This window comes from Pinus tabuliformis, chromosome 2_1 (genome assembly GCF_031772625.1).
Source record: "Pinus tabuliformis cultivar Carrire ecotype Pingquan chromosome 2_1, CPIR1, whole genome shotgun sequence".
NCBI classification, from domain to species: Eukaryota; Viridiplantae; Streptophyta; class Pinopsida; order Pinales; family Pinaceae; genus Pinus; species Pinus tabuliformis.
This window is the reverse complement of record NC_142299.1, coordinates 703273346-703345434: the sequence shown is the minus strand read 5'-3', so window position 1 is coordinate 703345434 and position 72089 is coordinate 703273346.

The following is a 72089-nucleotide window of genomic DNA, read 5'->3' as shown; positions in this document are numbered from 1 at the left end:
TTAGAAGTTCCGGGCCTCGGAGCATCAGGAAAATAATCATATAGGGTACCAGAATGGGAGTAAACCAAGTCAAGGTATTGACCACACGCGATAGATTGCTCTTCAGTTACACATGCCCCCATAGCAATGTCGAGGGCTATCGGACTGAAAAATGAGGTTGTAAATCCGTCAGTCAGAAGTTGATCGGGAATCCATAACTTAATCAAATGGCGACGTCTCCTCCATTCATGGATATGATCGCAGATATGCGTGGCCATGTTCTATTTTAAGGATGTTAGGAGATGTGTGTGTGTTTCATATCGGATCGACAACTGAAAATGAGTTAAAAATGCCATAGCCAACGAGTTAAAGTCCTGAAAATATCCGTGAGCTAGCTCAATATACCATTTAGCAGCAGAGCAAGTGAGGGTCCGTTGAAAAAGGCAGAGCTGGATGGAATCATCAAGCCATGAGTTTGATGAACACCATAGATGATAAGTCATGACATGAGCTTGGGGATCTTCTCCAGCTTTACCATCAAATTTGGGACAATCACCTGGAATTTTAGTTGGAATCGGTGGCCAGTACAGATTATGAAGAATGGGATAATTTTTTAGTTTGGACACATCTAATAATTCCAACGTTGCTAAAAAGGGTAATTGAGGGTTAAAGGACATCTGAGGCTGCAGGTAGGAAGTAGCACCAGAGTTCCACCCAGTTGCTTGTTGCCCCCATTGATTTTGTCTGGATGGATTTGGCCCATAAGGGTTTTGTCCGTAGGGATTTTTTCCATAGGGATTATAACTGTGTTGGACGGTTGACCCTGGATTTGACCCCGAACATTCCACTAATTACCAACTTGGCTTGCAGGAGCAACATATGGTTGCTAGAAATTATGATAAGGATTAACTTGCAGCTGTTGATAATTTTGGTATAGGGAAAATTGGGTTTGCCCTTGGGATTGCTGAAAACCATAAGGCAGCTGGGCTCCAAATTGAGCTTGGGGACCAGACTGCGTTTGATAAGAAGATTAGGTTTGGGATCCAACCTGAATTTGGAGACCGGATTGGGTCTGGAGCCCAGACTGGGGCTGAAAACCGGGTGGAGCTTGAGAAGCAACGAGCGTTTGAGTGCCCGGTTGAGCAGGCCCAGACAGATGTCCTTGGGAAAACGGAGGTTGAGCCATCTGGCTAGAAGGTTGGCCCGGTTGAGGTTGAGGTTGGCCCATCTGCCCAGAAGTTTGAACTTGCTGAGTATTGGGTTGACCTTGCGCAACCGAAGGTTGTCCAGACTGACCAAATGGGTGAGTAGGCTGAACACTTGGCTAGCCTTGTTGAATTTGAGGCTAACCAACTTGTTTAGAAGGGTGGCCTTGTTGGGTAACAGGTTGGCCTTGTTGAATGTAAGGTTGTCCTGGGTTACTATAAGGTTGCCCAAAGTATGTGAAAGAAGACCCACTGAAGGCCGAAGGTTGTCCCTGAATGGGTTGTCCTTGCGGGTCGACAGTTTTCCATGAATAAGGTTTCCCATAGTACGGTTGTCCGTAAGACTGTTGTCCGTAAGATGGTTGATCTTGATAGAGTGGTCCTTGAAAATTTGAAGATTGTGCTTGGCCACCATGATAAGCCGTGGTACCCCAAGCGACAGATAGTGGAACTGAGACCTCAACCATAGGTTGAGATGCTATGGGTCCAGGGTGGTAAATATGGGCTCCTCGAGAATCATAGTAATTAAACAGATTTTGTGGATCCGGATTCTGAAGAGCTTGGAGATATTGATCATATGCCCCCTTGCTGGAATGGAACCAGAAGAAGGTGGGGCACTAAGGCTAGGGTCAACAACCCCAGATATGGATGCTGAGGGGCCACTATTTGAAGGACCTATCGAAGGTCCGACAACAGTGGTCACAACTGAAGATGTAGTGATGAAACTAACAACGAGGGCTAAGGAAGCCACACAAATGGTTGGAATAGTCAGGATAGATGTGATAGTTGCATTGTGAATCTGAGGAGTGAAAGATCCCGACGTCGGAGTGACAGTACGAGACCACATGGAACTTGTAAGGGGAGACCTAGAACCTATGATATCAGCTAGAGCATTATATCGTAGAGGCAGTGTGATACCAAGAGAGGTGACACAGAAGGGTGAAGTTTTCGTAGGTATAGGAATTTCACCACTTGCCATAAAGGACTCTTCACTCGTGACGGGGTTCATCTCATCCATGTCAGAATAAGACATTGGGGCTGAGACAATTGGAGGAGTAAGGGGAAAGTCTTCTTCGGAAGGCTCCCAAATGGGGTTCTAATGAATATCGTAAGACTCATCTTCCGGAGCGCGAGAGTTAAGTGGTTGGATACTCGGAATAACAGGAAGAGTATCACTAGCAACCGGTACCTCATGAGCAACAGAAGAAGGGGATCCCTGGTCGCTTCGAATGGGAGACGAGATCAATGATTTCGCCAAGATGACTTAACTCAAAAGCCCTAGGGATAACTAATCGAGTAAGGAGAAATAACCCTATGCAAACTAAAATCAACAAGATCTAATAGGGTAAGTGTGAACGTGGCCGAATAAATTTTAAGACATAAGAACAAAACTTGACCTTTTCATCTTTAAAGAGTCCAGAAAAGGATGAAAAGATGACTCTAGTCGCCTTTGAATATTTAATGAGGCTGAAAGGACAAGTGCTCCGATGGACCTTTTCTTTTAATGAGTCTGAAAAGGAACGAAAGTGACTGCTCTGGAGAAACTAAGCAAAAGGTTTACTAAACATCCCGTAAAATTGCATATACACCTTGGCGATCATATGAAAACCAAGGACTTTCCGTACGACAGTCAATCTTCTTGAATGCTGTGTTCATTGCATTACGGTTTGCAAGGCGGCAGACACGACTTCCTAGGGATATAGGATGATAACCTAGTGGGGTCTTGTTATCAGGAAATCTAGTGTCTATGCAGAGCTGCTAGTCCCACTAAGACAGGTAGCTATCTTAGAAACAAATAGATTAAAGTCACTTGTTTTTCCTTTACGAGAGAGAGATGGGAAAGAAGCAGAGAGTACCAACCTCAATCTTCCACTTGGCTCCTTGCTTGTTTCCTTCCCCTTTGACAAAATCTCACCACTGATTCCTTACTTGTCCAACTTCAAAGAGCACTTGTAGATTCACAGTAGCATAATACCATCAAAGCATAGAGATCTTTCACTGTAAACAATATAGGATCAGATATATATTGGCCATACAAATGCATATAACAAACATAATATCCAGAGATACACAAGAATATGGAGGAAAACTCAAATAGCTTTATTGGAAAAAGTCATAGAAGAGAGGATTACAATGACTTGGTCTGACCCAGCGCCATCCTCCCAACATGAAAGCCCTCTTCACCTCACACAAAGCAAGATCACCCAACAATGTCTTCAAAGAGAAACCAACAACACCTCTTTGCAAATTACCAAATTCTAACCCCCGGATCTCTTGGATGAGGGATCCATTTATAGATATTTGTAGGGGGTGAGTCAGCTTATGGGATTTTGATTAGTGTCATCTCTCTGATAGTTCCTGGTTCCACATGGAGATTTTAGATCTCTTACTCATCCCTGGATGAACTTAGAGTGGTAAGTGTCAAATGAGCAGTTTCTAGAAGATTCTTTGGGTTTCCACCTAGTAAACTGCTTGTGCCATTTGTCTGCTCTCGCTCATCGCACCCTATGAAAGGGCTTTCCAGTATGCATCACAATTTTTGCATGTGGTAGGTGAGATGCATCGCACCTTTAGCATTGGGTAGTGTGTATGGTCCTGCTTTGACCAGTTCTAAGTAGATTTTCATGGAAAACTTTTGGGAGGTGATGTAATCAGCTGACCTTGCTCCTTTAGGGTATGAAACAACACTTTTAGGGACTTAGAAGCCCTCGGTTTATGGACATATGTGATTGGGGTTGCAGTGCCCAAATATGTATATAATAGTTGCCCCCTAAAGCATGAGGTCGTAAATCCTTTGATGTCGGGTGAAATACTATATAGTGAGGATCCGAGGTTTTTTGCACTGGAAGGTGACTTGTAATAAGATACAATACAATACCTTATCTTCATAATATTTTCATGATCTGGCTAAGGCGGGCATTTCTCAGCTTGATAAATTCATTTTCATGTACATAGGACAGAAAATCATCTGTGTGCAGACTGATGATTCCAGTAGAGCCATCATCCCTTAGTTTGGATGATTATCTGTGTAGCAATGATGTACATTCGATGTCTTTATTTTCCTAATTATATCGCAGCCCGGATGGATGAAACTAGATCCGGGGTATTCAAAACTCGTTCAATCTTCGCCTGAAAGTACAATTCAATCCATGTGAAAATATGTTTTGATGTCGAACATGGAAAGACATCGCCTGATTACCAGCCAATGATGTAAGCTGTTAAGAGACGCGCGAGGAATCGTCGATAATGATGATGACCCTCAAGGTACTGCAGTACAATTCACGTTGTGTGAATACATGAGTTGATGTCGAACACCATGCAAAATCTTTCGGTCGAAGGCCATTAGTGTAAACCTGTCGCCGAAAGTGAGAAACTTGCCATTGAGGCATGCAAGCTTCAAAGTACTGGAAGGGTTGTCCCTAGGTCGGCTTCTTGGATAATGAGCTAATGTCAACAAGAAGTGACCCATCATAGGAGGGCATTAATGGATCCCACATCTACGACATGGAACGGAGAAAATGATTTTGTAGAGGTGAAAACAATATAATGATACAAGGTTCAGGGTGGCAGTCATGAAAGAATGAAGCATGGAGGTATTGTAGCAGATGAGACACAAGCTGGGTAGGTGAATTCTATGAGCGACTTCTCATGAACATATCGGTGACACTGAAATGGATTGGTAGCATTAACCACAAAAGTGGATGGTACGGTGGACCAATGGCGATATGACTGGTGAACGGAATAACCCAACCCGAATCAATCATGGTGATGGAGTGAAAGTGTCATGTTCAAGAGCGACCTGCTACCAATAAAGTTTCTTCAAGTTTTCTTCCCAATTTTCCCTAGTCATTTCTGACCAGTACTTCTTTATTTTTGTCAATCTTGAGGAGGATAACATGTGCTTGTTCTATAATTTTCCCTTCGGGCAAGCCATCACTATGTTTTAATGAGCCTAGCGACAGTGAAACTCGCTCTTGTTTGAATGGAAAAGTTTGTCACTATTGTTTTAACGAGTTTAACGACAAGGATAACTCGGTCCTTTTCAATTTTAGAGAGTCTGAAAAGAGACGGAAAGAAGACTCCAATATTCCTTTTTCGTAACATAATCCCTTAAGTCCAAAAAAGTATAAAACAATGTGAAAGGGATGATTTTTCGATAGTTTTAACGAGCTGAACAAGACAAACTCTCGATCTTTTTGTGTAATAATCCCTCAGGTCCAAAAAGATTAAAATCTAGAGGAGGGATAGCACTTCCAATCACTTTAACGAGTTGGAGAGGCAAACCGCTCGACAATCTTTTCATATTTTACGAGTCAGATGAAAAGAGCTTAAAGGAGACTTGTTTTTTGAGGAACAAGTGATGTTTTCAGATAACAGCTGGTTCTAGGTAAGGTTTGGAACTTTCCAATCACGACAGTGTAAAAATGTGGGTAAGAGGATCACTCATCACAACGGTTCCTCAAAAGGGGTAAACAATCAAATGGAGGTGGATGATCGGCAAAAACAGAGTGGGTGATGGTAAGAACACGACCAAGGCTCAAAAGCTGATGACAATGCATCCACAATGGTTATTTACCGTAGATGGGTTCATTTTTTAATGAGCTTAAACTCTGGTGGAACATATGCTCATTGCTAGGTTTAATTTTTAACGAGCTTGAACTTTGCATAAAACTGCTCGTGCCAGTCGTATAATAAGGATGTCTCATCGATAGGTTCATTTTTTAGGGAGCTTGCACCATTCGAAATTATGCTCCGACTCCTTTTATTATGTAAGTTAGGAATGACCAATCATACGAGTTTAAAGGGTTAAGAACCTACAAACTAAGAAAATAAATGGTCACTTTTCACTTTCACGCAAAAAGTTTGCATGCCCCCAGGTATAGCGAAGTAGAGTTTCCCCAGGTTACCCCTCAATTTGCAGACAAAACACTTGTTTTATTAGGAGAGGCCTACGTTTCTAGGTTACCCTTCAATTTGAAGACAAAACATTTGTTTTATCGAGAAAGGCCTACCTTTCCAGGTTACCCTTCAATTTGCAGACAAAACATTTGTTCTATCGGGAAAGGCCCCTGCTCCTAATTTGTTCACTGACCCATCAAACTCTCGGTACCATAAGATTTCTTGATTGTGACTAGCCTTAGGAGTTTTGGAAAATTGCTCAGTGGGCAGATTTGGATTCTGTAGCTCATATGCTATGTCTTGTTCATTTATTGCATCAATCACATCAACAATTTTTTGATCTTGAGCACTAGATTGTTCATTTATGCTTTTTGTTTGTGCTGTTTCTAGGAGTTTGACATAAGTTTTGGGACATATCTCAGCATTGTATAGGATGAATGAATCCATATCGGAATGGATAGAATAGATGGGAAAGTTTTGGGGTTTCTCTAGATTTCTAACCACGTACTTCATTAATGTTTCCCGATAACATCTCTTTGGCTGGCCAAAGGCTGAAATGGTGGCATAGGACATGTCTAGCTGCAAAGATCCTTGGAGTTTTGCACCCCAAGATCTAGACAAAAGCATTCCATATTTTGGTGGGATATTAGCTACCACCACATCCATCAAGATTGTTTTGACTGGATATTGGACTAAAGACACACAAAGGTCTTTAATTAGGCCTAGACACCTGACTTGGCTGGAACCAAATGAGAACAAGTCTTTGTATGGCCTTGTGATATCTAGGTCTAGCTTTTCCATCACAGATTTAGGCATTAGGTTATGGGAAGCTCCCGAATCAAACATTGCGTTATGCAACACTTTTTCATGAATGTTCAAGCTCACATAGAATGGAGGAACTCCTCCGTCTATTGTTTTACCATTGACTTCAGGATGAAAAATCAATTCTGGTTGGTCATTTAAAACATTGACTGCATCTCTATTCTTTGATATTTGAAGTGACCTATTGATTTGTTCTCTATAAACCTCATGTTTAGCCAATTCAGATAGAGGAATGGCTATTTTTAGTTTGCCTATTTCTGTTTCTAGGTTAAAAGGTTTTTCCACTTGAATTCTTGTGTTGTGGACAACAAGCTTTTCCTTTTCTGCTGTATTTTTAGTAACCTTCTCTTCATCGAGAGTGCTGTTTTGAGCTAAATCTGTTTTAAAATTATTTTCAGGAAGGCAATTTAGATTTTATTTTGAGGGAAGGGATGTGGATGGCTGATTTTTTGAGGGTTGTACATCTGATATGTCCTCAACCATGGGTTCCTTTGGGTTAGGGTCTGTTTTAGCAGGGAGTTCTGTCAGGGCAGCTTTATCCTTTATTTTCTTTGGCTGCTTGGTATCTTTTAGCTTGGTAGGTTCAGGCGTATCTATGGTTCTGTTTCTTAATTTTTATTGTTTACAGACCTCATAGACCGCTGCATCATAACCTTCTCTCAAATCAAATGATTCTCCAGACTTGGTTTGAAATTGATTGAAATTATGGGCCTCTTGGTCATCTTGTGTTAGAAAGATTTGTTGCTCACTGTTTAAACCCATTAGGTTGATTTGAGTATCCTTTGTTGGCTCACTAGAGGTTGAGGCTTCGGCATAGTTCTCTTGAAATGGAGGTCTGATATTCTGATCAGGGCCAGCCATCTCGGTGTTAGGATTTTGGTTCTTTCTAAAGTTCGGATTCCTAGTGGAGTTGCTTGGTTGACCCTCCCAAGAAGATTTTATTTCAATGGTTTCCACTGTGTCACCCAGTCTATCCATGCCTTTGATGATTGCATCCAGTTTTTGTTCAAATGCTGAAGGCTCCTCTTTGAAAGTTGTCCTTCTTTCAGCTCTAGCTCGGCCTCTTTTAGAGATCAAATTTGCTTCTACACTAACAGCTATGCTCTGCATGTCTTCCAAGCTGGCAGGAGCTCTTTCCCTTAGCTGATATGCCATGTCAAAGTCAAATCCATCAGGGAATTTGATTAAGGCTAAGTCAGGTGGAGGTCTAAGGTTTTGAGGGATAGCATTGTACACATTGTTGAATCTAGCACAATAATCTTGGACAGTTTCTTGTGGGCCTCTTTTTAAACTGTCATACTCTGATAGGATATGCAATGGATCTTTCTTCTTTTCCCATCTGTTGAGAAAGGTTTGGTAAAGGGCATCCAAATCAGCAATTGTGTTTGCACCAAGTGCCCTAAACCAGGTCCTTACTTCACCGGTTAAACTTTGAACAAAAATTTTCATTCTGACATCATTGTCATCAATTTCATAGTTCTCAAAGTAGTCCATCATTTTCTTAGTGTGTTGTTGGGCTGTATAGGAGCCAGTACCTTCAAAATATGTAATTTTACTCTAATAATCTGGAGGCATGGCCCCTGGATTTGCAGGTAACTGCAGAGGAGCATATCTATTTGCCATATTTACAAGGATAAATGGGACAACAGGAAGAAATAAGACAGCTAGAACAACAGGGACAACAGAGGAAATATGTGCAGTGGATGGGGGAGTGGAGGAAATGATTTGAGGTGTGGATGAAGAATTGGGAGAGGCTGTAGTATTGATAGAAAGGACTGTTGCTTTCTAAGGGGTGAGCTCAGATTTTGTAAAATTTTACTGAAGTATATCAAGGTTTAAATCACGAGATTTAGCTAGACTTTCTTGTCTTTTAAGGCTCTTAGAGGTCAAGTTAGGATTTTCAAAAATAGCTGGAGGATCTGGATCAGGATTTGACCTGGTGTAACGAGTTTTCTTCTTTGGAGCCATCTTCTAAATTTGTTTTTGGTATTTTCTAGAATTTTTTTAAAGATCACAGCTTTTGACGATATTCTGCAGGAAGCTCTTTTGAAATATAGGAGGCTTTTCTTCGAATATGTTGAAACAGGGAAACTGATAAAATCTTTGGGGCAGCTGTTTAAAGCCTAAAACTAGAATGGAGATTGACTAAAGAAACATTTATTTACTCCTGTAAATGCACAACAAAAATAATTTCAAAGGCTACCTAGCTAACTTCAGTCCCCATTTGTAGCTTTAGAAAATAGACAGTAGTTACAAACAGTCATTCAGTTCCCAAGTGGAGTCGCCAATGATGTTATCACTCAGGTTGTTCCCTGCCTCCAAAAGGGAATATGGCTGAGGTAACCACTAACCAGTCTTTTAGCTGCAGATTCTAGCCAATTTGCAACCAGAGAGGGCTCTCTCTTTATAATTCAGATTTGTTTTGTTATATGTTAGGCTAGTTATGATGCACAAGTTTTGTTTGGTGTTTGGAAGATGACATTCAGTAGAGAAGGGCTGTAATGTGAGAGAAGTTCAGACCATTGGGTTGATGGAGTCTAATGGAAATAAACCTTTGAGTATGGTTTCTTTGGCAATAGGAAAACTACAAAGCAAGATAATTAAACACAGAACAATTTTCAAGCTGGAATAAGATGAAATGAAGTGAGGGAATGAAAGGAAATCAAGAATCTTTCATTATGCTAACAAAGGGAAATTGTATAAACATTAACAAGGAGTAGTTAAGAATTCCTTGATGATATTTAGAGTGAAAGAACCAGGGAGACAAGAGCAGTCAAGAATTCTTGCCTATGCTAGTCCTGTAGAAAACATAAAAAATTACAGGAATTGAACAAAGAGTACAACAAAGTAAATTCTGGGTTATCCTTTTTTCCTGTAACTTAGAGCATGATATTTAGATGGTAAATTAGACACAGATATAGTAACACAAGAGTAAAGAAGACTTATTGATCCATGTATTAACACGAGAATTCTGCAATATATCCTTTTGCCATTGATTCCATAACCAACAAATTCACCATCAAAGCATTCCACCAATATTTATTTCAGAAGAGTTCTCAAAACATACAACGCAGGTCCAGAATGATATTCACCAACCAACAATAACACATATCTAGAGGAGGTATTTATAAAAGAGTTTACAACATATCCCGTAGGAAAAAATATCAAGTAATAAATTCATCCATCTACTTTGGCAAAGGCAATAACTAATATGGAAAAACCACGCAGAAATGAATGCAGAAGTAACTATGATGTACTGGCTGCCTTAGGTGTTCCGCTATTGTTGACTTTTTGGCTGAACTAGTCGGCTGATAGCTGCTTCTTTGATTTGCGTCCCTGATGTGCTGTCACTTGCCACTTGTGCCTGAGTTTTCCTCAACGCTTTTTAGCGTGAATTCCCTCCTTTGTCGATTTGATTTTCTGATAGGTGACTCTTGTATTTGAATTTGATTTTATGCAGTAGATAAAAAAAGAGCATTAAAATTACCTTGGAAAAACCTTAAGCATGCCCTCCCACCATTGGTCTGTTGGCAGCTGGTGTCTCTGTAGTTTAATTAATGTTTCATCAACTTCAGTATATGTGAAGTAATTTGGCTGGACTTCAAAAAGATGATTTATTTCATGTTCAATATAGAACAAATTTTCTAATTTGTCATATAAACTCTGTCCAGAGGGAGGTACTATCTCTTCTGTGCTGCTTGATGATGCTGTGATTTGATTGGTAACATAGGTATTTACCCTATGAGCATATTGTTCATGTGTTAACAGTTTTCCATTGCTGGTCAATAAACTGGGTAACCCCTTGCTCTGCAACACTGCAAACTTTTGTCTGAAGGCATCTATTTCTGTTTGCATCTCTTGGCACTTTATCTTGAAATTCTGCACAAAAATCCTCATAGTTAGCACCTTTTTAACTAACAAAATTGTGTCTGCTCTGTTCCTGATATCTAGAGCTGCTAATTGTTCTCTAGTATGAGTATTCAAAAAATGGATCAGCTGGTTGGCCTGTTCGAGCCTGTTTGCCAATAATGCTCTAGCCTTTTGAGTCTCAAATTGAGCTATCCCTATCAATTCAATCTAGTCATGAATAATCTGGATTGAAGTCCAATGATCAGTTATGGATTGGACAACTTTAGTCCACAAAATTGTTTTGATTTCTGCCAGAGTTTTGTGAAGAGTAAGGTCCTTCTCCAAGGCTTTTATCTTATTTTCTAGGGCCTTTACTTCTCTTGTCTTCTCAGCCACAACCATTTTTGATTTGTCATAATTCACCTCAATCTTGGCGAGTTTTTCTTTGGCTTCCTTTAATTCTGCCATTTGGAGTTCCAAAGCTTTTATTTCTTTCATCATATCCTCCATGCTCAGGCTGGTATCTTGTCCTACTGCTACTGTAGTTGTTGGTGAAGCCGAGGTACCTGCTGTTGATGCTGGATCAATAGGAGGGATTGCTGCTGTAGTTATAGGAAGAGTAGTTGTAAGAATTTGAGCCGTTTGAGCTGGATGAGAGGCCAACTCTCCCCGTTTTCCTTGCAATGATGCCTCCAAGGCTTTCTCTGTTTCTAGCAGTCTTTTATTCATCCTCATTAGCAAACTTACTACATCCTCCTCTTCTTTCTACTTTGCAAATTCTGTGGTTTAAGGATGTATTGTAACTGGTAGCTTGAGCTGCCTCCTGAGGGCTGCTATGTCTTCTTCTTTCTTTTTTATCAAGGCCTATATGCCCTTGGGATCCTTGGGATCATGTCCCAGATCCATGATAATCTCCTCCAAAGATTTAATTCTGTTGTCCTTGGCTAATGAGGAGGCTTTCTCCAATTCCAATTGGGTAGAAGTATTATGAAGTGAATTTTTCAATCTGTGGGCCAATATTGCTTTATCTGCCAAAGTGGAGTACACCATTTCTCCGGTTTTCTTATGTAGTTCAATCTGGTCCATTGGGTGGATGTCTTTAGAAAGGACTTCCAGATTGGTTCTGATATAATCAGCAGCTGACTGGGGCTGCTATACTGTAGGCCTGAAGTGACTAAGGGTCATTTTCCCTTCTTGGATATCATAGGCTGCCATTAGCCTTTGTTGATTGGTGGGAGCCATTCTTAGCAATTGATTATAGAGTTGGAACCTTACCAGCTCATTTCTGACCTTGATTTCAGTGAATGCCTTCTTGATGTCAGAACCTTGCTTGCTCTGTTGCCTGGTGGATGTAACCTCCACACCATGTTGACTTTCCTGCTCTTCCTGAAAAGAGCTAGTTGATGTTTCCAAAATTGGAGGAGCCTGCTTTTCAGCTGTCTCCTCACCCCTTAAGTTGCCTGCTGTCTCCTCTGTCAATTCTTCCTCAGAGTAAGGGTTCAACCTGTTAGCGCTTGAAATTTCACCTCAGGCTGAAAAAGGTAAACTCCAAGGCAACATCAAACCACTTAGCCTCGTAGCTAGCCCTACGGGGCAGGAGAGGGCTCTCTCCGGTCTATCTCGGCAAAGATCTTCAACAGGCAGAGATAACCAATAAAGAACACTGATTTTAGGCTAGTAAACTGATAAAAAGGTTTGATTTGGGATTTTTAGGGTTTTGGTGGAAAATTGGGGAAAGGCAATTTTGGGTGCGGGGATTGGACACAGTTTTCGCAGGGGGTTCTTTGGGGCAAGGTAGGAGACTGTATTGATGCCTTTGAAAGATTTGGATGGATGAGAATGACTGGTGAGGAGCTAAGGAGAGCAAGAAATCACCTTGAATTCTCCTTAAACAACTGAAAACATTGATATTAAGCAAACTTAAAGGCAGAGCATAGCAACCATGAATTCTACCTTAACACTTCATTTGCCTAATTTGCAGAAGAAAAAGTAAGAAGATGATTCACATAACAAACTTACAAGTACAAAGAGAAACACACCATCAATACATGTAACCACAGGAATCCCAAAAAGGATTGCAAAACCCTGGTCTTCCTTTGCCAAAAATTGCAGAGATACAATGAGTAATACAATAGAAGCTTTCTCCCTCAAGAGTCCAACCCTGAAAATGACCAAGAAAGTACATAATATAGGCAATCTAACATCTTTCCTTGCCTCTAGGGGTCGAACTCACTATCCCAGGAGCTGTTTCAACCAATTCAAAACTGAGCACTAAAATCTAGGCAGTAAAAACAACTTGCCTCTATAAGCTAGGAAACCAATTCATTCATTAAATTTTTGCCTATTTCATGAATGAATCTTCTATAAGAGATAAATAAGTGTCAAAGTATCATAAAATTACATCATTTACATCAAGGAGGATCAAAACCCACTCCAAAAAGTCAAACCTAGTCAAAACTGCGTTTTGCTAAGCTGTAGGTGCATTTCTGGAAAAATAGCCTCACGCGTAGCGCCCTGATTCTCAACGCGTAGCGCGCATTTGGGCATGCTTTTGAGGAACTTCCCAAAGTCCAAATGAGGCAAAAGTGGACTTGTTGGAAAGTTCTGGATATCTACTTTCCAACCCAAGTGGAATTTCAGAATTTGGTGACCATTTGCCCCTCCAAAATTGCAACCTCCCAAGACTGCGTCCTGTGTGTCAAAAAAGTGGCAGAAAGTCATTTTTTGCTTGTTTTTTGACCTTCTAGAGGCTCAAAACTTGATGGAATCTCTTGGAAATTGCTGAGAAAGTGTATTTTTGCATGAAAAATCCAAAAATTCTGAGTTTTCATGAAAAGGAGTTGCCCATCTTCAGGGTAGCGCGCGGCGCGCTACGTGTTGGGGAAGAAAGCCTGTGTTTTGCCCAAAAAATTCACAAATGACCAAAAATGCTCAATTTTTTTTTGAAATTTGTGTAGAAGGTAAGTCATTTAGCACCATGCTCCTTCAAGGAAGCCTCAGCAAGGATGTGGAGGGGATCGGGCCTTTTTCTTCGTTTTAGTGCCTTGGCCAACCGTCCTTTGAGCACCTACATTTTTGCCTTACATACGTGCATTCGAGCCCAATAATGGTTTTTCATGTTCCGGAGCATGTCCTTAGCTTTGTTAGCCTTGGCCAGCAACCTCTCCAAATTGGCATTGACCCGGAGAAGCATAGCCTCTCGCTCAATGGGTACCAAATCACCGGGTCTCTTACGAGCCAAGTTGCGGTCTTCATGGATCCTCCACAACTCATCGAGAGTGTGCTCATCCTCTAATTGCTTGTTGCGCTGCTCTAAATATGTGATTGTCCATTGTGCCATCTCTAATTTTTCTTGCACCAAGCGATTCTCATCCTCCCGTTGCTGAATGATCTCCTTAAGCTCCGAGCTAGGAAAACGGGTGTCAAGATCAATGATGTCAATATCTGGATCACCTGACAATCCCTCCTCAATCATGGGCTGCTTGCCCCTCTCTGATACCTGTGCTGCTATTGGAAACGAGGCCCCTTCCACCTGGTGTGGAGATAACACTCGTGGTGCTGATGAAGAAAGCGAGACCCCTTCCACCTGATGTGGAGAAAATACTCGTCGAGTTGATGCAAATAAGGGCCTGTGGCCTCTCTGATATGTGACCAATGGAGGGGAGTTGACATGTCTGGGCTTAGGGATGTTATACTGCTGTGAAGGTCCTCCCTCCTCATGAACAACCTCAGGGGGTGGTGGCGCTGTGAAGAAATCTCGAGAGATGAAATCCTCCCATGGAATACCCTGCTGGGCCAACTGATGCATGACCACAATCTTGATCAAAGCATAATGGTAGATGCTCCTGTGTTGTTGTGCTGGCCTCTTTCTCTGCACCAAGGGCACCATCCTCTCAATATTCCGGCACATGAAAAATGGTATGTTCATCATCCGTACCCGTGTGAAATGCATCAACAAGCGGATATGGTATGAATACAAACGTGAAAATCTGCCCTCACAGGTGAAATAGCGAATGACGAGCCTCATCAAGGGTGCATACTCATCCCTCAAGAATCTAAAAGGAAATACACTAGTTAGGTGCCTCATATATACAGGTTTAATGTAGGGCTCATACTGGAATCTGTCCAACAGCTGGCGCTTGTTCCACTCTTCTCCAACATTGGGTATCCCTGTTGCTTGAGCAACAACCTCAGGTGACGATGTAAAATCCACCCCTGCAAGATTCACATGCCCATTGTGCAAATGCAAAACAAACAAGCGGACCAATTCCCCGTGGTGCTGAATTTGGGAAATTCTCTCGCAATATTCATAGCATGATTGATGACGGAAACATGTGACTGCAAGTGGACAAGCTTGCAAATAGGCCAAAGAGGTGGGCTCCTCTCTCACATGCTGACCACCCTTACCACCCCTGTGAGGCCTCCTTGGCACCTCAACCTCCGGTGTTGACTCACGGTCATCACTTTGCTCATAATATGTTTCGGTTTCTGACATGGTTTCAAGAGAAAAATGGCTGAAATGCACTGCTGCTTCTGCTCAAATGACCTGCTGTTTTGACTGTTTGAATGCTGCTCCAAGGGGACAAAAAACACAAGGGAGATGTAAGGGAGGGGGAATTTTGAGGGGATTTAGGGAATATATATATAGATATATATATATATATATATATATATATATATATATATATATATATATATATATATATATATATATATAAGGGAAATTAGGGAAAGAATTGTGACATATATATCATCACATAATCATAATTTGCAGGGGTTTGATAGGAGGTAGGGTTTAGGGAGATTTTATTGAATTTTAGGGATAGGTAGGGTTTTAGGGCTTTTGATTTTTTTTTTGTTAGGGAGATTAGGTGAAAATGACAAGGGAGGGGATAATGGGAATGTGGGGAAATGAGGGAGTGAAAAAGGATGACCTTGGGCAGCAAATGTGAAACCCTAGCTCACATGCATTTGAATTTTTTAAACATAATACATATGAATTTTCTATTTCAACTTGATGGCATTTGACACATTTTCACGCTCATGTTATCTTTACACAGCAAGAACTTCAATGATTTGAGGCCTACCTGAAGAAATTGAGGAGGAAGAAGTCGATTTGTGGCTCACTGGAAAATTTCTGAAGGTGGAAACCCAACACGTAGCGCGCAGGCTCTGGAGCGTAGCGCGCACCCAACGCATAGCGCCCGACCAATTTTTGCACTGCAGAGACTGCCCTGACGCGTAGTGCGCGCTGAATGCGTGGGCCCTGATGCGTAGCGCGTAGGTGCAGTCACCAAATTCGCCCAGTTTCACACTAAATCGCCTTTCACACTTGCTATTGGAGTCTTGGAGACAAAATAATTACAAAATGAGGAGAGAGGGGCTTTTATAAGCTTGATTTAAATTTATTTCCCCTCAAACCCACTTTATAATGTTTATGCAATGACACTTTTTAAAACTAATTGCTGCTGACTTGTGGTTTCCTTTTGTTATGAAATTGGTTGAAATGATGCTTTTTCTTGAAAATTTTTGTAGGGATAGCTTCTAAGGAGTCTTGGCAAAGGAGACCAAGGCTGCATGCCAACTTCTGGAGAGTTTGAATTTTTACGAATTTTTACAAAAAATGAGAAAATGACCTTGCCTTCAAAAACAGGGTTTTTGAACTCAAGGTAAAAATTAGCTATACAATATGAAATCATTTGAAGTGATGCTTTGCTGGACATCCCTCTGGCCTGCTGGGCATTTATTGACCTTAAAAGACATGACCTCAAAAGAAAAAATTGGACTAAACCCTAAACCTAGGACCTTGACTTCAAGACAAGACCAATGACCCTGTAAAGAATTTTATTGACTGAAACAAACTGGATCCAGCAGTGCCAAGAGGGGAATAAAGCCACAAGCTCCTCCATCAGGGTTATGGCATGCCTAATGGAATGCAATAAGATGACACTAATGAGACACCTACTTATGCAAATGCAAAGAGCTTTGATCGCTGATGGAGGGCTACTAGACCGACTCTAACATTGGCTCCAATGGGGATGGTAGCTCCTTGGAGGTGCCAAGAACCTTAGACCTCTGGGAGAGCAGACCAGTGGCTTTTAATCATTGGGAAATGGAGTCATTATTTACATATTTGACCCAAACTGGGACAACTTTATTGACTTGACAAGTGACTGAAAATTGGACCAATTTTGACTCAAACTGACTTCAGCTTTAAACAAAAAATGAACTGATACAAACAACATGACAAACTCACACCAACTAATCTTCATCTTCAGAATTATAGCCTTCACCACGGGCCCCAGACTAAAGATGAAAGATCAGTTCACACTTGCAGTCGAATCAAAGTAAAATGGTAATTACAATGATAATGACTAGAGCAGAAAATGCTCAGACATGGTACCTTTTAAGCAGTCGACCATTGACCAACCCTCCGAGACAATCATCACCGTTCATTTCTTTGAGCAGAAAGGCATTTGTACCATGGTATGCTGCAATTTTGTAGGGACCTTTCCACAAGTTGTCAAACTTTCCATGTTTCCCTTTGTCTTCATTTCGAGCATCCCATCTCAAAACAAAATCATCTATTTGGAAATCATTCAGTTTTGCTTTCTTGTCATAGATTTTCTTTATGCGCTCTTGCAACTTGAGAGTATTGTGAAGAACCTCCTCCCATGTCTGCTATAAATGAATCATTTGACCAATCCGCCTTTGCATGGAATCCTCCTCACCACCAGCTTCTTGAAGCAACTTTGCTACCGGAATACTAAGTGAAGTAGGAAACACTGCATCTGTCCCGTAAACCAGTTCAAAAGGTGACATACCAATTGACTTTTTCTGACTTACACGATCAGCCCATAATGCATTTACTAACTTTTTGTGCCAGCTCTTCTTATTGATTTCCAGCAATTTCTTTATGATGTTTACCAAGGATTTATTCGAAGATTCAGCCAGCCCATTTCCTTGCAGATGATAGGCGGTCGAATGCCCCAAGCTGATATTATATTTGTAGCAAAAATCAACCATCTTCTTTGATTTAAACGCTGCTGCATTATCTGTAATCAGCTTATGTGGACAGCCGAAACGTGACAATATGTTATTTTCAAGGAAAGAAATAATTACCAAGTCCGTGGCCTGCCGGGTGGGAATGGCTTCAATCCATTTCGTGAAGTAATCGGTGGCTGTCAATATCCATCGATGTTGTCCAAAAGATGCTGGATGAATTTCGCCGATGAAATCCAAGCCCCACTGCTGAAATGGTGCGCTGACTTCAATGGGCTTGAGAGGCAATGGTTGTAATTTCTTCTTTCCTTGAAAAATTTGACATTCATGACAACTCTTGACTGCTTTATATACATCTGAAAACAATGAAGGTCAATAAAAACCTACCCTTAAGATCTTGTTTGTCGCGGTCTTCCAAAACAAGTGGCCCCCACAGTCACCTTTGTGGAAATCCTCTACATCTCTCTTAGCTTCCTCCTCGACCAAACAATTCAGCAATATTCCACCGGGGTCTTTCCAATATAGTGGAGATTTTATGATGCAAAATTTGGCAGCCTTTAATTTCAATGTCCTAGCTTTGTTTCGAGACATCCCGGGAGGTGAAGACAAATTTTGAAGCACATATACAATATCAGCATACCAAGGAGAAGAAATAAAGATGTCAGATACATGTAGTGCTGAATTCTCCTCATCTTCATCGGATAGGGCAGTTATCAAATTAATGTCTAGGACATGGAGATTTGTTTCAGCCATCAATTTAGCGAGACCTTGACCCTTGATCAGCTTGGTAGGCTTAATTTCCACATCATATTCTAATACTGCAGCAATCCACTTACCTCGCCTTCCTTCCGGTTCCACTTGTACCAAAACATCTTTAACAGCTGCGTTAGGAACATATGCCAAAATGTGAGAATTCAATATGTACACACGGAAATCTCTCAAGGCTTTTACCAGCGCCAATGCTTGTTTTTCAATGATATTTTACTTCAGCGCTCCGTCCCTTATAATACGACTGAAAAAAGCAATGGGCTTCTCAATTCCATCTCTCTTTTGCATCAGCACAGCTGCCAATGTATGCTCAGAAGCAAATGAAAATAGAATAAAATCTTGTGCATAATCCTGGCTGATTAGAGTTGGGGCTGAAGATAAAATTAACTTTACCAAATTGAAAGAATTTACCGCCTCTTCGGTCCATTTGAGTTGGCTGTCCTTTTTTAGCATGCTAGTGATTTCTCTGAGGTGTTCGGCAAGATTCAGAATAAAGCGACGCAGAAAATTCAACTTGCCATTAAAGGACTGAATCTCCTTCTTGTTTCGGGGCTGCTCTAATTGCTGAATAGCTTCCACACGTGCAGGATCTATACGAATGTCATCTTTGGAAATGATGTGGCCCAACAGCTTGCCTTCACTCATGGCGAAAAGGCTCTTCTTTGGATTCAATGAGATACCATATTTTCTGCACTTTTGAAACACCATTGTTAAATGATACAAATGTTCTTCATCAGATTTAGAAAACACAGTTAAATCATCAAGATAAACGACCAAAAAGACATCCTTCTCATTAGCAAAGGCCATGTCCATCGCCCGCTGAAAGGTAGCACCTGCATTTTTCAATCCAAACGGAATCTTGGCATAAGGAAATATCCCCCATGGAGTAGTGAATGCAGTCTTATCGTGGTCATCCTCATGCACCAAAATCTGATTATACCCAGAATAACCATCAAGTAGCGACATCCTTGATGCCCCAACTACCCGCTGCAATATATGATCCATCTTGGGCAGCGGACAATTGTCCTTTAGCGACACCTTATTCAGATTTTTGAAGTCTATACACAAGCGGATCTCACCGGTCTTCTTTCTCACGGGCACCAAGTTGGAAATCCAGTCGGAAAATCTGATTGGCACTATAATTCCAAGCTTGTAAAACCTGTTAACTTCTTTCTCAATCAAAGGCAGCAACTTAGGATTAATTCTTCTCAACTTTTGTCGGAAAGGCTTTTGATTTGGCTTTATGGGAATGGTATGTTGAATGATACTTGTGTCATAAGTTTTCAAATCTGAATAATCCCATGCAAAAACATTAGAAAATGAAGACAACAATCTGATATATTCTTTCTTTACCTTTGGCGACAATGCTTTCGATAGTTTCACCATCTTTGGATTTTCAGCTGTTCCGACATTCACTTCTTCAACACCTTCTTCCGTTGGCCTCAAAGTTGGTTTCCGGGCCACGTCATCTTGATCAAACAACTACTCCAAAGGAATTAATCCTTTAGGAATAAATTTATCTTTAAGTTGCAATACATCCATCTGATTTACTTCCTCAGGTTCTGTATCTATGGAGATGTCTTTGAACTCACCTTCAACTTGCAGAAAATCCTTGATTTCTTCGTCATCTTGGAAAACTTGCCAACATCTTTGATTGTCTGGAACTGTAAGACGGTGCTTCACATAAATCTCAAACTTATTGCTGGAATTCATGGGAATTTTTAGATTGCTTGCTGCCTTAGCCAATGCATCCGCAACACCATTTTGGATATGGGGCACACATGTCAAAGTATGTTCAGAAAACGACTTCAAGATATCTAGGACAACATTTCGATATGCTTGCATATGAGGATGCTTGGCCTGGAACTCACATTTCACTTGCTTTATAACCAACTCGGAGTCGCCATATACTGCTATCTTCTTTGCCTTCAGCTTCCGAAGGATTTTCAGGCCAACAATGAGAGCCTCATATTCCGCCTCATTGTTTGAACAATCGAATGCCAATTTGTAAGAACATACTCATACCTTGCTTGGGACTTTGTTTCGAACAGAAAATGGACTTCGAATCCACACACCTATACCAGCACCATCGCTGCCCACAGTGCCATCAAAATCCATGGTCCAAAGACCATCCTCATCGTCCTCTAAGTGCTGAAAATGTGATGTCTCTGCATTTTCTGTTTGCTGCCCATTGATTTCAGCTATTGGCTCCATGACAGCGGACCTTTCTTCACTTTCCTTTCTCAAAATTTCTTTAAAATTTTCTGTAATGTCTGGTATATCTTCTTCTTGAACTAACTGACTATCGATCTCATTAAAATTATCCGCAAACAAAACAAATGACTCTAAATCTGTATGTACATAATTTACAGGATGATTAACTGGCTTTTCCTTACTAGTGATCATGTATTTCATCTTTTGTTCCCGATATAATTTCCTCATCTGATCGAAGACCGGGATTGTAGCATAAGAAAAATCGAGCTGAAGTGTACCTTTGAGCTTAGCTCCCCAAGATCTCGAAAGCAACATTCCGAATCGCGGAGGAATATCCGCCACCACCACATCCATCAAAACATTCTTTGCTGGGATTTGATCTAGGCTCACTACCAAGTCCTTGATCAAACCAATACATTTTACCCGGCTGGAATCAAACGAATACAAATCATGATATTTCCTCGTGATGTCTAGTCCCAGATTTTCCATGATTGCTTTCGGCATCAAATTATGTGAAGCTCCCGAGTCAAACATGGCATTATGTAAAACATACTCATGCAATCACAAACTGATATAGAATGGAGGAACATCACTTTCGGGAGACTCACCATCTAAAGCGGGCCCAAAAATCAATTTCGGCTGATCATCTTCTACATTCATTGTGTCTAGCATTGGATCAAAATTCAACATCTTGGAGATTTGGCCTCGGTAAGTGCTGTTCTTCATGATTTCCGTCAAAGGAATGGACACTTTCAACTTTGAAATTTCATTCTCAAAACTGAAAACTGAAACCTTCTCACCTTCTTTGGCCGGAACTTCTATTTTTTAAACTTTATCTCTCGATGTACTTGATGGCTGATCTATCTCGCTTGCTGATGATGATTGACCTGCTGGAGGATCGCTTATCTCTTTCCCTTTTTTCTGTGGGGCAGCTGAACCATTCTTTGCTGAAGTATCTGTCCTCTTCTGGATGGGATTTATGGGAACAACTCGGTTTCTTAATTGTCTCTACTGAGCGGATAAAGCATTCAAGTACCCTCTTTGATACTCTTCCGATTCTTCTTCAAGCGCTGCATCATTTGACAAGATATAATGCTCATCCTGAGGGACGATGGAGTTTCTCACCAACTCTTCTTCTTCTGTAATATAAGTGGGCAGATCATCAAGAGTGAAGAAGTGATTTTCCTCTCCCACCGTATCACCTTCATCCTCGGATTCTTGGCTCACAAAATTTTGCTGAAGTGGAGGTTTAATTTGCTGCTGAACTGCTGCCTCTTGTGCTCTTGTTTCACGCTGTTTGATTCTATATTGCGGCTGCTGCGGACCTCGAAAATTTGGATTGAAAATCTGAGGCTCCGGCTTGTCAAGATGAACATGTTCAAGTGCTCTTTCAATCTTTTCAACCTTACGGAGGAGCTGATCTGATGTAGAAGCTTCCTCTTTGATTGTGACTCGTTTTTCCGCCTTCATCCTTGATCTCTTATCATTCAAGTTTTCCTCAACACTGACAGCAATTTTCTGCATATCCTCCAAGGTAGGAGGATCTCTATCTCTCAATGAATAAGCCATCTCCGGATCAAAGCCATCCCGGAATGTGAGAAGTGCTGATTTTCTAGATGGCCTTAAATCATCTGGAATAGCATTGTAAACTGTGTTAAATCTGATAATGTAATCTTGAACAGACTCACCATGATTGCGCTTGAGATTGTTGTACTCAACATTGATCTAAAGTGGATCCTTTCTGATTTCCCATTGATCTAGAAACTGCCTCTGAAGTGCTTCCAAGGTGGGTATGCTTCTAGCTGTCAAACCTCTGAACCATTTTCTTACTTCTCCATCAAATGTTTGTACAAACAAACGCATAGTCACATCCTCTTCATCTATCTCATGTAGATCAAAGAAAGTCGTCATTTTGTCGATATGTTGCTGAGCAGAGACACTTTGAGGAGTGCCATCAAACATAGGGATTTTACTCTGGTAGTCGGCTAGCATATCATGCAGATTTTGGGAAAGAGCAAGGGGAGCAAATCGGGCAGCCATTGCTTTGGGTAAATTGGTTCTAGGAGTAGCAGGTGGAGTAGGTGTAGCTGTAGTATGAGGAGTATGAGGAGGAGAAGTGGTATGGGATGTAGAGGGCGAACCAACTGTAGATTCTGGATAAGTGATTACAGGAGAAACAGAAATAAAAGGAGGATTGGTCTGCTCATGCGCTGTAATAGTTGATCCAATATGAACAGATATAGTTTCAAGGAACTCAGCAAGATTGGTAGCGTGAATATCTGACTGAAGAGTTCTTAGGATGAAATTGTCAACCAATTTATTGTGTCTCTCAATTTCAAGGGCAGCAGCAAAATCAGGGTTGGGAACTAGAGAATCAAGTACACTTTCAGATTTGGTTTTAAACAAGGACAACTCAAAACTCTCGTCAAAATCAATGTCTTCAAGATACTCAAAAATAGCTGGACATGAATGGGATTTGAATATATGACCAGAATTGGAAGACAGTTTGGATATCAAGGAACAAATAACCAATCAGCCTGTGAAAACTCTTAACTAATCATCCAAAAGTTCAGAGTTTGCAAATATACTAGGGTGAAATGCAAATGAAGTGTTACATTCACAAGCTCACGGAGGTCGACTGAAGCAGTGTTTATCTACTTGCGCTTATGCAAAGAAAAAGCGTTTCGAAGGCTACCTGGCATATCTTCAGACTCTGTCTAAGCCTTATGAAATAAACACATCAATCAAAAAACAATTTGTTCTCCCCAGTATGGTCGCCAGTATGTTAGCGCTTGAAATTTCACCTCAGGCTGAAAAAGGTAAACTCCAAGGCAACATCAAACCACTTAGCCTCGTAGCTAGCTCTACGGGGCAGGAGAGGGCTCTCTCCGGTCTATCTCAGCAAAGATCTTCAACGGGCAGAGATAACCAATAAAGAACACTAATTTTAGGCTAGTAAACTGATAAAAAGGTTTGATTTGGGATTTTTAGGGTTTTGGTGGAAAATTGGGGAAAGGCAATTTTGGGTGCGGGGATTGGACACAGTTTTCGCAGGGGGTTCTTTGGGGTAAGGTAGGAGACTGTATTGATGCCTTTGAAAGATTTGGATGGATGAGAATGACTGGTGAGGAGCTAAGGAGAGCAAGAAATCACCTTGAATTCTCCTTAAACAGCTGAAAACATTGATATTAAGCAAACTTAAAGGCAGAGCATATCAACCATGAATTCTACCTTAACACTTCATTTGCCTAATTTGCAGAAGAAAAATTAAGAAGATGATTCACATAACAAACTTACAAGTAAAAAGAGAAACACACCATCAATACATGTAACCATAGGAATCCCAAAAAGGACTGCAAAACCCTGGTCTTCCTTTGCCAAAAATTGCAGAGATACAATGAGTAATACAATAGAAGCTTTCTCCCTCAAGAGTCCAACCATGAAAATGACCAAGAAAGTACATAATATAGGAAATCTAACATCTTTCATTGCCTCTAGGGGTCGAACTCACTATCCTAGGAGCTGTTTCAACCAATTCCAAACTGAGCACTAAAATCTAGGTAGTCAAAACAACTTGCCTCTATAAGCTAGGAAACCAATTCATTCATTAAATTTTTTCCTATTTCATGAATGAATCTTCTAGAAGAGATAAATAAGTGTCAAAGTATCATAAAATTACATCATTTACATCAAGGAGGATCAAAACCCACTCCAAAAAGTCAAACCTAGTCAAAACTACGTTTTGCTGAGCTGTAGGTGCATTTCTGGAAAAATAGCCTGATGCGTAGCGCCCTGATTCTCAACGCGTAGCGCGCCTTTGGGCCTACTTTTGAGGCACTTCGCGGAGTCCAAATGAGGCAAAAGTGGGGTTGTTGGAAAGGTCTGGATGTCTACTTTCCAACCCAAGTGGAATTTATGAATTTGGTGACCATTTTCCCCTCCAAAATTGCAACCCCCCAAGACTCCTTCCTGTGTGTCAAAAAAGTGGCAGAAAGTCATTTTTTGCTTGTTTTTTGACCTTTTGGAGCCTCAAAACTTGATGGAATCTCTTGGCAATTGCTGAGCAAGTGTATTTTTGCATGAAAAATCCAAAAATGTTGAGTTTTCATGAAAAGGAGTTGCCCATCTTCAGGGTAGCGCGCGGCGCGCTACGCGTTGGGGAAGAAAGCCTGTTTTTTGCCCAAAAAATTCACAAATGACCAAAAATGCTCAATTTTTTTTTGAAATTTGTGCAGAAGGTAAGTCATTTAGCACCATGCTCCTTCAAGGAAGCCTCAGCCAAGATGTGGAGGGGATCAGGCCTTTTTCTTCGTTTTAGTGCCTTGGCCAACCGTCCTTTGAGCACCTTCATTTTTGCTTTACATACGTGCATTCGAGCCCAATAATGGTTTTTCATGTTCCGGAGCATGTCCTTATCTTTGTTAGCCTTGGCCAGAAACCTCTCCAAATGAGCATTGACCCGGAGAAGCATAGCCTCTCGCTCAATGGGTACCAAATCACCGGGTCTCTTACGAGCCAAGTTGCGGTCTTCATGGATCCTCCGCAACTCATCGAGAGTGTGCTCATCCTCTAATTGCTTGTTGCGCTACTCTAAATATGTGATTGTCCATTGTGCCATCTCTAATTTTTCTTGCAACAAGCGATTTTCATCCTCCCGTTGCTGAATGATCTCCTTAAGCTCCGAGCTAGGAAAAAGGGTGTCAAGATCAATGATGTCAATATCTGGATCACTTGACAATCCCTCCTCAATCATGGGCTGCTTGCCCCTCTCTGATACCTGTGCTGCTGTCGGAAACAAGGTCCCTTCCACCTGGTGTGGAGATAACACTCGCGGTTCTGATGAAGAAAGCAAGACCCCTTCCACCTGATGTGGAGAAAATACTCGCCGAGCTGATGCAAATAAGGCCCTGTGGCCTCTCTGATATGTGACCAATGGAGGGGAGCTGACATGTCTGGGCTCAGGGATGTTATACTGCTGTGAAGGTCCTCCCTCTTCATGAACAACCTCAGGGGGTGGTGGCGCTGTGAAGAAATCTCGAGAGATGAAATCCTAGCCAACTGATGCATGACCACAATCTTGATCAAAGAATAATGGTAGATGCTCCTGTGTTGCTGTGCGGGGCTCTTTCTCTGCACCAAGGGCACCATCCTCTCAATATTCTGGCACATGAAAAATGGTATGTTCATCATCTGTACCCGTGTGAAATGCATCAACAAGCGGATATGGTACGAATACAAACGTGAAAATCTGCCCTCACAGGTGAAATAGCGAATGATGAGCCTCATCAAGGGTGCATACTCATCCCTCAAGAATCTGAAAGGAAATACACCAGTTAGGTGCCTCATATATACAGGTTTAATGTAGGGCTCATACTGGAATCTTTTCAACAGCTGGTGCTTGTTCCACTCTTCTCCATCAATGGGTATCCCTGTTGCTTGAGCAACAACCTCAGGTGACAATGTAAAATCCACCCCTGCAAGATTCACATGCCCGTTGTGCAAATGCAAAACAAACAAGTGGACCAATTCCCTGTGGTGCTGAATTTGGGAAATTCTCTCGCAGTATTCATAGCATGATTGATGACGGAAACATGTGACTGCAAGTGGACAAGCTTGCAAACAGGCCAAAGAGGTGGGCTCCTCTCTCGCATGATGACCACCCTTACCACCCCTGTGAGGCCTCCTTGGCACCTCAACCTCTGGTGTTGACTCACGGTGATCACTTTGCTCATAATCTGTTTTGGTTTCTGACATGGTTTCAAGAGCAAAATGGATGAAATGCATTGCTGCTTCTGCTCAAATGACCTGTTGTTTTGACTGTTTGAATGCTGCTCCAAGGGGACAAAAAACACAAGGGAGATGTTAGGGAGGGGGACTTTTGAGGGGATTTAGGGAATATATATATATATATATAAGGGAATTTAGGGAAAGAATTGTGACATATACATCATCACATAATCATAATTTGCAGGGGTTTGATAGGAGGTAGGGTTTAGGGAGATTTTATTGAATTTTAGGGATAGGTAGGGTTTTAGGGCTTTTGATTTTTTTTTTTTTGTTAGGGAGATTAGGTGAAAATGACAAGGGAGGGGATAATGGGAATGTGGGGAAATGAGGGAGTGAAAAAGGATGACCTTGGGCAGCAAATGTAAAACCCTAGCTCACATGCATTTGAATTTTTTAAACATAATACATATGAATTTTCTATTTCAACTTGATGGCATTTGACACATTTTCACACTCATGTTATCTTTACACAACAAGAACTTCAATGATTTGAGGCCTACCTGAAGAAATTGAGGAGGAAGAAGTCGATTTGTGGCTCACTGGCAAATTTCTGAAGGTGGAAACCCAACGCGTAGCGCGCGGGCTCTGGAGCGGAGCGCGCACCCAACGCGTAGCGCGTGGGCTCTGGAGCGGAGCGCGCACCCAACGCGTAGCGTGCGGGCTCTGGAGTGGAGCGGGCACCCAACGCGTAGCGCCCGACCAATTTTTGCAATGCAGAGACTGCCCTGACGCGTAGCGCGCGCCCAACGCGTATCGCGCAGGTGCAGTCACCAAATTCGCCCAGTTTCACACTAAATCGCCTTTCACACTTGCTCTTGGAGTCTTGGAGACAAAAGAATTACAAAATGAGGAGAGAGGGGCTTTTATAAGCTTGATTTAAATTTATTTCCCCTCAAACCCACTTTATAATGTTTATGCAATGACACTTTTTAAAACTAATTGCTGCTGACTTGTGGTTTCCTTTTGTTATGAAATTGGTTGAAATGATGCTTTTTCTTGTAAATTTTTGCAGGGATAGCTTCTGAGGAGTCTTGGCAAAGGAGACCAAGGCTGCATGCCAACTTTTGGAGAGTTTGAATTTTTTACAAAAAATGAGAAAATGACCTTGCCTTCAAAAACAGGGTTTTCGAACTCAAGGTAAAAATTAGCTATACAATATGAAATCATTTGAAGTGATGCTTTGCTGGACATCCCTCTGGCCTGCTGGGCATTTATTGACCTTAAAAGACATGAGCTCAAAAGACAAAATTGGACTAAACCCTAAACCTAGGACCTTGACTTCAAGACAAGACCAATGACCCTGTAAAGAATTTTATTGACTGAAACAAACTGGATCCAGCAGTGCCAAGAGGGGAATAAAGACACAAGCTCCTCCATCAGGGTTATGGCATGCCTAATGGAATGCAATAAGATGACCCTAATGAGACACCTACTTATGCAAATGCAAAGAGCTTTGATCGCTGATGGAGGGCTACTAGACCGACTCTAACACAACCTTTGCCTATTCTCCCCTTGCTATTCTATGGATGCCCTTGTGGGTGTTTCTTCCTGCCTGTCCCTTTTCTTGGCTCTTTCCTCATTGAGAGGAGTTTGTAACACAGGGATTTCAGGTGCCCTTGTTTGTGTTGAAGGGGCTTGCCCTTGACTTTGCTCTTTTGCTGTATCTGGCCAGTCTGCCATTGTATTTTGCTACTCTGAATGCTACACTTCCTTGCCTTTGGATGTCCCTGCAGATGGAGTAGTCTCTTGGGTAGGTTGTTGTGAAGTTGTGCTAGATGATGTGCCCACTCCAAGGTTTTGAGGCAATGTGAAAGGCACCTGTCCAAAAGAGTCCAAGTCAAGTATTTTTTCAAGCTCTTTCATTTCCTTTTCTAATTTCTCCTCATCAGTAAGCTCTTCAACTAGTGTGCCTTCTACCCATTCCTGTTGATTAGCATATTGTTCAATCTCAGGGATTTTATGGTGCACATATCCTGTAAGCTTGTTTTTGACTCTTCTAAAACTTATGAAGTGTTGAGGGTCATATGGTGACCAATGAAAACTTTGTTTTAGCTTAAGTTTCTCTTTCATAATGTTTGCACATTGTGAGCTTGCTTTGCACAAATATGACAGTAGTGGCATTTTGACTGGCCACTTTCTTGGTCTTTCTTTGGTGTTCATTTTCTTTATATTTTGTTGACCAATTCATTCTTCTTGCCCTTTGATTTTTCTTTTAGGGCATACCCTCTTTACATTTTTTTATTTTCTTTATTTGTTTACAAGATATGGAACCTTTGTAGCATGGAAAGGATGATCATATTTGGCACTTCCATAGTCAATCATGAGAAATGAAACCTATTGGTATAGGAACCTAACAGTGGCTCCACTTGGGGATGGCTTTTCCAGGTGAAAAGCCAAGAACAGTAGGTCAGATGGCCTTCCTTTCAACTCTTGCTATACTCTGAGACTTCCTTCTGCTGTAGACACACAACTGAATCTTTGTAAAATGTATACACTTCTCATGAGCTAAAGTGAATAGAATAACAACTTTGTTTTTCTAGTTGGTCTAAATTTTCAGTCATCTTCATGGCTCCCAAGCTTTATTTTTGATTTCTTCTGATAAGCTCAAATATGTACAAAAGGTGGCACAATTGTTTGCCTTTTTCCTTCAGAACTTGCTGCATCTTATCCCTTATCTAATTGCTGTAATGAACTGCTAAAATAGACACTATTTATGTAAAATATACAATCCTGTTATGTTGATCAAAGAGGATAAAAATAATTCTTAAGAATTCGCCCATTGACTGGGCCTTCCTCAGCTTCTGTGCCAGTCAAACTCTTCAAAAAATAGGTGTTGTTTCCTTGTACAACCTGAATGACATAAGGTCCTTTCCAAAGGAAATCAAATTTGCCATGCTTTCCTTTGTCTTCCCTTCTAGAATCCCACTTCAGAACTTTGTCTCCTATGAAGAAATCTTCAGCTTTTGTTCTTTTGTCAAAAATATTCTTAAGTCTATCTTATAGGACCTGAGTTCTCTAATATACTTCCTCTCTAGTTTGTTGCAAGTGAATAGTTTGATTGATTCTCCTTTGAATGTTATTGGGTTCTGCTTGTAACTCTTGCAACAATTTGATTATAGGGATTCCCAAGGATGAGGGGAACACAACCTCCATGCCATAAACCAATTCATATGATCTGGTTCCAATAGATCTTTTGGCGGTCAATCTGTCTACCCATAGTGCATTTACCAGTTTTTTATGCCAATTCTTTTTATTCTCCTCCAAGACTTTTTTGATGATGTTGATCAGGCTTTTGTTGGAGGATTCGGCTAGGCCATTACCTTGAGGGTAATAGGTTGTGGAGTGGCCCAAGGTAATGTGGTACTTATGACAAAAATTGATCATTCTTTTGGATTTAAAGGCAACAACATTGTCTGTAATAATTTTCTCCGGACAGCCAAATCTAGACAAAATATTGGTTTCTAAGAATTGCATGATGATTGAGTCATTGGCTTGCCTACAAGGGATGGCTTCTATCCATTTGGTAAAGTAGTCTGTGGCAGTCAAAATCCACTTGTGTTGGCCAGAAGAGGAAGGGTGAATTTCTCCAATGAAATCTAAACCCCATTGTTGAAATGGTCTTTCGGTGGAAATGGGTTTTAGAGGTAAAGGTAACAGCTTTCTCTTGCATTCAAAGAATTGGCATTTGTGGCAAGAAACTACAAATTTTTTCACATTAGCAAACAGGGAGGGCCAATAAAAACTAGCTCTTAGAATTTTATCAGTTGTTGACTTCCAATACAAGTGTCCTCCGCAGTCCGCTGCATGAAATTCCTTGAGTGTTTTGTCAGTTTCATCCTGAATTAGGCAATTAAGCAAAATACCTTCATGGTTTTTCCAAAATAAAACATTTTCTATAATACAAAACTTTGAAGCTTTAATTTTCAAGAATCTCTTTTTAGTTCTAGATAACACCGAAGGAGCTTGCAGGTTTAACATACAAAACATATGTCAGTGTACCAAGGTGATTGTAAAAAGGCTTGATTGATATGTGGAGTCGCCATCTCCTATTCGTTATCCAGTTCATTTATGTCAAGGGCTTGAAAATTGGTTTCAGTCATTAATTTAGCTAACCCTTGTCCTTTTATGAGTTTTGTAGGCTTGATTTCAATGTCATACTCTAAAATGTTGGCTATCCATTTGCCCCTTTTACCTTCAATTCCTTCTTGAGTTAGAATGTCCTTGACCACAACATTTGGAACATAGGCTATCACATGGGAGTACAAGATATAAACTCTAAAATCCTTGATTGCCTTAACAAGGGCATAAGCTTGTTTCTCCATAATTTGATATTTGAGTGGAGCATCTCTAAGTGCTTTGCTAAAGAAAGCAATGGGCTTCTCACATCCTTGGTCATCCTTTTGTAGTAGGATAGCAACAATAGTATGTTGAGATGCAAAGGAAAAAATTATGAAATCTCTATCAAATTTGGGGCTTGTGAGAACATGTGTTTTAGTCAAAGCTATCTTGATTTCCTCAAAGGCTTGTTTAGCTTCTGTGGTCCATTTGACTTTAGAATCTTTCTTCAGCATATTATTCAACAGTCTTATTAGCTCGGCCAAATTGGAATGAATCTTCTTAGGAAATTGATCTTTCCTAAAAAAGCTTGTAGTTCTTTGACGTTTCTTGGGTGAGGCACTTGGAGAATAGATTGTATCCTTTCTGGGTCAATTCTTATGCCATCTTTTGAAATTATGTGACCTAGGAGTTTGCGTTCTTCTAGGCCAAACAATGATTTCTTTGGGTTCAAGGATATGCCATATTTTCTGCAAATTAGGAACACTTGTCTCAAATGTTCTAAATGTTCTTGTTCTGATTTTGAAAAAGCAGTGAGGTCATCAAGGTATATGACTAAGAAATCATGGATCTCTTTTGCAAAGGCTATGTCCATTGCTCGTTGAAATGTGGCCCCTGCATTTTTGAGTCTGAAAGGTATCTTTACATATTTAAAGGTTCCCCAAGGTGTTGTAAAGGCATTTTTGTCTTGATCATTCGGGTGGACTAAAATCTGATTAAATCCTGAGAAGCCATCTAATAGTGATATCCTAGAAGCTCCTACTACCCTTTGTAGGATGTGATCCATTTTTGGTAAGGGGTAGTGGTCTTTGAGAGAGACTTTATTCAAATTTCTTAGGTCAACACATAGCCTTATCTCTCATGTTTTCTTCCTAGTGGGTACTAGGTTTGAAATCCATTCGGAGAACTTGATTGGAGCAATTATTCCGGCTTCATACATTTGCTTGACTTCCTTTTCAATCAGGGGAAGGAGGACAAGATTCACCCTTCTAAGCTTTTGTTTAAAAGGTTTCTAATTTTCTTTCAAGGGTATTGTATGTTGGATGACCGAAGTATCATAGGACTTGAGGTCCTCATAGCTCCATGCAAAGACGTCTTGGAACTCTTTAAACAACTCAATGTATTTCAGCTTTTGATCAGGAGGCAATGTTTTGGCCAGTTTTATCATTTTGGGATTTTCTGTGGTTCCTATGTTTCAGTCCTCAATTTCTGCATTTAGTGGTTGCATTTTTGGCTTTCTTGGAATGTCATTTGAATCAAATATATCGTCCAAAGGAGTTAGGCCTATGGGCAGAAAATTATACTTCAAGTCAATTACTTCAGATTCTCCCTCAGCCATTTCATCAAGGTCTATTTTCTTCAGCTCTTGTAGATTTTTGTCATCAAAAGTTGTTGGATGCAAAATCAAATTTTTTGTTTCAGCTGATATACTTTGCTCAATTTTGTCTATTTGTTGTTGATCATCAATGGTGCTTGTGTCTATGTTTTTACTTGAGAATTCCTCTTTCAAAGTCAGGAAATTATTTATTTGTGTATCATTTTCAAATACTTGCCAATTTTTAATATTATCTGGGACAACAGGTCTGTGTTTAATTTCAGCAGTGAAGTGGTGGTTACGCTCAAATGGAAGCTTGCAAGTGCTGGCAAAATTTGCCAAACTATGTGCATGTAAATTGTGCTTTCTTGGAATTTTGGTGAGCCGAGATTCTAAGAAGGTGTTCAATATTTCAATGGCTGCACCTCTGTAAGCTCTTAGCCTAAGATTAGTTGTAAAAAAATTTCCCTTTATCTGTTGGATAATCAAATATGAGTCCCCTAGAATTGAAATCTTGGTTGCCCCTAGACTTCTAATCAATTTGAGTCCTAGAAAAAGGGCTTCATATTCGGCCATGTTGTTTGTACATCTGAAATTTAGCCTATATGCATGACATTGAGCATGGTGATTTTGCATGTTGTGTATTCCAATCCCTGCCCCTGCTCCTAATTTTTTCACTGCCCATCAAACTCTCAGTACCATAAGATTTCTTGATTGTGACTAGCCTTAGGAGTTTTGGAAAATTGCTCAGTGGGCAGATTTGGATTTTGTAGCTCATATGCTATGTCTTGTTCATTTGTTGCATCAATCACATCAACAATTTTTTGATCTTGAGCACTAGATTGTTCATTTATGCTTTTTGTTTGTGCTGTTTCTAGGAGTTTGACATCAGTTTTGGGACATATCTCAACATTGTACAGGATGAATGAATCCATATGGGAATGCATAGAATAGATGGGGAAGTTTTGGGGTTTCTCTTGACTGCTAACCACGTACTTCATTAATGTTTTCCGATACAATCTCTTTGGCTTGCCAAAGATTGAAATGGTGGCATAGGACATGTCTAGCTACAAAGATCCTTGGAGTTTTTCACCCCAAGATCTAGACAAAAACATTCCATATTTTGGTGGGATATTAGCTACCACCACATCCATCAAGATTGTTTTGGCTGGATATTGGACTAAAGACACACAAAGGTCTTTAATTAGGCCTAGACACCTGACCTGGCTGGAATCAAATGAGAACAAGTCTTTGTATGGCCTTGTGATATCAGGTCTAGCTTTTCCAACACAGATTTAGGCATTAGGTTATGGGAAGCTCCCGAATCAAACATTGCGTTATGCGGCAATTTGTCATGAATGTTCAAGCTCACATAGAGTGGAGGAACTCCTCCGTCTATTGTTTTACCATTAACTTCAGGACTAAAAATCAATTCTAGTTGGTCATATAAAACATTGACTGCATCTCTATTCTCTGATATTTGAAGTGACCTATTGATTTGTTCCCTATAAACCTCATGTTTAGCCAATTCAGACAGAGGAATGGCTATTTTCAGTTTGCCTATTTCTGTTTCTAGGTTAAAAGGTTTTCCACTTGAATTATTGTGTTGTGGACAACAAGCTTTTCATTTTCTGTTGTATTTTCAGTAACCTTCTCTTCATCATGAGTGCTGTTTTGAGCTAAATCTGTTTTAAAATTATTTTCAGGAAGGTAGTTTAGATTTTCTTTCGAGGGAAGGGATGTGGATGGCTGATTTTTTGAGGGTTGTACATCTGATATGTCCTCAACCGTGGGTTACTTTGGGTTGGGGTTTGTTTTAGCAGGGTGTTCTGTCAGGGCAGCTTTATCCTTTGTTTTCTTTGGCTGCTTGGTATCTTTTAGCTTGGTAGGTTCAGGCGCATCTATGGTTCTGCTTCTTAATTTGTATTGTTTATGGACCTCATAGACCGCTGCATCATAACCTTCTTTGAAATCAAATGTTTCTCTGGACTTGGTTTGAAATTGATTGAAATTATGGGCCTCTTGGTCATCTTGTGTTAGAAAGATTTGTTGCTCACTGTTTAAACCCATTAGGTTGATTTCAGTATCCTCTGTTGGCTCACTAGAGGTTGAGGCTTCGATATAGTTCTCTTGATGGAGGTCTGATATTCTGATCAGGGCCAGCCTTCCCGATGTTAGGATTTTGGTTCTTTCTAAAGTTCAGATTCCTAGTGGTGTTACTTGGTTGACCCTCCCAAGAAGATTTTCTTTCAATGGTTTCCACTCTGTCACCCAGTCTATCCATGCATTTGATGATTGCATCCAGTTTTTGTTCAAATTCTGAAGGCTCCTCTTTGAAAGTTGTCCTTCTTTCAGCTCTAGCTCGAGCTCTTTTAGAGATTAGATTTGCTTCTACACTAACAGCTATGCTCTGCATGTCTTCCAAGCTGGCAGGAGCTCTTTCCCTGATTCGAATGGAAAATGGCATCAACCCATGGTACTCATCCACCCATATTATTCATCGACCCATGGAATTTACCCATGGTATTGTAAATGGAATCCGCCCGTGGTATTGTAAAATCCACCCATGGTATTCATTTACCCATGGAATTTACCCATGGTATTGTAAATGGCATCTGCCCGTGGTATTGTAAAATCCACCCATGGTATTCATTCACCCATGGAATTGACCCGTGGTATGTAACTGAAAAATACTATAAGTAACAAGTCACTTTTTGTAAAAGGACAGATGGTCCACCACAATGTAGCCTTTACAGTTATTATCGGTTTTAATAAAAGAGTTTCTTTGTGGTTTTGTTTATTGGGAATTCTCCTATTTTTCTTCTGGCAATGCAAGTTTTCAGATCTTGGGGGTCTCTCCTCCCAAGATCCATTTCAATCTTTTAGATCTTGGGGGCCTCCTCCCAAGATCCAGATCAGTGGTATCAGAGCAGGTTATGATTCCATGGGAACGAGGGTTTGATGCATGTTTCAGTTTCAAATTTTGCAGAAATATTCAACAAACTTCAGGCATGTGCTACAACCTCCACATAGCACTTTCTTGGGTCAAGCAGGAAGAATTTTTCTTTTCTCATTTTTTTGCAGGATTTTTTTTGGGCGGCGACTTTGCAGATCAGATCTGAAACATTTGGTACAAAATTTACAAAATCAAATACCAGATCTGGATTCCTCTCGAAAAATCACCCAATTTCAAAAAAAAATGGGTCAAATCGGAGTCTGGATGTGGGAGATATCGCTGATTTAAAATCAGCTATTTTATCAAAAAATTTGTGATGGCGGAACTGTTGCAGCACAAATCTGAGATCTCAGAGTGCCCAGATAAGGATTTCCATCACATAGGTAGATGCAAAATGGTCCTTCTGCTTCCAAAAACAGGTTATAATAAATATTCTGAGTTATATTGGCCGAGTTATGTCCATTTTAATTCTGGAGCAGCATTCAGAGTGGGTTTCCATTGGAGACGTGCCCTCCCACCCCACTTTAGTAGGCATCTGCTTCACATTCATCAGTTTCAACATAGCAGCAATCGGCTTGGGTTATTTGGAGATGTGCCCTCCCACCCCAGGCTATGTAGGCACCTGCTACTTCATCAGCAACCAACATCACGGTTGTGGGTCATCCACAAACCCACACTTCATCGAAGTCCATTTGCTAGGCCGTACACTGTTAGTATCACAGTTGGTCACAAGCATTACAGGGTATCTCTATCCTCGGATCTTCGTTCTTCATGGTTATGGGTCATCCACAAACCCACAGTTCATCGAAGTCCATTTTCTAGGCCACACACTGTCAGAATCACAGTTGGTCACAAGCATTACAGGGTATCTCTATCCTCAGATCTTCATTTATCAGGGTTTTGGGTTAACCATGTAAAACCCTTATCTTCAGTGGATCTTCATATTCAAAAAAGTCTTTGCAGGAGGGAACTTTACGCAATGGGGACCATTGCTTCTTAAGGAAGGAGGAATGATCCGAATGGAAAATGGCATCAACCCATGGTACTCATCCACCCATATTATTCATCGACCCATGGAATTTACCCATGGTATTGTAAATGGAATCCGTCTGTGGTATTGTAAAATCCACCCATGGTATTCATTTACCCATGGAATTTACCCATGGTATTGTAAATGGCATCTACCCGTGGTATTGTAAAATCCACCCATGGTATTCATTCACCCATGGAATTGACCCGTGGTATTGTAACTGAAAAATACTATAAGTAACAAGTCACATTTTGTAAAAGGATAGATGGTCCGCCACAATGTAGCCTTTACAGTTATTATCGGTTTTAATAAAAGAGTTTATTTGTGGTTTTGTTTATTGGGCATTCTCCTGTTTTTCTTCTAGCAATGCAAGTTTTCAGATCTTGGGGGTCTCTCCTCCCAAGATCCATTTCAATCTTTTAGATCTTGGGGGCCTCCTCCCAAGATCCAGATCATTCCCTTAGCTGATATGCCATGTCGGAGTCAAATCCATCAGGGAATTTGATTAAGGCTAAGTCAGGTGGAGGTCTAAGGTTTTGAGGGATAACATTGTACACATTGTTGAATCTAGCACAATAATCTTAGACAGTTTCTTGTGGGCCTCTTTTTAAACTGTTATACTCTGATAGGATATGCCATGGATCTTTCTTCTTTTCCCATTTTTTGAGAAATGTTTGGTAAAGGGCATCCAAATCAGCAATTGTGTTTGCACCAAGTGCCCTAAACCAGGTCCTTACTTCACCGGTTAAACTATGAACAAAAATTTTCATTTTGACATCATTGTCATCAATTTCATAGTTCTCAAAGTAGTCCATCAATTTCTTAGTGTGTTGTTGGGCTGAATAGGAGCCAGTACCATCAAAATATGTAATTTTACTCTGATAATCTGGAGGCATAGCCCTTGGATTTGCAGGTAACTGCAGAGGAGCATATCTATTTGCCATATTTGCAGGGATAAATGGGACAGTAGGAAGAAATAAGACAGCAGGAATAGCAGGGACAACAGAGGAAATATGTGCAGTGGATGGGGGAGTGGAGGAAATGATTTGAGGTGTGGATGAAGAACTGGGAGAGGCTGTAGTATTGACAGAAAGGACTGCTGCTTTCCAAGGGGTGAGCTCGGATTTTGTAAGATTTTGCTGAAGTATATCAGGGTTTAAATCAACAGATTTAGCTAGACTTTCTTGTATTCTAAGGCTCTTAGAGATCAAGTTATGATTTTCAAAGACAGCTAGAGGATCTAGATCAGGATTTGACCTGGTGTAACAAGTTTTCTTCTTTGGAGCTAGCTTCTAAATTTGTTTTTGTTATTTTCTGGAAATGTTTTAAAGATCACAGCTTTTGACGATATTCTGCAGGAAGCTCTTTTGAAAGATAGGAGGCTTTTCTTCGAATATGTTGAAACAGGGAAACTGATCAAATCTTTGGGGCAGTTGTTTAAAGCCTAAAACTAGAGTGGAGATTGACTGAAGTAGCGTTTATTTCCTCCTGTAAATGCATAGCAAAAACAGTTTCAGAGGATACCTGGCTAACTTCAGGCCCTATCCGTAGCTTTAGAAAATAGACAGTAGTTACAAACAGTCATTCAGTTCCCCAGTGGAGTTGCCAATGATGTTATCACTTAGGTTGTTCCATGCCTCCAGAAGGGAATACGGCCGAGGTAACCACTAACCAGCATTTTAGCTACAGATTCTAGCCAATATGCAACCAGAGAGGGCGCTCTCTTTATAATTTAGATTTGTTTTGTTATATGTTAGGCTAGTTATGAAGCACAAGTTTTGTTTGGTGTTTGGAAGATGACATTCAGTAGAACAGGGCTGTAATGTGAGAGAAGTTCAGACCACTAGGTTGATGGAGTCTAATCGAAATAAACCTATAGGTATGGTTTCTTTGGCAATAGGAAAAATACAGAGCAAGATAATTAAATGCAGAACAATTTTCAAGCTGGAATAAGATGAAATGAAGTTAGGGAATGAAAGGCAATCAAGAATCTTTCATTATGCTAATAGAGGGAAATTGTATAAACATTATCAGGGAGCATTTAAGAATTCCTTGATGATATTTAGAGTGAAATAACCAGGGAGACAAGAGCAGTCAAGAATTCTTGCCTATGCTAGTCCTGTAGAAAACATAAAAAATTACAGGAATTGAACAAAAGTACAACAAAGTAAATTTTGGGTTATCCTTTTTTCCCGTAACTTAGAGCATGATATTTAGATGGTAAATTAGACACAGATACAGTAACACAAGAGTAAAGAAGACTTATTGATCCATGTATTAACATGAGAATTCTGCAATATATCCTTCTGCCATTGATTCCATAGCCAGCAATTTTACCAACAAAGCATTCCAACAATATTTATTTCAGAAGAGTTCTCAAAACATACAGCGCAGGTCCAGAATGATATTCACCAGCGAACAATAATACATAACTTGAGGAGGTATTTATAAAAGAGTTTACAAAATATCCCATAGGAAAAAATATCAAGTAATAAATTCATCCATCTACTTTGGCAAAGGCAATAACTGATATGGAAAAACTGCGCAGAAATGAATGCAGAAGTAACTATGCTGTACTGGCTACCTTAGGTGTTCCACTATTGTTGACATTTTGGCTCAACTAGTCGGCTGATAGCTACTTCTTTGATTTGCATCCCTGATGTGCTGTCACTTTCCACCTGTGCCTGAGTTTTCCTCAATGCTTTTTAGCGCGAATTCCCTCCTTTGTCGATTTGATTTTCTGATAGGTGACTCTTGTATTTGAATTTGATTTTATGCAGTAGATAAAAAAAGAGCATTAAAATTATCTTGGAAAAACCTCAAGCATGCCCTCCCACCATTGATCTGTTGGCAGCTGGTGTCTCTGTAGTTTAATTAATGTTTCATCAACTTCAGTATATGTGAAGTAATTTGGCTGGACTTCAAAAAGATGATTTATTTCACGTTCAATATAGAATTTTTTTTCTAATTTGTCATATAAACTCTGTCCAAAGGGAGGTACTGTCTCTTCTGTGCTGCTTGATGATGCTGTGATTTGATTGGTAACATAGGTATTTACCCTGTCAGCATACTGTTCATGTGTTAACAGTCTTCCATTGCTGGTCAATAAACTGGGTAACCCCTTTCTCTGCAACACTGCAAACTTTTGTCTGAAGGCATTTATTTTTGTTTTCATCTCTTGGCACTTTCTCTCTAAATTCTGCAAAAAATTCCTCATGGTTAGCACCTTTTTAACTAAAAAAATTATGTCTATTCTGTTCCTGATATCTAGAGCTGCTAATTGTTCTCTAGTATGAGTATTCAAAAAACGGATCAGTTGGTTGGCCTGTTCGTGCTTGTTTGCCAATAATGCTCTGGCCTTTTGAGTCTCAAATTGAGCTATCCCTATGAGTTCAATTTGGTCATGAATACTCTGGATTGAAGTCCAATGATCAGTTATGGACTGGCCAACTTTAGTCCACAAAATTGTTTTGATTTCTGCTAGAGTTTTGTGAAGAGTAAGGTCCTTCTCCAAGGATTTTATCTTATTTTCCAGGGCCTTTACTTCTCTTGTCTTCTCAGCCACAACCATTTTTGATTTGTCATAATTCACCTCAATCTTGGCCAGTTTTTCTTTGGATTCCTTTAATTCTGTCATTTGGAGTTCCAAAGCTTTTATTTCTTTCATCATATCCTCCATGCTCAGGCTGGCATCTTGTCCTACTGCTGCTGTAGTTGTTGCTAAAGCCGAGGTACCTGTTGTTGATGCCGGATCAATAGGAGGGATTGTTGTTGTAGCTGTAGGAAGAGCAGTTGTAAGAATTGGAGCTGTTTGAGCTGGCTGAGAGGCCAACTCTCCCTGTTTTCCTTGCACTGCTGCCTCCAATGCCTGCTCTGTTTCTAAAAGTCTTTCATTCATCCTCATTAGCAAACTTACTACATCCTCCTCTTATTTCTGTTGTGCAACTTCTGTGATTTTAGGATGTATTGTAACTGGCAGCTTGAGCTGCCTCCTGAGGGCTGCTATGTCTTCTTGTTTCTTTTTTATCAAGGCTTGTATTCCCTTGAGATCCTTGGGATCATGTCTCAGCTCCATGATAATCTCCTCCAAAGATTTGATTTTGTTGTCCTTGGCTAATGAGGAGGCTTTCTCCAATTCCAATTGGGCAGAAGTATTATGAAGTGAATTTTGCAACCTATGGGCCAATATTGCTTTATCTGCCAAAGTGGAGTACACCATTTCTCCAGTTTTCTTATATAGTTCAATCTGGTCCATTGGGTGGATGTCTTTAGAAAGGACTTCCATATTGGTTCTAATATAATCAGCAGCTGACTGGGGCTACTGTACTGTAGGCCTGAAGTGACTAAGGGTCATTTTCCCTTCTTGGATATCATAGGCTGCCATTAGCCTTTGTTGATTGGTGGGAGCCATTCTTAGCAATTGGTTATAGAGCTGGAACCTTACCAGCTCATTTTTGGCCTTGATTTCAGTTAATGCCTTCTTGATGTTAGAGCCTTGCTTGCTCTGTTGCCTGGTGGATTTAACCTCCACACCATGTTTCCTTTCTTGCTCTTGCTGAAAAGAGCTAGTTGATGTTTCCAAAATTGGAGGAACCTGCTATTCAGTTGTCTCCTCACCCCTTAAGTTGCCTAATGTCTCCTCTGTCAATTCTTCCTCAAAGTAAGGGTTCAACCTTTGCCTCTTCTCCCCTTGCTATTCTGTGGATGCCCCTTGTGCGTGTCTCTTCCTGCCTATCCCTTTTCTTGGCTCTTTCCTCATTGAGAGGAGTTTGTAACACAGGGATTTCAGGTGCCTTTGTTTGTGTTGAAGGGGCTTGCCCTTGACTTTGCTATTTTGCTGTATCTGGCCGGTCTGCCATTATATTCTGTTGCTCTGAATGCTGCACTTCCTTGCCTTTGGATGTCCCTACTGTTGACGGGAAAAGTGTCTACTCAAAACGCCCCTATCCCACTAAGGTGTGACAGTACCTTAGCAACAAACAAGGAAAACTACTTTCGTATTCTTCTTTATGAACTGTAAACGAAGAGGAATAGGATGAGCCAACCTGTGTCTTGCGCTAGTCCTTTGATCCAATCTCTCTCCTCTTTGACAGCTTCCAGCTACCTGCTCCCTTACTTGCCCAGCTTCACCAAGTTCCTGCAAGATCACAGAAGAGGAAAACTACACAGAGACATGGATTTACCTTCATAAATAGCTTAGGATCAGATTTAAGCTAAACATGCAAATATAACAAAAACATCATTTATACACAAGCATGTAGGAGAAACTCAAATAGTTTTATTGATATCACAAGAAGGTCCAGGAGGAGTTACAACCGATGATTCCTGATCCAGCATCAACCCCCCAGCAAAGGAATCCCCTCTTCACCTCCAACAAAGCATAAATCACCCAATGCACTGATCTTTATCTCAAAACCAACAACAATTCTCTGCAAAGTACAAAATTCCAGCCCCGGATCTCTGGAATGAGGGATCCATATATAGATGTATGCAAAGAGGATGAGTCAGCTTATTATTTGACTTGTGGCTTCTCTCTGTCATTTCATGCTTCCACTTGGAGACTGAGAGCCTCTTACTCATCCTTGGTCGAACTTAGTGAGGCAAGTGTCATTGGGGAAGATTCTGGAAGCTTCCATTGTCTGTCCACCTAGCGGAATGACACTGCCATTTGTCATTTCCCGCTCAGAGCACCCTGGTAGTGCATTTAGGTGCGTTTCAACGCACCTAGCTAGTGTACTGGGGTGGTATGCAACGCAGCTAGCTAGTGGAGCAGCTGAAATGATCCTGATTTGGCTGATTCTGAGCAGTTTCTGGTGGAGAACTTCTGGGAGAAGCTGTAATTGGTTGACCTTGTTCCTCTAGGGGTAGGAACAAAACTTTTAGGGACTTAGGATCCCTTGGTTTATGGACATTTCATGCTTAGAGCTGTAAGGCACAAAAATGTCTATAACAGTTGCCCCCTAACGTATGAGGTCGTTTATCGGGTGAAATGCTTTATTAGGAGTATCCGAAGTTCTTTCAATGCTGGGAGGAGACCTGTAATAAGATACAATACAATACATTATCTTCATACTGTTTTCATGATCTAGCTCAGGCGGGCATTCCCATGCTCAACTTTATAAATTCATTTTTATGTACTTAGGACAGACAATCGTCTGATGGTAGACTGATGATTTTGATGAAGTCATCATCCTTTTGGTAGGATCATTATCTATGCTGCAATGTTGTACATGTCAATGTCTTTATTTTTCCTGAATATATATCGCAGCCCAGATGGATGAAACTAGATCTGGGGTCTTCAATCTTGTCCGATCTTCACTCGAAGTACAAGTCGACCCATGTGAGAAATGTTTTGAAGTCGAACATGGAAAGACATCGCTTGATTACCAGTCGATGATGTAAACTGTTAACAAGCGCGAGAGGAATCACTGATAATGATGATGACCTTCAAGGTACTGTAGTACAATTCACGTGGTGTGAATAAAGGACTTGGCGTCGAACACCACGCAAAATATTTCGGTCGAAGGTCATTGATGTATACCTGTCGCCGGAAGTGAGAAACTTGCCATTGAGGCATGCAAGCTTCAAAGTACTGAATGGGGTGTTCCTAGATCAACTTCTTGGATAATGAGCTGGTGTCGACAAGAAGCGACCTGTCAAAGGAGGGCCTTAATGAATCCCACATCAATGACACGGAACGGAGCAAATGATTTTGATGGAGGTGAAAACGATCTGATGATATATGGTTCAGGATGGCGGTCATGAAGGAATGAAGTATAATTGTTGTTGGGAAAAGTATCCAATACGGAATGACCCTATCCCACTCTAAGGGTGATAGTACCTCAGCAACAATCAAAGCAAAGCTATTCGAGATTACTTCTTTATGAGATGTAAGAGAGAGGAGGAAGAGATCCACTAACCGATGTCTTCCGCTAATGATCAAGGATAATTTTAGGGGCGAATGTTCGCCCTTTGGGGAAATTAAGGGGTTTTAAATTTTTAGTGGGCGAATATTTTGTATCACAGTACAATTTTACAAAGCACCTCAAATAGCCCACCTTATTTTAAGGGAGAGGGTAAAAAAGGTAAATTTAGCCCTTGAAATTATGACTTACAACCTTCCATTCGCCCATTTTCAAGAATAGGTTTTATTTAAGTGAATCCTATGGGCCAAATACCATATTTATAAAAGAGGTATGGTAAATTAATAAAAATATAAATAAATGAGAGGTATGGTAAATAAATAAAACATTTTTTATATTTACTCCATAAGTCACCTTATATACATGTAAGGGTGTAAACAAATAAAAATATAAGTAAAGTGGAGGTATGGTAAATAAATAAAACATCTTTTTATACTTACTCAAAAGGTATGGTAAATAAATAAAAATATAAATAAACTAGACGTATCGTAAATAAATAAAACCTCTTTTTATATTTAGTCCATAACCTTCGTTCTATTTATGAAGGCTCAAGAAAGAGGTTTTATTTAAGTGAATCCTATGGGCCAAATACCATATTTGTAAAAGAGGTACGGTAAATTAATAAAAATATAAATAAACGAGAGGTATGGTAAACAAATAAAATATTTTTTTATATTTATTCCATAAGTCACCTTATATTTACGAACACTCAAAAAATGGGTTATATTTAGGTGAAACGTATGGCCAAATACTATGGGACAAATACCATGGACTAGATTGTTATTAATACCATGCAAAAAACCATTATTAATCGTAATATTAGAATTAATAAAAATAAAAATGGCACATAGTATTGACCCATGGTATTCACCAAAATGGCACATGGTATTGACCCATGGTATTCACCTGGAATGTAGCCTATTCAAATGGGGGAATTAAACCATCATGTAGCCTATGCTAAGATTCACTAGGACTTTACAAAGTTTTATTATTTAGTGAAAGACTCGCCAAGATCTTACAAGATTTTATAATTGAGTAAAATATTCGCCATGTCTGGTGAGAGATTCGCCAAAAAATTATATATACATATTATACTATTGATAAAATCGCCTTCCATTTTTCCTATATACCATGGAGATTCGCCCATTTATTATATTTATAAATTTAGGGGGGGTTCTTAAAATTTTCCCTGCTAATGATTGATCCAATCTTCTCTCTTTGCTGCTTGCTCCCAGCTCCTTGCTCTTTCACTGGCCCAGCTACACCAAGATCCTGCAAAATGGCAAGAGAGGAAAACTACAAGAAGCATACATTCATAATTGATTCAAGGATTAGAATAAATCAAATACACAAGTATAACAATACACCATTGAGACACATGCATATAGAAGAACCTCAAATGCTTTATTAATGGAAGAAGTAAAGTTCAGGAAGTGATACAACCATAAGAGGCCCAATCCAGCATCACCTCCCAACAGAAAGAAATCTCCTCTTCACCTCCTTCAAGCAAATCACCCAATAGTTCTATACTCAAACCAACAACACTTCCTTACATTCACCAGATTCCAGCCTCCCTAGACCTCATGAGAGAGCTCTATATATAGGAGTTTTGGAGAAAGGATGAGTCAGCTTGAGGCTGGCATGAAGCTGACTAGTGTCCTCTCCCACTTCAGTTATTCTTCAGTTCTTGAGTCCACTTGGAGGTTCTTGCTTCCACTTGGAGATCTAGACCCTCTTACTCATCACTAGGCGAATTCCCTGATCCAAGTGTCATTTTGGAAGCTTCCTGGGCATTGACACCTTGAGGAATGACTGTGCCACTTGGCCAAACTCGCCCAGCGCAGGTAGCCTTCTTTGCAGTTGACATTCAGCACAGGTACAGAGTGGAGCAGTTGACATTCAGCGCAGATGCTCAGTGGAGAAGTTGACATGATCCAGAATTAGCTTGTTTTTGAGTGTTTTCAGGTGGAGAACTGATATTCAGTGCTGTGGTTTGCTGACCTTGTTCCTCTAGGGGTAGGAAAAAAATGTTTAGGGACTTTGGATCCCTTAGATTATTGACATTTCATGCTTCATGCTGTAAGGCACAAAAATGTCTATAACAGTTGCCCCCTTGTTATAGACATTTTTGTGCCTTACAACATGAAGCATGAAATGTCAATATCTAAGGGATCCAAAGTCCCTAAACATGTTGTTCCTACCCCTAGAGGAACAAGGTCAGCAAACCACAGCACTAAATATCAGTTCTCCACCTGAAAACACTCAAAAACAAGCTAATTCTGGATCATGTCAACTGCTACACTGGCTACCTGCACTGAATGTCAACTGCTACACTGGCTACCTGCACTGAATGTCAACTGCTACACTGGCTACCTGCGCTGAATTTCAACTCCAACACTAGCTACCTGCGCTGAACGAGTTTGGACATGTGGCAGTCTCATTCCTCAAGGTGTCAATACCCAGGAAGCTTCCAAAATGACACTTGGGTCAGAGAATTCGACTGGTGATGAGTAAGAGGGTCTAGATATCCAAGTGGAAGCAAGAACCTCCAAGTGGACTCAAGAACTGAAGAATAACTGAAGTGGGAAAGGACACTAGTCAGCTTCATGCCAGCTACAAGCTGACTCATCCTTTCTCCAAATCTCCTATATATAGAGCTCTCTCATGAGGTCTAGGGAGGCTGGAATTTTGTGCAAGTAAGGAAGTGCTGCTGGTTTGTGATTAGAGCTATTGGGTGTTTGCTTAAAGGAGGTGAAGAGGAGATTTCTTTCAGCTGGGAGGTGTTGCTGGATTGGGCCCATTGTGGTTGTAACTCTCTCAGAACTTTACTTCTATTATCAATAAAGTATTTGAAGTTCTTCTATATGCATGTGTCTTTATGATGAATAGATGCTTGTATATTTGATTTATGCTAATCCTATAATCGATTATGGATGTATGCTTCTTGTAGTTTCCTTTTCTTGTGCTTTTACAGGATCTGTGTGTAGCTGGCCCGGTGAAAGGACGAAGAGCTAGGAGCAAGCGGCAAGGAGTGAAGACTGGATCGACTATTAGCACAAGATAACGGTTAGTAGATCATCCTTTTCTTCCCTCTCTCATCTCATAAAGAAGAAACTTTGAATAGCTTTGCATTCAGTTGTTGCTGGAGTACTATCACCTTCAGAGTAGGGATAGAGGCATTCTGCATTAGATACTTTTCCCCCCAACAAAATGGCGACTTTGCTGGGGATCGTATCTTGTTAGTTTGTTGTGTTTCTTGCTATTCATTGCATAAACAAGGAGAGTACCAAATCGAACTGTGTTTGAATCCATCAAACACAAAGTAGAGGGCAACTACTCTGGCTCAGTTTCTGAGCAAGTTTATGATTTGAAGAGCTGATCCACAAGGACTCTAATAATCTCTTAGTGATAGCTTTTCATCCTCCTTTACATCCCTTAGTGTTTCCTTGACTGATAGCTTCTGATTTGAGCAAAAACTGTGAATTTTTGAGCAATCTGTGACCCGGAAACCAAGACGGACGAAAGTCTCGTTCTTCAGTGCAGGCTGTACAAAGGCATTCTGCATTTCAGCGCAGGTCCCGTGAAGGCTACCTGCGCTGAATGTCAAACTGACAGTGTACCACCTGCGCTGAACCAGTTTTGCCTAGTGCTACTGGGGTTCCCTGCTGTTTATTGCCCTGTTTTCATCCTTGTTTTTGCAGCCTGTTATCAGTCAATGTACCTATCTGAAACCACCTTTCTTGGCCTCTATTCCGCCTCGGTTGTATAAAGAAACTGTGTTTGTTCTTTGTGTATTTCTTGTATCATTTACAGTTTCCCATAACGAAAGTGAACTAGTCTTGATGTGGCCTCTTAGATCTAGACCTGTGATTAAGTGTCGTTTTGATCTTAAGAGTTAGTTTATTTGTTGTTCATAGCTGATTGAGCTTTTGCTTTCGTCATATGGTTTGAGTTTATATATTTCCAGTGTCGAAACAAGTAAATCTTGAGGTGTCTTTTGATTTTGGACAAGCTTGTTTGCTTTCACTTGAAATTGAATTCAAAGTTATACAACAGCTTTCTTTTTGTATCACACAAACATTAAGAAAGAGAAAAGAAATACTTGCATTTTGCATTTTGCATATAAGTTTGTATGTTGATTTAGGGAAAAAGTGCATTAGTGTATGCTCTTTGATCTGTGTGAAAAGATTTTATCTCTCTTTTCCATCAGTAGTTAAGATTTTCATAAGTTGAAAAGATTGAAAAAGCTTGCTTCTCATCTTAGACTGCATTTAGGAATTTGTATCAAAACATCTCGTGGTGAACCTTGAAAGGAAAACTTTAAAAAGATCAACTTAAAATATATTGAATGAACCTAACAACGCTTTGAAACATAACGCAAACACATAGAGGTCTAAGCTAGAGACGTGTTCCGGCGTCGTTAAACGTAGTGACTGTCGATCTCTACGAAGGTGGGTGATTCCTCCTGAGAGTCGGTGGCACTAATACAGACTTGTACTCCCACGTACCGTCGCGTATATATTGGGGGACCCCTATAGGAATAAAGCCTTTATCCATAGGAATCCGTGTCGGCCGCCCTACTGATCGCAATGCAGTGAACACAACATTCACGAAGATCGACCACTCGTACCGTAAAACGTATTCTGTGGTTTTGCGAAAAGTTTGGCACACCCTCTGCCTAGATCTCCAGAGTAGTTTCTTTTGGCCTTTTTCAAACTCTATAACTGAAAAAGTCTATCCGAGCATTTGTCACTTCGGGCTCGTTAAAACATCGAAGGAGACTAGAGTCATCTTTAGCTTTTTCTCGACTCTTTAAAACTGAAAAAGCAAGTTGTGTCTAAAGCGTCGTTATAAAATTTATTTTAAGCGGAATAATCATCACCTTTCCCTCGTTGATCTTCGAAGTTAGTCCACCACAAGTGGAATTTCCTGTAGAATCGCTAAGAAATCTTTTGGATAGACTAGATATGTATGAACAACCGTTGACATCTAGGACTGTGTCGTCCGACACAGCAGCGGCAGAGCCTCCTTCTGCTACTCCAACGATGTTCGTTGGTATACCATCTGTCCCGGCAAATTGTCAACAACAAGCTGGAGTCCAATCAGGGAGAACGACATGGTTAGTTCCTATTTCTTCATCCGGATTATCATCTGGTATTTCTTATGTTGAAACTCAACAAATTGATCCAATGTGTCTTCAAAGGCCAATTTACCCTTTAAGTACTGGATTTCCACCATATGGAGGGCAGTATGCTCTTTCATTGTTCCCTCCAAGAGAAAAACCATATGGGAGTTTACAACAAAGTTCAGGTCAAACTGGAATTACATCCAGCGGTTGGGTACCAATACTGCCTCAACGACCGGGGGTTGTATATTCAATGCAACCAGTACACCCTGTGTCGAATATTCCCACCATACCTGCTATAGTGAATGTGTCACAAGTACAAGCTCCACCTGTTGTATGTCAACCCCAAGTTTCTCAGGTTGCAATACAACAACCTCTTGTCTCAATGACTCAATCACAATCTCAGGGTAGTGCCTCCTTATCTGGAGAGACTCAGGCTCAAACAAGTACTGTGACTCCTCATCCCGGTCAATCATCCAGTATTGGTCAACAGCAAATGGTCCAACAACCAGAGCTGGTTCAATCTCAACAACCGCCATTGCAGCAATCATATCAAGGACCTGAGCAACAAGTCTTTGTAAGTAATGGGCAACCATACTATAATGGTTATGCCCATCAACCTTGTCAAAGTTGCCAGCATTATGCTGGTTTGCAAAGACCCATTGCTCAGGCGATCCCATCTTATCCTGGGTATGCTTCGCCTAACCTGAATCAATAGTTGCCCTTTGTAGCAACTCTAGAATTACCAGATCTAAACCGGCTGACGAATGATCCAATTGCTTATGCTCCTTGGTGGCCAGCGATTTCGCATAAACTTCCGTCAGATATTCCTAAATTTAATGGAAATCCGGGTGAAGATCCGTTGAATCATGTGATGACATTCCATCTATGGTGTTCATCAAACACCCTGAATGATGATTCGATAAGACTTCGCCTCTTTCAGAGGAAGTTAACGGGTCCAGCGGCAAAATGGTACATTGAATTGCCTAGAGCTTCGTTCGACAACTTCAGTACCTTAGCCACAACCTTTTTAACCCATTTTCAGTTACCGATAAGGTATGAAACGGGAACAAAACTCCTTACCAACTTCAAACAGACGACTGCCACCCACATATCTGATCATATACATGAGTGGCGTCGTCGTCGTAGGATGGTGAAAACATATGTTCCCGATCAGCTGTTAGCTGAATGGTTTATAAAGTCGTTACTTCCTGCTATAACGAAAGATGTGGCCAAGGGGGGAGTCGTAACAGAGGAGTAAGTTATCACTCGTGCACAATATTTGGACTTAGTTTATACTCAGTCTGGCACGCTCTATGACAAAATACTCGACGCTCCTAGACTGGAATTTTCAATTCCTCCTCCTCCTAAATCAAACAATGACTCTCACGTCAGCGATGGCGTGATTGGCAAGCACAAAATTTATAGTCAAAATGCAAGTGAAGAACCTCTTGCCTCAGAAGTAAATGCCATGTTGACCGACAAGGGCAAACAACTGAAGCAACCAGGGGGCAAGAAGAAAAAGAAAGGGAGAAAAAGGAAACCCCCAACAGGGTGTCATATATGCGATGAGGATCATTGGACGAAAGATTGTCCACATATAGCTGAAGTTAAGAAACTCTTTAAGAGTTCAAAAACCCCAGCAGTATTGACTGATCCATTTCCTAACCCAGGTCAAAATCTGGTTGCTAATCAAAATGCTTCCCGATCCCAAGTGCTTATGTTGTCTACCTCAAAGCAGCAAACTAATGCTTTGACGAGGAATAGAGATTACAGGAATCCAAAGCTGTCGAACAACAAGGCTAATGAACAACCTAGTAGTTCGACAACAACTTTGATCGAAGTTGTGCCACCCATCGTCCCTGAGCCAATAATAAAGTCGCAAAAGGGAGCAGTACACAAATCGACATTTAATCCTTGTGCGAAAATAGCACAGATAGAGGACCTGGCCCAATCGCCGTCCGTTATGTCGACACTTGAGGTACCACAAAATTGCTTCTCCCAAGAACAAGCTTTATTATCAGCAATAGGTGGAATTGACCCAATGGATTCCAATCTTGTCGCCTTTGATCATAAAGGATATGACCCTCAGTTACCAGCTCAACTAGCTTTCCTTGTTCAAGTGAAATCCCTCAACAAAACTGTTCATCAAACAATTATTGATGAGGGGGCATCTACATGTCTTATGTCGATGAGTTGCTGGAAAGATTTAGGCTCACCACCCTTGTCGAAATCGTCAACGACGTTAAAAGCATTTGATGGACGATCATACACTCCATACGGGATTTTAAGTAACTTGCAAGTTGAACTGGGGGGAAAAACAGTAGGAATTGATGTTGAAGTAATTGATGGAAACCTCGATTACAACATCCTACTCAGAAGACCATGGATCTATGCCATGGCCGCAGTTGTGTCGACCTACTTCAGGAAGATTGCATTTCCCTTCCAAGGAGGAATTACAATCGTCGACCAACAAACTTTTCTCCCCAACAGTCCACAAGTTACGGGAAGCATTCCAATGATCCATGGAAGGAATCATTCGCTCCAAAATATCGGAGTAGGTCTCCTAAAAGACCCTGCCTTAATGGGTACTTTTGCCCTACCGCCTCCAAGTAATCTGGCGGAAGTGGCCACAGTGGAATATGAAACCTTCTATGTCTGATGGATTTGGACTCCGAGGACGGTTCTAATCTTGTGTCAACCTCATTAAAAAATGAAACAAATCCCTGAGGGAAACCTTCATTCCAACCACCGAGTTGAATGCAATGAAGCTTGGGGGGCGTGCACTTCGATTTGCATTATTATGCTAGGGGCATGCAAACTTATCACCGAGCAGTTTTAGCACATAGTTCATGCTCGTTAAAAAATAAACATAAGATTGAGTAGTGTTTTGGCGCATTCAAGCTCGTTAAAAAATGAACCCATCCCGGTAAATAACCATTAAGTAAATAACCCGATCAACCATAAAAGCCTTGGCCGTGTTTTGCACCTGCCACCTCCGCTTTCATTTGGCCGATCGTTCACCTCCATATGATTGTTTACCCATTTTGAGGAACAGCTGCGAAGAGTGATTTCACCTAGCCATCCTTGTGACACTGCCATGATTGGAAAATTCCAACCTGTACCTGGAATCTGCTGCTATCCCTGTTTATCACTCGTTCCTCAAAAGACGAGTCTTCTTTAAGCTTTTTTCAACTGACTCGTAAAATATGAAAAGATTGCCGAGTTTTGGCCTTCCAGCTCGTTAAACGACCGGAAGAGCTATCCCTCCTCTAGATTTTAATCTTTTTGGACCTGAGGGATTATTGCACAAAAAGATCGAGCACTTGTTTTGTTCGGCTCGTTAAAACTATCGAAAACTCATCCCTTCTGTATTGTTTTATACTTTTTCGGACTTAAGGGATTAGATGACGAAAAAGGAATTTTGGAGTTAAATTTCTGTACCTTTTCAGACTCTCTAAAAATGAAAAGGACCGAGTTTTCCTTGTCGTTAGACTCGTTAAAATGATTAAATAGCGACAAACTTGTCTTTAGACGAGAACGAGTTTCCCTATCGCTAGGCTCGTTAAAACATAGCGATGGGCTTGCCTGAAGCGCAGGTTATAGAACAAGCATATGTTATCCTCCTCAAGCTTGACAAAAATAAAGAGGTACTGGTTAGAAATGACTGGGGAAAAATTGGGAGAACCTCAAAGCTTTGATGGTAGCAAGTCGCTCTTGAACATGACACTTTGTCTTCCGTACCACATCGGGTTGGGTTGTTTCATTCACCGGTCTCATCACCATGGTCCTCGCCAAACCATCCGTATTTGGGGTAATGCTACCGATCCATCACATTAGTGTCGTTATATGTTCAAGAGATGTGTTTAGAAAGAGTCAACCGTGTCCCATCCACTACCATACATTATCCTTCATCCACCCATGATCGCCGCCCTGAATCATATCTCACAGTTTGTTTTCACCTCCACTAAAGTCATTAGCTCCGTTCCATGTCACTGATGTGGGATTCATTAAGGCCCTCGTTTGACGGATCACTTCTTGTCGACTTCAGCTCATTATCCGAGAAGTTGATCTAGGAACACCCCCCCGGTACTTTGAAGCTTGCATGCCTCAATGGCAAGTTTCTCACTTCCGGCGACAGGTATACATCAATGACCTTCGACCAGAAGATTTTGCGTGGTGTTCGACGCCAAGTCCTTTATTCACACCACGTGAATTGTACTGCAGTACCTTGAGGGTCATTGTCATTATTGGTGGCTCCTCTCGCGCTTGTTAACGGTTTACATTATTGACCAGTAATCAAGCGATGTCTTTCCATGTTCGACTTCAACACAATTCTCACATGGATCGACTTGTACTTAGAGTGAAGATCGAACGAGTTTTGAAGACCCCGGATCTAGTTTCATCCATCTGGGTTGCGATATATATTCAGGATATAAAGACATTTGATATGTACATCATTACAGCAGATGATCATCCTACTCAAAGGATGATAATTTCAGCAGAGAATTATCAGTCTATCATCAGACGGTCGTCTGTTATATGTACCAAAATGAATTTATAAAGCTGAGCATGGGAATGCCCGCCTTAGCTAGATCATGAAAGCAGAATGAAAAATAATATTTGTATTGTATTTTATTACAGGTCACCTCTCAGCGATTGAATGAACTTCGGATCCTCTTGATAAAGCATTTCACCCGATAAACGACCTCATACTTTAGGGGGCAACTGTTATAGACATTTTTGTGCCTTACAGCATGAAGCATGAAATGTCAATATCTAAGGGATCCAAAGTCCCTAAACATGTTGTTCCTACCCCTAGAGGAACAAGGTCAGCAAACCATAGCACTAAATATCAGTTCTCCACCTGAAAACACTCAAAAACAAGCTAATTTTGGATCATGTCAACTGCTACACTGGCTACCTGCACTGAATGTCAACTGCTACACTGGCTACCTGCACTGAATGTCAACTACTACACTGGCTACCTACGCTGAATGTCAACTCCAACACTAGCTACCTGCGCTGAACGAGTTTGGACATGTGGCAGTCTCATTCCTCAAGGTGTCAATGCCCAGGAAGCTTCCAAAATGACACTTGGGTCAGAGAATTCGACTGGTGATGAGTAAGAGGGTCTAGATCTCCAAGTGGAAGCAAGAACCTCCAAGTGGACTCAAGAACTAAAGAATAACTGAAGTGGGAAAGGACACTAGTCAGCTTCATGCCAGCTACAAGCTGACTCATCCTTTCTCCAAATCTCCTATATATAGAGCTCTCTCATGAGGTCTAGGGAGGCTGGAATTTTGTGCAAGTAAGGAAGTGTTGTTGGTTTTTTATTAGAGCTATTGGGTGTTTGCTTAAAGGAGGTGAAGAGGAGATTTCTTTCAGCTGGGAGGTGTTGCTGGATTGGGCCCATTGTGGTTGTAACTCTCTCAGAACTTTACTTCTATTATCAATAAAGTATTTGAAGTTCTTCTATATGCATGTGTCTTTATGATGAATAGATTCTTGTATATTTGATTTATGCTAATCCTATAATCGATTATGGATGTATGCTTCTTGTAGTTTCTTTTTCTTGTGCTTTTACAGGATCTGTGTGTAGCTGGCCCGGTGAAAGGACGAGGAGCTAGGAGCAAGCGGCAAGGAGTGAAGACTGGATCGACTATTAGTGCAAGATAACGGTTAGTAGACCATCCTTTTCTTCCCTCTCTCATCTCATAAAGAAGAAACTTTGAATAGCTTTGCATTCAGTTGTTGCTGGAGTACTATCACCTTCAAAGTAGGGATAGAGGCATTCTGCATTAGATAATTTTCCCCCCAACACCCCTAAAGTATGAGGTCGTTTATCGGGTGAAATGGTTTATCAGGAGGATCCAAAGTTCATTCAATCGCTGAGAGGTGACCTGTAATAAAATAAAATACAATACATTATTTTTCATTCTACTTTCATGATCTAGCTGAGGCGGGCATTCCCATGCTCAGCTTTATAAATTCATTTTGGTACATAGAACAGACGATCGTCTGATGGTAGACTGATAATTCTTTGCTGAAATTATCATCCTTTGAGTAGGATGATCATCTGTTGCAATGATGTACATGTCAAATGTCTTTATGTTTCCTGAATATATATCGCAGCCCGGATGGATGAAACTAGATCCGGGGTCTTCAAACTCGTTCGATCTTCACTCTAAGTACAAGTCGATCCATGCGAGAATTGCGCTGAAGTCGAACATGGAAAGACATCGCTTGATTACCGGTCAATGATGTAAACCGTTAACAAGCGCGAGAGGAATCACCGATAATGATAATGACCCTCAAGGTACTGCAGTACAATTCACGTGGTGTGAATATAGGACTTGGCGTCGAACACCACGCAAAATCTTCTGGTCGCGGGTCATTGATGTATACCTGTCGCCGGAAGTGAGAAACTTGCCATTGAGGCATGCAAGCTTCAAAGTACTGAGGGGGTTGTTCCTAGATCAACTTCTTGGATAATGAGCTGAAGTCGACAAGAAGCGATCCGTCAAAGGAGGGCCTTAATGAATCCCACATCAGTGACACGGAACGGAGCTAATGATTTTAGTGGAGGTGAAAACAATCTGTGAAATATGATTCAGGGTGGCGATCATGGGTGGATGAAGGATAATGTATGGCAGTGGATGGGACACGGTTGACTCTTTCTGAACAACATCTCTTGAACATATAACGACACTGATGCGATGGATCGGTAGCATTACCCCAAATGTGGATGGTTTGGCGAAGACCATGGTGATGAGACCGGTGAATGAAACAACCCAACCCGATGTGATATGGAAGAAAAGTGTCATGTTCAAGAGCGACTTGCTACCATTAAAGCTTTGAGGTTCTCCCAATTTTTTCCCAGTCATTTCTGACCAGTACCTCTTTATTTTTGTCAAGCTTGAGGAGGATAACATATGCTTGTTCTATAACTTGCCCTTCAGGCAAGCCCATCGCTATGTTTTAACGAGCCTAGCGATAGGGAAACTCGTTCTCGTCTAAAGACAAGTTTGTCGCTATTTAATCATTTTAACGAGTCTAACGACAAGGAAAACTCGGTCCTTTTCATTTTTAGAGAGTTTGAAAAGGTACAGAAAGTTAACTCCAAAATTCCTTTTTCGTCATCTAACCCCTTAAGTCCGAAAAAGTATAAAACAATACAGAAGGGATGAGTTTTCAATAATTTTAACGAGCCGAATAAAACAAGCGCTCGACCTTTTTGTGTAATAATCCCTCAGGTCCAAAAAGATTAAAATCTAGAGGAGGGATAGCTCTTCCGGTCCTTTTAACGAGCTAGAAGGCCAAAAATCGGCAAACTTTTCATATTTTACGAGTCAGATGAAAAGAGCTCAAAGAAGACTCGTCTTTTGAGGAACGAGTGATAAACAGGGATAACAGCAGATTCCAGGTACAGGTTGGAATTTTCCAATCACGGCAGTGTCACAAGGATGGCTAGGTGAAATCACTCTTCGCAGCTATTCCTTAAAATGGGTAAACAATCATATGGAGGTGAACGATTGGCCAAATGGAATGGAGGTGGCAGGTGCAAACACGACCAAGGCTTTTTATGGCTAATAAATTTACGATCACAATGGTTATTTACCGGGATAGGTTCATTTTTTATTTAACGAGCTTGAATGCGCCAAAACACTGCTCAATCTTATGTTTATTTTTTAACGAGCATGAACTATGTGCTAAAACTGCTCGGATCTCGCTTTTCTATTTTTTAACGAGCATAAATTCTGTGGTAAAACTGCTCGATTATATGGTCAAATTTTGATTTTTTACCATTACTAGCTTTTCTCTTTTCAAGGATAGTACTGCATTTTCAATTGCTGCAACAAACTTTGTTAGAAATGAATAATATTTGCATGAAAATGAGATTATAACCCTAATATTTCACTTTGAACTACGTAAAAAGCTATTTAAAAGGTGTGTTTACCTCTCATTTACCATTTCATTTGTATTTGGTTTGTTGGAGCCCTGGAGGTGCCTCTTCCCCCTTGATTTTCATCAGCTGATTCCAGGAGATTCTGCGGACGATTTTCGGCGCCGTCTGGACCAGGTAGGAGCTAAACCCTAGCTCTTTCTTTTCATGGTTTTCTTTTCCAGTTTCATGCCTGTTTTTCAGTCTTTCTGAGCCCCTGGGGTTTTGCCAGGGCGCCCTAGTTTCAGCGCAGGTTCCCCATTTGAAACCTGCGTTGAATGTCAAGCTGCCTTAAGGCAGCCTAACCTTCAGCGCAGGTGGGACACTCTTTGCCTGCGCTGGGCTCAGAAAACTGGGTTTTCAGGTCATTTTTTGATGAATTTTCGCCAGTTTTTCACCAAAATCAGGAACTTACTCTTTCTCTTGTTTTCTTTGCAGGGAACTTTGAACAAAATGTCCCTTACATGGCGAGAACGAGAGCATGAAGAGGAGGACATGATTTCCCTCCATGACCCTGTCACGGTGAACGCGCTGCGGAACTGTGGCCTGCTAATGTTTTTCCGTATCTCTAGCATGAGGGCACAGATTACTTTGTTGCAGTATATGCTTGATGCTTGTGATCCTGTTAACCAAGTATTCCAGATTAGGGGAAAGTCCATCCCCTTGACCATAGAGGACATGTACTTCTTGACTAGGTTGTCAAGACGAGGTGCCCCCATTTCCTTGTCAGGTACGGCCCGGGGGACTGATTCCACCAGAGATTATGTCCGCCAGTATTGCAGGGAAGGTTCTCAGCTGAGCAGAGACGGCAAGATTGTTATCCGTGAGATTACTGACAGGTCTCTCAGGTCCATTCTGTATACCATTGGTAGGATGGCCGGTAGCGCAGCTCTATATGTTGCCAACAGATCTTATATGCAGCACGCCTTGGAGTGTCTCCAACCGAAAGTATTCAACTGGTGTGATGCAGTACTTGTTCAGATGAAAAGTCAATTGACCAAGGTAAAGGACGGGAAGCTGATGAACTTTGGATTTGGTTCTATTTTGACTGCCTTTGCCTTGGAGAAAATCCCACTGATGCAACCTCAGTACATCATACTCGACTTGCCTTCTCCGACCGAGCCACGCATGCCGAGGTGGGTTGATCACATGTCGAGGCATGCTGGTCAACCTCAGATTACTTTTACTGAGGCCTTCTTCAGGTGGTTCGAGCGCCAGGAGATGGTCTTCTCCGAGTATCCATATGTGGGTATGGATTTCCGAGGTGACCCGGATTTGGTGTTACCGGATGGCGAACAGTGGGGTGCTATTGGTAAATTCTTTGACCATATTACTGTTTACTGTTCTTATTCATAATGTTGTTGTGCTTTATTCTATCAAGACTTTTAATCATACTCTTGGGTGCATGCAGATGTTGGTCCTGTTCGTCCAGCAGTTCGTCCGAGACCGCCAGTTGCTGCCCCGGCAGCAGAGCCTGCTAGGAGAGCTATTCTCCGCGACCTTGACGATACTGAGACCCTTACAGCTGTGCAGGAGCAGGTTGAGAGCCTTACTCTTGGAATTCCCGATGTGAGGATTGATGAGTTACCTTTACAGCTGCAACGACACACCACTGGCGTGCCTAGACGATGGACTCGTCTCTTGCGCATGATTGCACAGGCCGTGACGTGCTATCATGAGCACCACTAGGCTAGGGTGCCCCCTAACATCTTTTTGAGCTTTAGGTCATATGACCAATTTTGTCTTGGTTACAGAACATTATGTATGAACTATAAACAGCTTATATGTATTTTGATTTTCGAGTTTTATTCCGTTTGAGTTATATGATCCATATGTACAATCTTTGATGATGTGTCCTTTTTATAAATGTTGCAAATGTCTATCTAACACATAGTTTGCTAATGAGTCGGTTAATGTGTTTAAGTTTCTGGAAATATGTTGATATTGAATTGAATCAAATCGTCTTTCCAAGATCTTAACCCTTAGGAACATGCGATAAATAGCTGGATTGCGAACATAATATATACAATTGAGTTGTAGTATTACGAGCTGTGAGTCTAGCCTGACAATTAGTCGGCGTATGCCACGTGTGATGGCATCAGAGAGTAGTTCTATCAACGCGCTATACTCAGCGATGTTATTCGTTGATTTCCCAATACACACACCTCTGAAACTTACTAACTCGTCGCTTGGATCAAAAATTGCCCAGGCTGCGGAAGATAGGTTCCGCGAACTACGACTCGCTCCGTCGGCATATCCAACACATGTCTCCAGAAGGTTTGACATCTGCAACAAATGAAAAAGGTGGATCACTCGACCAGAACAAATACTTTAGCGAAAACAAAATACAACAAAAGCATGCAGGTTACTATTTAAGCATAGTAACGCTTGAGGTACAGCCCGTTGCGGGGCTGCGCCAGTGGAATTCCATCGTAATCCATTAACTCGTAGGCTCCTTTTGCTAACACCCTTTTAACAATATAGGGGCCCATCCATAAGGACTTGAATTTCCCTGCTCCCAATTTATCGGATTCTTGGTCATAAAGCAAGACCAAATCACCTTCTGAGAAGACACGGGGTTTGACATTTTTGTCGAACTGAGCCTTGACTCGTTTCTTATGGGCCTCGTTAGCCAAAGCGGCATCACGACGGGTTTCATCCAATTGGATTAATTCCAAGAAACGAGCCTCTTCTTCTGAAGTTCCGGGGAGAAGATCGATTGCGAGTTTAAGCGACGAAATTTCGCACTGGATTGGCAAGACTGCTTCCAGGCCATACACCAGTTGAAAAGGTGTGAACCCGGTTGCGTTCTTTACCGATGTTCGGTAAGCCCACAAGGCTGAGTACAGGATTAGGTGCCACCTTCTTTTATGAACCCCGATCATCCTTTGCAACATACGCTTCAGGACTTTGTTGATTGCTTCAACTTGTCCGTTGGCTTGCGGATAATATGGGGTAGAGCTGTCGTGAGATAGCCCTAGCTTGGCAGCTAATTCGACCATCATGTGATTGCGAAAATGCAACCCATGATCTGTAACTATAGCCTGTGGTACGCCGAACCTGGCGACTACATGATTGAAAAAGAAAAGGGCAGCTGTTTCACCAGTGTTATCCAATGTAGGCATCGCCTCGGCCCATTTGGTAAAATAGTCAACAACGACTATAATATACCCATGCCCCCCTGTCGAGGTGGGGTTACATTGCATGAAATCGATGCCCCACTTGGCGAAGGGCCCAACAACAACTATTGGCTGTAAAGGTGCGGGTGGTCGTCTGGTTTTGCTATCAAAAATTTGACAAGCATGGCAACTTCTGACTGCGGTTATGCAATCTTTGAACATGGTTGGCCAGAAGTATCCTGCTCGTAAGATTTTTTGTGTTGTTGCATATCCAGATTGATGCCCCCCACACGCGCCTGAATGACATTCATTCAGGGCTTTTTCGGCCTCCTCATGGGTAAGGCACCTCCTCAGAACTGTATCGACACCACGACGGTAAAGTGTATCACCGACGATCATGTAGTCTTTTGCTTGGTATCGTATACGTTTTTGTTCGGAGCGAGAGGTTTTTGGCCTGAAGTTTTGGGTTTGGAGATAAACTATGATATCTCCATACCACTCATCGCTTGCAGATATGAGAAACAAACTTTCGTCCACGATTGACTCTTCTGATGTTTCATCGTTGGACGACGATGGGAAATCGCACAATAATTCTGCGAAAACTAGAGCTTTCTTTGATTTGGATTTTACAAATTCCAGATCAAACTCTTGAAGGATCGCTATCCATTTTGAATATTTGCCCCCCAGCAACTGTCGCGACAGTATATAAGTCATGGGGTTGCAATCTGACAAGATGGTAGTTTTCCGAAAGAGGACATAATGTCGAAACCTTTGAATCGCTTGAACAGCTGCAAGCGCTAGTTTTTCAACATAAGAATATTTACTTTCTGTATCATTTAAGTTTTTACTTAAATAATAGATAGGATGTTCAATTCCATCGACTTCTTGAACTAAAACCATCGCAATGGTCGTATCCGCTGCAGCCAGATACAGGTTAAAATCTCTTTGATAGTCCGGGGCGTACATTAATGATGCTTTTACTAGACAATCTTTCAGAGCATCAAAGGAAGCTTGCGCCACCTGGTCCCAGACAAAAGGTACATCCTTTTTCAAAAGACGAGTATAACCCTTAGCAAGTTCTGCGTAATTTGGAATGAACCTCCTCAGAAAGTTTGCTTTCCTTAGGAGTTTCTGAATCTGAAGCAAATTTGAAGGTGGAGGCAAATTAATGATTGCCTGAACCTTGCAGGGGTCGAGACGAATCCCATCCTTAGAGACTACAAAGCCAAGTAAACGACCAGAACTGACGCAAAACACACATTTGTGCGGATTGAGTCTTATCTTGTAGTGTCGACAACGTAGAAATATCGCTCTTAAATGCTGCGGATGATCAGTCCGCTTTCGCGAATGAGCCGGAAGATCGTCGAGATAAGGTTGAACAATGTTCTTGATGTCATGGAAGGCATAATTCATCGCCCTCTGAAACGTCGCCCCTGCGTTCTTTAAACCAAAGGGTAATTTTCGATAAGCGAATGTGCCCCACGGACAAATAAATGCAGTCTTTGACTGGTCCTGTGGGCGGATATTTATTTGATTATACCCGGAAAATCCATCCATAAATGAAAAGATTTCACATCCAGCGCATTCATCAATTATCTGGTCGATGAAGGGTGTAGGGTAGTTGTCCTTCGGACAAGCTTGGTTTACATCCCTATAATCGACACACACTCTAATCGTCCCTTGTTTCTTCATAACAGGGACAATATTCGATACCCAATCGGTTAGAGGAACCGGGTAGATGAATCCAGCATGGAGGAGTTTTTCAACTTCCGCCTTAATGGCAGCGGCTTTCTTGGGGTGCACCTGCCGAAGCCGTTGTCTTACTGGTTTGACATCAGGATACATTTTAATTTCATGTTCAACGATACTCGAGTCAATGCCTGGCATTTCATCATATGACCAAGCAAAGACATCTCTAAATTCGCGAAAAAGAGCGTTATATATTTCCAGTTCTGAAGGGGAACAACCTTTGCCGACATAAATATTCTCTACAACATCTGTTTTAGTCGAGATATTTATGGCTATAGTCTCTTCAATATTGGATAGGTTTCGCTCGGAATCCACCGTGTTTACAGTATTTGTTAGGAATTCAAAAACTGAAGGGTGATAAAGGTCACTTTGAGTATCTTCTTCATATTCCGAAAGAAGGGAACGATGGTGGTGATCATTCCATGGTGCCCCCTCAATCATCATTGATTGTAAGATTCCTTCGTCAGTCCCATGTACTTTCGACCAAGGATCTAATGGGGTCCCATATTCTCTAGACCTATCTACCCAAACGCTTGACGAGCGTTGATTTGGGTTCGCCTCCCATGCTTGAAACATTGATTGCTACAATATTTCTAAAGGGCTTGGGGGCAAAACCATTGCGCGATCCATGTTGACCTTCGTGGAAGATATCATGTTGCAGGTTGCTACAAACGGTACATTTCCTATATAAATAGGAGGTGGTAGCGCGAAAGTTCCCATCAATGTGGGGTCTTTCAATAATCCTACTCCGATATCTTGAATCGAATGGTTGCTCTCATGGATCATGGGAATGCTTCCTGTAACTTGTGAACCATTAGGGAGGAAATTTTTTTGGTCGACGACCGTAATCCCTCCTTCAAACGGGAATGCGATCTTCCTAAAATAAGTCGACACAACAGCTGCCATGGCATAAATCCATGGTCTACCTAGTAGGATGTTATAGTCAAGATTTCCATCAATGACCTCAACATCAATTTCTACTGTTTTTCCTCCTAGTTCAACCTTCAAGTTATTAAGGATACGATATGGGGTATAAGTCCTTCCGTCGAAAGCTTTTAATGTCGTCGATGATCGTGACAAGGTTGGAGATCCTAAAGTTTTCCAGCAGCTCATCGACATAATACATGTCGATGCTCCCTCATCAATAATTGTTCTGTGAACAGTTTTGTTGAGGGCTTTCACTTGAATAAGGAAAGCTAGTTGAGCTGGTAACTGAGGATCATATCCTTTGTGATCAAAGGATACAAGATTTGAATCCTTAGGGTCAACCCCACCAATAGCTGATAACAACGCCTGCCTTTGGGTTGGACAATTTTGTAATACCTCAAGAGTCGACATAGCGGATGGCGATTGTGCCAAATCTTCCACTATGTTATAATGCTGCGCCGCTCTGGCGCGAGGATTAAATGTCGACTTGTGTACTACACCCTTTGGCGGTTTTATTGTTAATTCGGGGATGATAACTTCTGTCGAAGTTGTTGTCGAACTACTTGGTTGATCTTTACCTTTTTCGTTCGACAGCTGAGGATTCCCGTAATCTTTGTTCCTTGTCGAAATCAAAGCATCATTCTGCTGTTTTGAAACCGACAACATAAGTACTTGAGACGGGGAAGCATTTCCACTATCAACCAGATTTTGACCTGGGTTGGGAAATGGATCAGTTAACACAGCTGAGGTTTGGGAACTTTTAAAGAACCTCTTAAGCTCAGCTTTGAATGGGCAATTCTTCGTGTAATGATCCTCTTCATCACATATTTGACATGGATAAATTTGTTTCCCTTGCCTAGGAGGGTTTGAAGAATTTTTTCGAGGAGATGATTCACCCTGTTTCTTCTTCTTCCCTTTGTTTTGCTTCTTCTTGCTTCCTGGTTGATTGGTTTCTTTGCCCTTATCTGCTGATACGGCATTTACTTCCGAAGCAAGAATTTCTTCTTTTGCATTTTGATCCGAATTCTTACGGGCTTTCTTTGATGAAGCCTTTATCGATTTCGCGTTTGCCGTGCCAATCACACCATCACCGGCATGAGAGTCACTATTGGATTTAGGAGGGGGAGGAATTGAAAATTCCGGTCTAGGGGCGTCGGGTATTTTGTCGTAGAGTGTGCTGGGCTGAGTATAAACTAAGTCCAAATACTGTGCACGAGCAATAACTTGCTCCTCTGTTACGACTTCCCCCTTGGCCACATCTTCCGTAATAGCAGGAAGTAACGACTTTATAAACCATTCAGCTAATAGCTGATCGGGAACATATGTTTTCACCATCCTACGACGACGACGCCACTCATGTATATGATCAGATATATGGGTGGCAGTTGTCTGCTTGAAGTTGGTTAATATTTCTGTTCCCATTTCATACCTTATCGGTAATTGAAAATGGGTTAAGAAAGTCGTGGCTAGGGAACTAAAATTGTCGAAAGAGGCTCTTGGTAATTCAATATACCATTTAGCCGCTGGACCTGTCAATGTCCTCTGAAAAAGGCGAAGCCTTATTGAATCATCGTTTAGGGTGTTCGACGAACACCATAGATGAAAAGTCATCACGTGATTCGATGGGTCTTCACCTGGATTTCCATTGAATTTAGGAATGTCAGATGGAAGTTTATGAGGAATCGCTGGCCACCAAGGGGCATAAGCAATCGGATCGTTGGTTAACCGGTGTAGATCGGGTAACTCTAAAGTTTCCACGAATGGTAACTGTTGATTCAGGTTAGGCGAAGCATAACCAGGGTATGATGGAATCGCTTGAGCAGTGGGCCTTTGTATACCAGCATAATGTAATTGATGTTGGTATGACTGATACGGTTGGTGGACTTGGCCACTGTAAAGTGGTTGATTTTGACCGTTTTGGATGTACGGTTGTCCATTATTCGCAAAGATCTGCTGCTCAGAACCTTGGTATACTTGCTGGAATTGCGGTTGTTGGTATTGCACAAGCCATGGTTGTGAAGCCATGTTTTGTTGTGCCATGCTAACCATTGGACCGAGGTGTGGGGTAATTGTACCCGTTTGTACTTGTGTCGCCCCACCAGTTGGCGATTGTGGTTGTGACCCATGGTCAAGTGGCTGTTGCATCACAACCTGAGAAATCTGAGGTTGACATGCAACAGGTATCGCTTGAACTTGTGACACTGTTACAATAGCCGGTGTGGTTGGGATGTTCGTCATAGGTACACACTGTTGCATAGAATATACAACCCTTGGTTGTTGAGGTAGCATAGGTAACCAACTACTTGATGCAATTCCAGTATAACCTGAATACTGTTGAGAACTGTTGTATGGATATCCTCCTGGAGGAGGTAATGAAAGGGCATACTACCCCCCATACGGTAGCAATCCGGAACTCAGAGGGATTGTTAGTCCTTGAGGACTAGATGGCCCAAATTGACCTCCATGAGGATCAATTTGTCGAGTCTCAACATAAGAGTTGCCGGGTATTACTCCGGATGAACAAACTGGAACAGACCACACTGTTGAAATAGTCCCTTGGTGGACTCCTTCTAGCGGTTGAGAGCTAGTCGGGACAGCTGGTATGCCGGCAAACATCGTCGGAGTGACGGCAGGGGCTTCTGCTGTCGCTGTGTCATTTGACACAGTCCTAGATGATGATGGTTGTTCAGACATTTTAAGTCTATCCAATAGATTGCCTAGCGATTCTACAGGAACTTCCACTTGTGGTGGATTAACTTCTGATGAAGGAAATAGAGTGACCCCAACTCCAAAATGAGTTGGAGTACTTGCTTGCGGATCCTCTGCAATTTCCTCTATCGCAATCAAGCCCAGTGGAAGAGGAAGACCGTCAGGTCTGTAAAATATTTCTGGTGCCGAAGAAGTGGTTGTTTCGACCGCGACAGTTGTTTGAGGAACAAAACTCTCTGGACCGGTTACAGATGGAACTGGTTCAGTTATACAAATATTTGCCCCCAGACTAGGATCAATATTACTGTCCTTCTGTGGCTGTTGAATTTCTTCTATAGAGGCAGGGTTTCCAGAAATGTTTGGAGTAACCGAAACCTCAGATGTAGTAGGAACACTTGTTCTAACTTTTAAAGGAGATTTTGAACCTGTTAAACGAGTTCGCTTTGTCCGTACTGTTTTCGATTCCGGAGACAAAGACGGTTGACTCGTAAGCCTCCGCGAACGACGGGGTTTCAATTGAATTTCTTCCACGATTGCGGATTACTCGATCAACCAAAATATTAAAGGGGGGAATTTGTGTTTCCGAATTGAATGACTTTTATTAGACGCTTTTAGACACAACTTGCTTTTTCACTTTTTAAGAGTCGAGAAAAAGCTAAAGATGACTCTAGTCTCCTTCGATGTTTTAACGAGCCCGAAGTGACAAATGCTCGGATGGAATTTTTCAGTTATAGAGTTTGAAAAAGGCCAAAAGAAACTGCTCTGGAGATCTAGGCAGAGGGTGTGTCAAACCTTTCGCAAAACCACAGAATACGTTTTACGGTACAGGTGGTCGATCTTCGTGAATGCTGTGTTCACTGCATTGCGATCAGTAGGGCGGCCGACACGGCTTCCTATGGATAAAAGATATATGCCTATAGGGGTCTCCCAATATATACGCGACGGTACGTGGGAGCACAAGTCCGTATTAGTGCCACCGACTCTCAGGAGGAATCACCCACCTTCGTCGAGATCGACAGTCACTACGTTTAACGACGCCGGAACACGTCTCTAGCTTAGACCTCTATGTGTTTGCGTTATGTTTCAAAGCGTTGTTAGGTTCATTCAATATATTTTAAGTTGATCTTTTTAAAGTTTTCCTTTCAAGGTTCACCACGAGATGTTTGATACAAATTCCTAAATGCAATCTAAGATGAGAAGCAAGCTTTTTCAATCTTTTCGACTTATGAAAATCTTAACTACTGAGGGAAAAGAAAGACATCATCTTTTCACACAGATCAAAGAGCATACACTAATGCACTTTTCCCTAAATCAACATGCAAACTTATCAAATGCAAAATGCAGAATGCAGGTATTTCTTTTCTCTTTCTTAATGTTGATGTAATACAAGAAGAAAGCTGTTGTATAACTTTGAATTCAATTTCAAGTGAAAGCAAACAAGCTTGTCCAAAATCAAAAGACACCTTAATATTTACTTGTTTCGACACTAGAAATATATAAATTCAAACCATATGACGACATCAAAAGCTCAATCAGCTATGAACAACAAACAAACTAACTCTTAAGATCAGAACGACACTTTATCTCAGGTCTAGATCTAAGAGGCCACAGCAAGACTAGTTCACTTTCGTTATGGGAAACTGCAAATGATACAAGAAATACACAAAGAACAAATACATTTTCTTTATACAACTGAGGCGGAATAGTGGCAAGGAAAGTTGGTTTCAGATAGGTACATTGACTGGTAACAGGCTGCAAAAACAAGGGTGAAAATAGGGCAATAAACAGGAGGGAACCCCAGTAGCACTAGGCAAAACTGGTTCAGCGCAGGTAGTACACTGGCAGTTTGACCTTCAGCGCAGGTAGCCCCTTCGGGAGCTGCGCTGAAATGCAGACTGCCTTCACAGTGCCTGCACTGAAGATTCAAACTTTCGTTTTTCTCAGTTTCCGGGTCACAGATTGCTAAAAAATTCACAGTTTTTGGCCAAATCAGAAGCTATCAGTCAAGTACACACTAAGGGATGAAAAGGAGGATGAAAAGCTATCACTAAGAGCTATTTAGAGTCTTTGTGAATCAGCTCTTCAAATCATAAACATGCCCAGAAACTTAGCTAGAGTAGCTGCCCTCTACTTTGCATTTGAAAGATCCAAATGCAGTTCGATTCGGTACTCCCTGTGTTTATGAAATGAATAGCAAAAACACAAATAACCAACAAGATACGATCCCCAGTGGAGCCGCCAATTTGTTGTTGGGAAAAGTATCCAATACGGAATGACCCTATCCCACTCTAAGGGTGATAGTACCTTAGCAACAATCAAATCAAAGCTATTCGAGATTACTTCTTTATGAGATGTAAGAGAGAGGAGGAAGAGATCCACTAACCGATGTCTTCCGCTAATGATTGATCCAATCTTCTCTCTTTGCTGCTTGCTCCCAGCTCCTTGCTCTTTCACTGGCCCAGCTACACCAAGATCCTGCAAAATGGCAAGAGAGGGAAACTACAAGAAGCATACATTCATAATTGATTCAAGGATTAGAATAAATCAAATACACAAGTATAACAATACACCATTGAGACACATGCATATAGAAGAACCTCAAATGCTTTATTAATGGAAGAAGTAAAGTTCAGGAAGTGATACAACCATAAGAGGCCCAATCCAGCATCACCTCCCAGCAGAAAGAAATCTCCTCTTCACCTCCTTCAAGCAAATCACCTAATAGTTCTATACTCAAACCAACAGCACTTCCTTACATTCACCAGATTCCAGCCTCCCTAGACCTCATGAGAGAGCTCTATATATAGGAGGTTTGGAGAAAGGATGAGTCAGCTTGAGGCTGGCATGAAGCTGACTAGTGTCCTCTCCCACTTCAGTTATTCTTCAGTTCTTGAGTCCACTTGGAGGTTCTTGCTTCCACTTGGAGACCTAGACCCTCTTACTCATCACTAGGCGAATTCCCTGATCCAAGTGTCATTTTGGAAGCTTCCTGGGCATTGACCCCTTGAGGAATGACTGTGCCACTTGGCCAAACTCACCCAGTGCAAGTAGCCTTCTTTGGAGTTGACATTCAGCGCAGGTACAAAGTGGAGCAGTTGACATTCGGCGCAGATGCTCAGTGGAGCAGTTGACATGATCCAGAATTAGCTTGTTTTTGAGTGTTTTCAGGTGGAGAACTGATATTCAGTGCTGTGGTTTGCTGACCTTGTTCCTCTAGGGGTAGGAACAACATGTTTAGGGACTTTGGATCCCTTAGATTATTGAAATTTCATGCTTCATGCTGTAAGGCACAAAAATGTCTATAACAATAATGTATGGTAGTGGATGGAACACGGGTGACTTCTCTGGATGACTTCTCTTGAACATGTCGGCGACACTTATGTGATGGATTGGTAGCATTTACCCCAAATGTGGATGGTATGGCGTGACCACGGTGATGTGACCGGTGAATGAAACAACTCAACCCGACTCAGGCACGGAGTGGAAGTGTCATGTTCAAGAGCGACTTGCTACCAATAAAGATTCTTTGAGTTTCTTCCCAATTTTTCCCCAGTCATTGCTGACCAGTACCTCTTTATTTTTGTCAAGCTTGAGGAGGATAACATATGCTTGTTCTATAATTTTCCCTTCGGGCAAACCCATTGCTATGTTTTAACGAGCCTAGCGATAGTGAAACTCGTTCTCGTCTAAAGACAAGTTTGTCACTATTAATCTTTTTAACGAGTTTAACGACAAAGATAACTCGATCCTTTTCATTTTTAGAGAGTATGAAAAGGTATGTAAAGGTAACTCCAAAATTCCTTTTTCGTCATCTAATCCCTTAAGTCCGAAAAAGTATAAAACAATACAGAAGGGATGAATTTTCGATAGTTTTAATGAGCCGAACAAAACAAGCGCTCGATCTTTTTGTGCAATAATCCCTCAGGTCAAAAAAGATTAAAATCTAGAGGAGGGATAGCACTTCCCGTCACTTTAACGAGCTAGAAGGCCAGAACTCGGCAATCTTTTCATATTTTACGAGTCAGAAAAGAGCTTAAAGAAGACTCGTCTTTTGAGGAACGAGTGATAAAATGGGTAGCAGTTGATTCCAGGTAAGGTTTGGAATTTTCCAATCACGGCAGTGTCACAGGGATGGCTAGTGAAATCACTCTTCACAGCTGTTCCTAAAAATGGGTAAACAATCAAATGGAGGTGAATGATCGGCCAATGGAAAAGTGGAGGTGACGGTGGACACATGACCAAGGCTTTAATGGCTGAAATGCTATATTCACGGTGGTTATTTACCAGAGGATAGTTCATTTTTTAACGAGCTTAAACGCGGGTGGAAACATTTGCTCGGTGCGGTTTTATTTTTTAACGAGCTTGAACCTTGCGGTAACACTGCTCGAGATAAGTTTGCATGCCCCCAGCATAATAACGCAAATCGAGGTGCATGCCCCCCAAGCTTCATTGCATTCAAATCGGTGGTTGGAATGAAGGTTTACCTTTTGGAAAGGGGATTTGTTTCATTTTTTAATGAGGTTGAAACAGTAAAAGAACCATCCTCAAAGTCCACCGTATTTACAGTATTTGATAGAAAATAAAAAACTGATGGATGATTAAGGTTGCTGGAATAATCTTCCTGGTAATCCGGAAGATGGGAGCGATGGTGGTAATCTTCCCATGGTTCCTCTCCTAACATCATTGACTGAATAATTCCTTTGTCTGTAGAATGTACATGCGACCAAGGATCTGAAGAGGTACCATATTCCTTAGACCTATCTATCCAAACACTCGATGAGCGTTGATTTGGGTTTGCCAAGAAAATTGATTGCTACAATATTTCTAAAATGGCGATGATCCATGCTGAAAAAATGTTTAGGAATCTTCTGTATCCATTAGATATAGAAGATTTCATATTGTAGGTTTCCACTGTGGCCACTTCCGCCAAATTACGCGGAGGCGGTAGGGCAAAAGTACCCATTAAGGCAGGGTCTTTTAGGAGGCCTACTCCAATATTTTGAAGCGAATGATTACTTCCATGGATCATTGGAATGCTTCCCGTAACTTGTGAACTGTCAGGGAGAAATGTTTGTTGGTCGACGACTATAATTCATCCTTGAAAGGGAAATGCAATCTTCATGAAGTAAGTCGACACAACTGCGGCCATGGCATATATCCAGGGCCTTCCCAGTAGGATGTTGTAATCGAGGTTTCTATCAATTACTTCAACATCAATTCCTATTATTTTGCCCCCTAGTTCAACTTGCAAGTTACTTAAAATCCCGTATGGAGTGTATGATTGTACATCAAATGCTTTTAACGTCATTGACGATCTCGACAAGGGTGGTGAGCCTAAATTTTTCCAGCAACTCATCGAAATAATACATGTAGATGCCCCCTCATCAATAATTGTTCGATGAACAGTTTTGTTGAGGGCTTTCACTTGAATAAGGAAAGCTAGTTGAGTTGGTAACTGAGGGTCATATCCTTTATGATCAAAGGCCACAAGATTGGAATCCATTGGGTCAATCCCACCTATTGCTGATAATAAAGCTTGCTCTTGGGAGGGGAAATTTTGCGGTACCTCGAGTGTCGACATAGCAGACGGCGATTGGGCCAGGTCCTCTACTATATTATAATTTTGTGCTACTTTGGCACGAGGATTAAATGTCGATTTGTGTACTACTCCCTTTGGCAGCTTCATCATTGGTTCAGGAATGATGGGTGGCACAACTTTGGTCAAAGTTGTTGTCGAACTACTAGGTTGTTCATTAGCCTTGTTATTCGACAACTGTGGATTCCCGTAATCTTTATTCCTTGTCAAAGCATCATTTTGTTGCTCTGAGATAGACAAAATAAGCACTTGGGATCGGGAAGCATTTTGATTAGCAACCAGCTTGGTTCCCGGGTTTGGAAACGGATCAGTCAATACTGCTGAGGTTTTTGAACTCTTAAAGAGTTTCTTAACTTCAGGTTTATGTGGACAATCTCTCGTCCAATGATCCTCATCGCATATATGACACCCCGCAGGGGGTTTCCTTTGCCTAGAAGGGTTTGTAGAAGCTTTATCATGCTTCTTTTTTTCTCCCTTTCTTTTTCTTCTTGCCCCCTGGTTGCTTTAGTTGTTTGCCCTTATCGGTTGACATGGCATTTACTTACGAGGCAAGAAGTTCCTCATTTGCATTTTGATCAGAAATCTTACGGGCCTTTTTAGATGTAGCCTTCGTCGATTTCATGTCTGTTGTGCCAATCACACCATCACTGGAATGAGAGTCATTGTTTGATTTAGGAGGAGGAGGAATTGAGAATTCCGGTCTAGGGGCGTCAGGTATTTTGTCGTAGAGCGTGCCGGACTGAGTGTAAATCAAGTCCAGATATTGTGCACGAGCGATAACTTGCTCTTCTGTTACGACTCCCCCCTTTTCCACATCTTCCGTGATGGAAGGCAGTAATGACTTGATAAACCATTTAGCTAAGAGCTGATCGGGGACATACGTTTTTACCATCCTACGACGACGTCGCCACTCATGTATATGATCAGATATGTGAGTGGCCGTTGTCTGTTTGAAGTTGGTAAGAAGTTCTGTTCCCGTTTCGTACCTTATTGGTAATTGAAAATGGGTTAAAAAGGTTGTGGCTAAGGTACTGAAGTTGCCGAATGAAGCTCTAGGCAATTCGATGTACCATTTTTTTGCCGAACCAGTTAACGTCCTCTGAAAAAGGCGAAGCCTAATCGAATCATCGTTTAGGGTGTTTGATGAACACCATAGATGAAATGTCATCACATGATTCGACGGGTCTTCACCCGGATTTCCATTAAATTTAGGAATATCTGACGGAAGTTTATGCGAAATCGATGGCCACCAAGGGGCATAAGCAATTGGATCATTCGTCAATCGGTTTAGATCTGGTAATTCTAGAGTTGCTACAAAGGGCAACTGTTGATTCAGGTTAGGCGAAGCATACCCAGGATAAGATGGAATCGCCTGAGCAGTGGGTCTTTGCATACCGGCATAATGTATTTGATGCTGGCAACCTTGACAAGGTTGATGGGCATAACCATTATAGTATGGTTGTTGATAACCGCTTTGGAAATGCATTTGCCCATTACTTACAAAGACTTGTTGCTCAAGTCCTCGATATGATTGCTGGAATTGCGGTTGTTGAGATTGAACCAGCTCTGGTTGTTGGACCATTTGCTGTTGTCCAATACTGTATGATTGACCAAGATGAGGAGTCATAGTACTTGTTTGAGCCTGAGTCGCTCCAGATAAGGAGGTACTAACCTGAGGTTGTGATTGAGTCGTCGAGACAAGAGGCTGTTGTATTGCAACCTGAGAAACTTGGGGTTGACATACAACAGGTAGCGCTTGTACTTGTGACGCAGTCACCATAGCAGGTATAGTGGGAATATTCGACACAGGGTGGACTGGTTGCATTGAATATACA